The sequence below is a fragment of the Aedes aegypti genome, chromosome 2 (assembly GCF_002204515.2).
Source record: "Aedes aegypti strain LVP_AGWG chromosome 2, AaegL5.0 Primary Assembly, whole genome shotgun sequence".
NCBI classification, from domain to species: Eukaryota; Metazoa; Arthropoda; class Insecta; order Diptera; family Culicidae; genus Aedes; species Aedes aegypti.
In genome coordinates, this window is record NC_035108.1 from 35,090,589 (window position 1) to 35,162,677 (window position 72,089).

A 72,089-nucleotide genomic window follows, 5' to 3' on the forward strand; every position below is an offset into this window, starting at 1 on the left:
AAAGGGTGTCTGGCTGCGGACATTGTAAATTACACCCCGAAAAGGAAACATATTCTCACGCATTTAAAACTGACAGCTCTGGTTAGGTACTTCTTTAGTGTGGTAAACACTTCGGTTGAGAGTTTTTAACCATTTTTTCGATTGTTATGTTGACCAGCGCTGATGATGTTCACCATCATCAAGTCAGTGTTTAATGCATCCAGTGGAGTTTAACTACGTAAGAAATCAATAAGAATTGCTCTATGTATCTTACAGACATCCAATTCCGTTTGAAGAATTTTGAAAATGTAATATTTTTTTACTCCTTCATTTGGGTTAGTGTACAAATGGTCGCATAGATAAGATCAAATATTCGTATAAAATCAGAAGATAAAGGCAGCGGCATTATTTTTACATTACACAGCGTAACAAAAATGACATTTTTGCGTGTCTCAAGAATCAAATTATGTGTCTCGAATAGGTTTGGGGTTACTGAATCTGATGCCGTTCTCAGAAATGTCCCTGCACGTCACAATTGTCAGCTACAGGTCGCCAAAGTTCCATAAAACACTGGTTTAAGTGATGTTTACATGAAATCTAAAGTATGAATAATCAAACTTGTTTGTGATCCAATCCAGCAAGCATGCAGAATAGGACTTGAAATTTCATTTTAGATATGATTTGGTTGAAATTGCACGATAAATTTAAGAATAAATAAAAATTTTCGTCTTATTTGCAGTCTCCATACAAAACTTTTTGTTTCTCTTATATAGCAAAATACAATACTTTTCTAAAACACCAGAAAATAATTATTGAGCATCAATAGTATTATGAACTACGCTGATAAGTATTGTTATACACATAAAGTTTGAATTCTGTGGCAAATTGAGCAAACAAATTGCCATACAAGCTGGCAAAATTGCATGCAAGTTGGCTAAAATAGTCAAATTTTGCATTTTCAACAGCCAATATCTCAAAAACTAGACGTGCTGTGATATTTTTGAAAACGACAATGGATATGGAATAACGGTATTTTTATGCTTGAGACAAAAACGTGTTCCGCAGTGTTATCTGAAAGCTTTTTATCTTGGATTTAAGGATAAAATATCAAAACTATGAAAACTAATATGTTTGTATATGTTATCACTTGTACCACTATAGAAACATATGTGCGAATTCATTTCATTTATTTAGTTAACATCTAAACAGATGACACTGAATCAACAATTTCACATCACAATACTCGGTTCGTGGACGCATCTCTCCATCCTTGGTTCTGCCCCACGCTCGCTGAGCTCCACGCCTCGATACGTACTTGATCCGCCCACCTAGCTCGCTGCGCTCCACGCCTTCTTGTACCAACCGGATCCGAAGCGAACACCATCTTTGTAGAGTTGCTGTCTGGCATTCTTGCAACATGCCCTGCCCATCGCAGCCTTCCACCATTGGCCACCTCTTGGATGGGTGCACGACGTTAGGCATGAGTACGATAAGCATAAATACGAAAGGCATAATGGACGTTTGGCATAATGGACGATAGGTATAATTTAAAAAAATGGAAAATGAAATCATTTTAGCGAAAGGCTAACTTATTTGATTCTTGTAAAGGGCTTCATAGGGCAAAAGCGTTGTTCGCAAAGTGGTTGCCTTTCTTAGCCTCATAATAACGTTCGTGTCTAAAAAGCAAGGTGTATGGGGCTGGACTATCGTTTAGTCCAGAATATTGTCATAACGTAAATCGTGTCTTCCACACGGATTGAAATGGGAAGTAATAGCAAGAAGATAAAGCAGAAGAAAAATGTACTGTACATGACAATCTGCTCACTTTTGTGTGTGGTATTACACATAAAACTAGATACTATTTCTTCCATTTTAAAGTGTCTCTAATAAAGCATAATAATAATAATAATAATATTTCTTCCATCGGAGATTTATTTAGTTATCCGGCTCAGAGTATTTACGGCGTTAGAACTGTTGATGTTTTAAATTATGTGTATCTTCTTTATTTGATTAATATGCTGTTTTTATGAGTCATACCATTTCACTGAACATTTTTCATCAGATATCCTTTCTTCTTTGAATCATAGGCTGTTCTTCATAGTTTTACGATCATTTTTTATTGGAAGTAAAAGCTACTAAAGTATTCTCAAGTTTTCCCTTCTATCTTATGATGGTGTTCCTTCGTGTATTTATATTATTATTGTTATTGGCATTGTAGCTGCCAATAACAATAATAATTTAACTTCTAACTAGCATTTGTATGATAATATGAATCCTATACTGGAATCCCGAAATGTTGCAAGGCAGATCTGTCCAATATTTTTGGATTTTATTCGACAAGTAGTTGGTACCTTCGCAAAACTAATCTGACACCAGCAAATTTAATATCATATGAAAGATTGGAAATATCTGACTGATTCAATTATAAAAAAATAAGTGTCTACCTTTGCTAGCTTTGCTAGGCTGAGAAGGCAAAGGAAGTGTTCTTACAATAAACTGATGAGTTAGCTCTAAGTGGCACTGTAGGTACGTCAAGAACATCATTAGAAAATTACATTCGAAGTTGGTATTACCAATCATGTTGATCGGTTGATTAAAGTTATACACGAAATCTTTAAATATTTACATATATATATAATTTCCTCAAGAAAACAAATTACAATTTGTTTGAACATCTAAACAATAACTGATAATTTACGAAAATGGGTTGAACTAGATTTCAGAATAATCGTTGCAACTTACTACGAGGTCAAGCTTCTCGACTACCGATCTTGAGGATCAGAGTTTGATTACGGGAGTTCATTAAGAGTGTTGTTTTTTGTCGACCAAATGACTTGAGGCCAAAAAATTTAATCACGATTCGTTGTTCAAAAGTGCATCTTGTGGCTGAGTCTTAATCAATAGGATTCACAAAAATCTCCCACTCCTAAGTGAATGAATAGAAATGCTCAAGTAGTGATTTGCACCTTTAGTACTTTTTCTCTGCTGCATTAATAAACATTGGTTACACTCGAAAAAAAAATAATCATAATTGAACTCCGATCCTCAAGATCGGTAGTCGAGAAGCTTGACCTCGGGACTATAGCACATTTGTAATTGCTTGGCATCAAATGCAAATGTTGTTTGAAACACGACTGCGTTGACGACATTTGATAGCTGTTTTCTTCAATCATCATCCATCATTGAAAAAGCAAAGCTACTATGTTCAGTTTTGTAACATGTCAGCAATTGCGCCATTTGGCAGCAGCTCTAAATGCAGGGGAATGAGGAATGTCGTATTTCCGATGATTTTTAACAATTTATCTGTAATTGGGATACAAGAATGATGTACTACAATAATGTTCAGAAATGAGAAAGGAATAATACTACGATTGAACTTTTATGATTAGGCATGAGGTTTAGAATCTCGTAGAACAAAAACTGTAGAGAAATGTATGTTTTACAGGTACTTTAATGGACAGAAATCAATTTTATGAGGTCAAAACCATCTCTAATCGACATACAGTGTTCTCAAAAGTTGTAAAGTACTAATAATACGTTCAACTAGTGGTATTTAAGTAGATGAAAAAACCGAATTTAGTACTATACCATTTAATTCCACTAGAGTTTGTATCCTTTGACAGATACGCGTATTTCGACCTCAACTGTAAGGCCGTCTTCAGTGTCGTGTACTAGACTCGACTTGAAGTCGAGTCTAGTACACGACACTGAAGACGGCCTTACAGTTGAGGTCGAAATACGCGTATCTGTCAAAGGATACAAACTCTAGTGGAATTAAATGGTATAGTACTAAATTCGGTTTTTTCATCTACTTATAGGTATTCTACTAAACAGCTCGAAGATTTATTATCATAGTGGTATTTATTTTGATTTTCGTGTTTCCAAATTCTCGTTAGAATTTTTTATATGTAAAAAATAGCCAAAAAACACAAATTTGACTTGAGGCACCTCCTAATCTTCTCCAAATTGGATGAAAATTTGTCTGGTAGTTTGTTTTAGTATTGCAACTAGGACTTGGGGGTGACTGATTAAATCCCAGACATTTTGATTTTTGTGAAACTGTCTAATCCTTATGCCTAACGTCTTTGCCATAAAGCCTAATGGGGTATACTCCTTCTGGATACTGGGTTCGCCGTAGAATAGGGCGAGCTCATTGATCATCCTTCGCCGCCACACACCGTTTTCCTGCACACCGCCAAAGATCGCCCTAAGCACCCGACGTTCGAAGTCTCCAAGTACTGGCAAGTCCTCCTCGAGTTTCGTCCTCGTTTCATGCCCGTAGAGGACTACCGGCTTTATAAGCGTTTTGTACATGGTACATTTGGTGCGGGCGTGAATCTTTTTTAACAGCAGCTTCTTGTGGAGGCCATAGTAGGCCCGACTTCCACTGATGATGCGTCTCCGTCCTTCACGGCCAACATTATTGTCAGCCGTCAGCAAGGATCCAAGGGAGACGAACTTGTCGACCACCTCGAACATACCTAGGCGCACTCGGCCCCACAAGCTAACACGTACATTATCTTGACCAAATTCACCACCAATCCAACCTTTACTGCCTCGCTTTTCAAGCGGGTGTACAGGTCTGCTACAAATGTTCGGCCGACAATGTCCATATAATCCGCGAAGCAAATAAATTTACTGGATCTCGTAAAAACCGTACCCCGGCTGTTAAGCCCGGCTCTCCACATAACATTTTCTAGCGCAATATTGAACAACTGACACGAAAGTCCATCACCTTGTCGGCGGGATCCAAACGAACTGGAGCGTTCGCTTGAATCCTTCACACAATTTTGCACACCCTTCATCGTCGCTCTTATCATTCTCGTGAGCTTCACGGGAAAGCTGTTCTCGTCCATAATTTTCCATAGCTCTACGCGGTCGATACTGTCGTATGCCGCCTTGAAATCGATGAAAAGGTGATGCGTTGGGATCTGGTATTCACGACATTTTTGGAGGATTTGCCGTACAATGAAGATCTAGTCCGTTGTCGATCGGCCGTCAACGAAGACGACTTGATAACTTCCCACGAGCTCGTTTACTACAGACAGACAGGTGACAGACGACGGAAGATGATCTGGGATAATACTTTGAAGGCCGCATTTAGAATGGTGATCATTCGAAAGTTTTCACAATCTAACTTGTTGCCTTTCTTGTAGATGGGACATATTACCCCTTCCCTTCCTTGTTCGTCGAAGTGCTGCTTCCACCTTTCGATCACCGTCAAAACGCTCCAATCCTTATTCATGCACATCTCGGCTGACGGCACGAAGCCGTTGCGAGATGCGTTGAGCTTCTGATAGAACTTACGTGTTTCTTGAGAACGGCACAGCTCTTCCATCTCTTCGCACTCCGTCTCTTCCAGGCGGCGTTTTCTCCCGAAAGAGGCGGGTCTGTTGTTGCCGTTTTTGTCTATAACGCTCCACGTTCTGTCGGGTCCCTTGCTGCAGCATGACCGCCCACGCTGCATTCTTCTCCTCCAGCATCTACCTACATTCCTCGTCGAACCAATCGTTCCATCGAATCCGTCCCACGTACCCGACGTAGCTCTCAGCTGCATTGTTGATAGCTGCTTTCACTGTGCTTCAAGAGGGGCTTCATCCAGCTCACCCCCTTCCGATAATGCAGCCTCGAGATGCTGCGCGTATGCAGTTGCGACATCAGGTTGCTTAAGCCGCTCTAGGCCATATCCACCCCACGAGGCCGCCGTCGGTACCGTACGGTATTTTCAATTATTGTAAGTATTAAGAAGAATAGCCTATCCTTTTTGCAACCTACTACAGATAACACACAGGCTTGTCTTTTGGAGGAATATGACTTAAAAAAAAATTGCACAGTTCAAAGAAGCATGCTGTTTTCACGACAGCCAGAATGTCGTTATGTGCATAATTGTCTTATGTTCCAAAATATTCAACCGAGAAAAACGTAATTTTAGACAAATTCGAATATTTTTCACGATCGATATTATGAAAAAGATGCTCTTTGGAGTCAATATTTGGTTTCTGCGAAAAAAAAAAGCAAAAAATTTAAAGTGGGACTGTAATGCCTAGAAATATCGAGTTTTGGGGGAATTTATACGCATAAGAATCCGGCCAATTATAGCAGGCGGATTTTTAACAAACACACTGCTTTTTATGGTAGCTTTGATGTGAATTTTATACCGAAAGTGGGAGATGTGTAATATAAAGCCTATGTCAAAATTCCAAACGTAGCAAAGTGGAGCTGTATAGAAATATGTGAATACAGTCGACTTTCCACATCTCGATGTTCTACATCTCGATATCTCTCCCTATGTCGATGATTGCTTCGGTCCCTTCATTCTGCATACGATTTCGCTCTCCATATCTCGATATCCTCCCTATCTCGATATCTCCATATCTCGATGTGATCCTATTGATTGTTTGTTCCCAATTTTCTCTCCATATGTCGATATGAACATAATCAAAGGTTACTAGACCAGATTTAAATGATTCAGAACAATTTGGAAACTCAAAATGAAGTTTGTTTGTTTATTATTTTCCTAGTAACGGATTGATTTTCAATCTAGTGTTCATTAAATTAATGTTCTTTGTCTCGATCTCTCCCTATCTCGATGGTCCCTTCGATATCGAGATGTGGAGAGGCGACTGTATATGTGGTTAAAAAGGACGCACTGGCGCAGTTATGGGAAAATTAGAATGAAGAAAGAGTGGGAGGTAGGATGAGAACGTGAGAGGGACTCTTTTAAAAGTTCTTCATTTATCTATGGACTTAAACACCGGTGAACTGAATTCAATCGTTTTATAAATTTTGACACTTGAGCAGGGCTAGAACATGTAAAGATCATTCAGAAACGTGCCACGCTCAAATGGATACCGTAAAATGGGGTGAGGTTGATCACTTTTAAGCGGTTTTGTTCAATAAGATGTTTATCGAATTATATAAATGAAAATCTGACTAAATAGTATAATATTAACAAAATACATTTATAGAAATCAAAAATGTGAAATTTTTGATTCCGGGGTGAAGTTGATCAATGAATGTGATTGGTTTCCACAAATGAAGAGGCATGCTATTCACTAAATATGGGATCACTGAATCTGAATCAAGTTTCAACACTCTTACAACTTGTTGATAAATCGGTAAATTTTGGAATTGAAGTTTGTGAATTACAGAATAAACCACATTAAACGCCTAAATGTAGGCCTTTTTTATGATTGGCAACCTGTTCACGCAAGAACATTTTTTGCTCTGGAAATGAATTTTATCATCAATGCAAATTCTTTCTTTCTTCTGGGTTCTGAAAAGAAATCTGGAATAGATGCGACAGTTCATTTTAATGGTGTATTGATATGGCCTTGGTAATAGTCGATTGTATGGAAAAGAATCTGGGCCCAGATAGCCGTAGCGGTAAACGCGCAGCTATTCAGCAAGACCAAGCTGAGGGTCGTGGGTTCGAATCCCACCGGTCGAGGATCTTTTTGGGTTGGAAATTTTCTTGACTTCCCAGGGCATAGAGTATCTTCGTACCTGCCACACGATATACAAATGCAAAAATGGTCATTGGCATAGTAAGCTCTCAGTTAATAACTGTGGAAGTGCTCATAAGAACACTAAGCTGAGAAGCAGGCTCTGTCCCAGTGGGGACGTAACGCCAGAAAAGAAGAAGATGGAAAAGAACCCTTCCACAGTTCATCAAATAATCCAGTTCATCATAAATCCGAATCTAGAAAAATCAAGAGCAGCTATCAAACAATGCGATATCACAGAAATTTTGATTATTGAAATCGAATTACAGCTCTCTCGAGAGACTATACTTATGAGTACAGGGATGATCAGCTTCACCTCACTGATCAACTACACCCCGAATTACGTTACCTCTATTGATATATTTCAAGATAAATCCGAAATTGACCACTTTCCCTGGGGAAGCTCGAACCTACTACGAAGTGGCCATGGCAGCCGATGGTTCTGAAAGGCTTCCGAAAGCACCACCTTCGAAAATCTTTAAGTTTGATAACTATATTGATAAGGTTCCTGATTGTTCCAAATCGGTGCCTTAGATACTGGACATGCTCCCAGGAGCTTGTTCTAGAAATATGATGCCCAGTTAAATATGATTTCGGATAATATATACATGATTGAGTTTGGAAGTACAAACATGATCAACCATATTTTCCGGAACCAATTTTACGGAAAGTGGATTTTTCTGAAGATTTTCAACGAACCATAATGCTCCACTGCCATTCAGTTTGCATTTGGTTCTAGTGTCTAGAAAAATCGTAAACATACGAGCGACAGAAGAAATGTGATTTGGACATGAATTCTGAAAACCCGGAATATCTAAATTGTCCAGCAACCAATATACATGGCTAAACAAGTTACTGAAACTAGAACAAATTAGCCACCGAAGACTTACGAATACATCCAATTTCATCCATTTATTCAAAAAGTTTTAAGCATTTCAATTTTGACAAAATCTTGCCTATCTCAATTATTTTACCTATCCCCCGTAAAATAATCTTAAAACACTATAGTGTTTATATGGTGTGAAACAGGTTATGTTTCACATGGGATGTGAAACCAAATTAAGAAGATGATATAAAAACGATTTTATAACGTCACAACCTAATAAAACCGATGAGTTTAGCACTCTGCTTAAAATTGGTTCTGAGAAATACGTAGTGGGACAGATACCTATGCGTACAAATTCAGTAGCAATGCAGTAAGACATATTGACTTAGTATGCTTTTCATGAAGTTTTGAACAAAATATAGTTTTCAAATTATTTTCTCCTAATAAATGTTAAAATAGACAACTTGGCCTCAAAAATTTATATATGACAAAAATCAACATCAGACAATTATGCGGCAGTAGAAGCTTTGGCAGGATTTTTGTCCAGTTTTTAAATTGTTACAACCTAGGCATTTTTTAATTCGTCAGATAAATATGCCAACTGAAAATATTTGTCATACATATCAACCAAGAATGAGCAGCTATTTACTGAAAGCTTTTTTTTTCTTGTACAAAATCTATCATCTTCAGGGCTTTCATATCTTTGAATGTTTCAATAATATCCAAATCAATCCTCAAAGAATTTGGAAGTTCACATTGATTAGTTTTTTTTAAAAGAGGTACAACAATCGAAAAAAATTATAAGTCATAAACTGCTCATTTTACAACTGGGTCCTAAAATTTTTAATGAAATCGTGTTTTTATTTAATAACACGAAAGAGCATGTTACTGCAACTATTTTAGTATTTTTTTCTCGCTCAAATAACGGCTATACCATATTTAAACTTTTATTTAAAAATTGGGCCCATAAATGAACATTGACACTTTTGATCATGTTTGATGTTCGCTTAGTCGACAGAAACACCACAGGGGTTTTAGTTTTAACACTGGGGCTGTTCCTATCTGGCATTTCGGAAGGGACACGGAAAACAAAATTCACCCAAAATTTGAGTTTAAGCCAAGGGGTTTGACAAAATCTAAACAAACATAAAAAAATGTTTTTTGGACTTAAGCCATTGGAAAACATTATAAAATTTAGTAAACATTTGATTTTGACCTAAACTTCAGCGTTTGGCACTAAAATTGAGACAGGGCTCTAGGACCCTATTTGGCGAATGTATTTTTTTCTGACCCCAAATATTATCTGAATAATTATAAATTCAGGTACGTCTTTGTGATAACGATCAAAGTGCATCCAAATCATAAGCCATTACTTTATGAGCTCTCCAAAAACCTCATTTGCATTGCAAATGATTTCCACTTGACCATTCCTTGAATTGCATAATGTCGATAATTTTGGAATCACGTTCTGTTCTGCTAAGCAGAATTCAAGTGATCCTTCAATATTTCACCTGTTTGGAATGCAATTCGTCGACTTCACTCCCAATCCATATATGTTCTCGTAAATACTGCTGAGCTGAAACGAAAACTTCAATCCTCATGATTGATGGGGACACGGTTAATAAAAGACCAGTCGATGACTGTAGTCATATTTTTTCATATTACTTTATTGTCTGGTTCCGCGTTGAGTAGTCTTGCCCGTTCGCAAGCAATTTATTCAAGTCTTATGCATTTCTGTTTTGTTCATTTTTACACACTTGTGCCCGGTGCACACTCATCTTCAGTTTGTTCGTGTTTTTTTTTTCGTTGGAATTTCCGAGGAAGGAGATCGATTTGCTCTGCTTTTTGACTAACACAAAAAATATGGCAAATTTGTGGATATGGAGCTTGTGGTCGGTTTACTGTTCTGTGTTGAGTTTCTGCTTTGGGGACACCTGCACATCGTGAACTGCCGCTACCAGCTGTTCTCCGTTTTGGATGGCTTTCAGCGATACTCGGTTGTCTTCGACGGGGCTGCCTTTGACCACTGGTTGAGGTTCTTCAACGGTTCCTTCGGTTTCTGGTTGGTTCGATCGCTTGACCTTCTGCGAGCGAGCTCGAGCGGCTTCCGACTGGACAATGTTGTACACTGGGTACTCGAAGCTGTAGAAGAATCCCTTTGGGTCGTATTTGGGTTCTTCTTCTTCATCGGTGGCTCCTTGGACAGATTCTTCATTTTGGCGTTTCTTGAGGTTACGCTGGGCTTCTACAACCACGGCATCGTTGGACGCAGCTGGGGCGTTGTTCGGTGAAATGTGATCCGTGTAAGGTAGGCTTGGGTACCGAGCGAGAGCCTGATGTTGGTTGGATAGAGCTCCCACAATTTCATCTTCTTCTTCATCGACGGAGTTCTGAACTGGTTTGTTGTTGACGCTGTTGATTGGTTTTCCGGAGCGTGAGAGCTGGGCAGCCTCCTCCCAAGCCTTCAAGTGGGCGATGCGGGCTTCGCGCACTTCTGGAGTTTCGGTTACTGGTTCCAGCACCACTTCTGGACGGTTGTCAAACTGATGGAATCCCAAGCTATCGGACCAGTACTGGACCACAACTTCCTGACCGAAAGGATCAACGTACTGGTATGAGCCACGAACTTCTCCGTTGGCATTGCGAGCCTCCAGACGTGCCTGGTTGTGATCGGTGTAACCGAACATGGCCCGTCCAAGACCGTCCTGCCCATGGAACTGGGACGCCTCGTACGCTTCCTCAACGTAATCTTCCGGATTATCGATCAATCGTCCATTATGGTAGAATTTGGCTTCCGGATCCTGAACGTTTCGGAAGTATCCGAGTGGATGTTCACCCAGCTTCTTGGCGTAGCGCAGATCTAAACTCTGCTGTGTAATGTACCGCTGAGCTTCTTCGGGTTCAAGGTTGACCAGCTGGATGCGACCGGCCAGCAGCAGAGCCGGCGCGGTGACCTACATTTGAAGAATAGAGAAGATCGAAAAGAACTAAGTCAGCGACATGTGAAAACAGGTTTGAAATGAATTGTATTAAGAGGATGGAACGGTCGCAACAAAATTCGTGTACTGAATTAAGTCGAAAAGTGCCTGTCAATCAAGTCGATGACCTAAACCAGTTTCACAGGCATGCTAGAACATAATAGAGAAAGATAAACGGCAATAATCTGGTTTGATAAGCAGATTTTTCTCGTAGAAATGCACAAGATCACAACAAACATCTCAGTCAGTTACGAAGAAAACAAAGCAAACAGAAGCTAATCTAAAACTATAATTTGGTTTAAAATAGTCATCTTAACAAAGGATTTCGTAGGAACTTCGGAATTCTTAATATAGTTCAACGCATTCAGCTGTTCTACGAGTCCCGATGGAAGTATTGGAACTTCTTAAGTAACCATGAAACCTTCAGACTTTCTAGAAGATATTCTTAGACAAATTCTTGAAAACATCTTCGAAGAAGTAGCTATAATAAGACCAGGAGAAATTCATAAAGAAAACAAAGTTAACATTAACGGAATTACAAACGGTACTCAATTACTAGCAGTATCCAAAACATGATTTTTTGAAGAATTTCCTGGAGGTTCTATAGTAAATTCCGCAGAAGTTTTTTTTTTAATTACCCAACAGGGATTCAACATTATATACATTACAGTGCAAAAATAAGGCAGAATTCCAATAGGGTGATGTGCTAGTATCCATCGTATTAGGCTTTGATCAGTGAGAACCTGCAATTTTCCCAGTATTGCCGTGGATGATACTGATTCAAACCGATGCCAAACAGTTCTTTCCCAAAACGGCTTTCGCATTGTACAATAAGATTTTGATAAGTCTTGCTCGTACATTTCAAATAATGCAACGAAATTGCATCTTGCCGTATTCTCAATTCGTCGTATCGTTTTCATTTCTGTCGCAATCAGTTTTCAGATTCGTCGTGCAACTTACGGTTCACTATGATACAGTGAGTGGTAAAAATACAACATATCAACGCTATTATAAAATGTTCTGCTAGATCTACGGGCACTTTCCACCTTTCCTTCCGCATGATGAAATATATAATTTTCCTTTACAATTCATTGTTCGCCATCAAAATTCAGCTCAAACATATAATCACAATTCCTTTTGACCGAACAATTATGACATTTGCTCACAGTGCAGCGAAAACAACACAATCAAAGAAACTGTTTGCCCATACCGTTTTGATTCATATTACGGACAGCTTCAAATTCCGGACACTCTCGTTTGTATGGGAAACATTTCACACGAAATGTTTCAATTTTCGCCGTCCAAAAGTTCTCATTTTCGAGGCTCGTTTTATTAGGTTTTTTTCATAAATATCATTGCAAATTTATAATGCCCAACTACCCTAGACGTCTTTTAAGTGGTTGAACGATTTCAATTGATGATTTTACTGTTTCATTAATGATTATCATGAGCTGTCCGTAATTCGAATCAAAGCGTCCGAAATATGAGGCAAAAGTGACGGAGCGTCCGGAATAAGAATCATGAAAAGGCCACACGTTTTGACGCTCGATAACGCTAAAAAATCATACAGAATGATTTATTTTGTATGGTCCAAGCTGGGTTATACTTCACTGAGGCCTTAAGTGTCCGTAATATGGATCAAAACGGTACATTGATGGGCACAAGCTTTTTTTTTTCTCAGTATGACGGATTGAACTTTGTTTACATTGTCAATTATACGCGATCGTTGAGGAAATTTCAAAAAAAATAGTGAATTACAGAACTTTACAGCGTGTGATTGGAATGAAATCCTTCAGTGAAGAAGTACGAAGGTTTTCCATAATGAAATTAAGTCCCCGGCGAATTGAGTTACACAGGGGGGGGGGGCGGTTTTGAAACTTGTATTATAAAGTGGTGTGACTGGTGTCGATCGCTAAGCATTTCTTTCAAATCGTGTTCGTCCAAGCGATTTCGGTAAAAAAGTGCAAAGTGGATAATTGAACTGAAGTTATTTATCGAAATACAGTAGTTTTATTGCATTATTGGTGTACAAGTGTACGAACCATAACAGTTTTCACGAAATTACGCTTGGAAAATGAATCTATATTGCAGGTTAGTTTGAATATCCACCAAAGTGGAATATTCTAAATTTGATACGACGAATAATAGCGCTTACAACGAAGTAGAACGAAACCCTAAGGGAATTCAGAGTGGTTCCCAACGGAATTTTTGCAAGAGCCTGAGGAGAAACCCTAATGAAACGCATGTAATCTTGAGGAATTGCTCCAAACAATACTCAATAAACACTATCTATCCAGTAATTATTTCAGGGATGGTTTTTATCAAGTTCTTCAGAGAATTCATAATCCTTCGCGAATTTCTTCAAGAGGCTCGAAAAATTTTCGATATTGCACTGATTTCATACCCCAGAGATTTCTCAAGATGGTATTCCACAGATTTCAACTCGAATTTATCAAGATATCCCCATATTTGACTGCTGCAAATACAATTACGTTTGTTTTCCAGGTAAATTTTGCTTGAAACCATCTTGCAATTTCTGCATCGCATTGCTCTCCTCCAGTGGTGAAAATGTTCGCATCACGAATCGTCTCACGAGTATAAATCAACGCAAAACAAACATGAAAAACTCGCAAACAAGCTTGGTTGGCACCCAGCTGCTCGAGAGAACATACCAAAAGAAATAGCCAAAAGTTCGCGACATATTCTCACTAGTAACCGAACAATGTGTTATTTATTACGGTTTGGACAGACAAATCAATTGTTTTTCTTCTTCTTGGCATTACGTCCTCACTGATACAGACCGTGCTTCTCAGCTTAGTATTCTCATGAGCACTTCCACAGTTATTAACTGAGAGCTTTCTTTGCCAAAGTTGCCATTTTTGCATTCGTAAATCGTATGGCTCGTTCGGAGAAACTATATTTTAGCGCCAGCCGTTCAAAGTTTGTATGGGATTTACTATACACGGAAAAAAATTCTGTGGTTAAAATTACTATTGTAGCTGACTATGCCCATTCTTGAAACTACCATGGAATTTCGGACCAATTTACTATGTTCACGGTACATTTCACCACATTACTAGTACATTTGACAGAAATAATTTACAACAATCTGATTTCGACTACAGACATGGTAAAATTAAGCGCATTACTGGTCTGCTGAAAATTGCCGGTGCGAGCGCTTAAGTTAACCACCTAAAATGGTAGTTTTTACCGCACAATTTTTTTGCGTGTAGGAAAACTTACTCTTACAATGAAAAATCGCCAATCGGCAATGTTGTTCACCGTAGAAATACCTATCGAGATCTGTATTAAGAATTTTTATAGAGGACAATGGGTGACCTCTGGCGATTTTTCTTTGCAAAAGTGAGTTTTCCCATAGTAAATCCCATACAAACTTTGAACGGCTGGCGCTAGAATATAGTTTCTCCGATCGAGCTGAAATTTTGCACAGCTGTTATGGGACCTAAATGCAATCCAAAAAGTGGACTGGAGCGAGAATCTAAATTTTTCATATAACCGTATCCCAGGCTAATGCCCAGGGAAGTCAAAGAAACTTCCATAACGAAAAGATCCTGGACCGACCGGGAATCAAACCCAAACACCTTCAGCAAGTCTTTACTTTGTAGCCGCGGATTCTAACCACTCGGTTAAGGAAGGCCCAAAAATCAATTGTATATCCATCAAATCGACAGTAATCAGTCAAGACCCCTTGAAAACCAGAAATCTCTTAAATAGCTTTTTCCCAAAAGCGCAATTGATTCTGTACAGTTCCGAACTTGTTCTCGAATCAGTTTAGTATACTCGCGAGTACGACAGAAGCGAGAAAATCAGCACTCTGATGCGCTGATGCAAGCACTTTATTTTGTTCCTGTTCCGGTTCGGCAAACATGTTCGCCACTTTCCATCAATGTTCTACACTCTCAAATTGTCCACTATTTTCGTGTATATTACGCAAACATCACTCGAATAATACATCCAGTTGACTTCATATTGTACCCAAGCAGCACAGTTTGTTTTAACTCAAGAATAAAATAATCTCTTGAAACTAATCCAAGTTGTCAATGGTTGAAAATATGACTTTCAATTGCACTGAATAGCAACGCAAAAAGCGCAAGAGGTGGAGTCTGTTTGCAACATATTTAAGTTTTATCGAAATTGCTTATTTGTTGCAAAATACTTGAGAGAAAAAAAATGAAAACAAAAATATGAAAGAGAACCAAACTTCCGACCTCAAGATCACCAAACTTCTCCTCTACTCACTAGTCCACCAGTTCTTCGAACAATTGCTTCGCCAATACACCAAATAAGCCACCACATGGCCCATTAACCAAAGCTTGTTGCTTATAACTTTACTGCACCCTTCGGAATACAAGTTCATTACTGTCGAAATTAGACCACGCCTGCAATAATCTAAACTTTTTGAAAACACTTCCGCGCAACATATGAGAAACACCATTCAAACAAACAAACTGTTGCTAGACCATGTTTTCGTTGTTAGATGATACGTAAGGTGCAACTCAACCATATTGCAACTCGATTCAAACAAACAAACTTCTAGCTGTCATACATGTAGTTTAGTGCAACTTAGTCGCAACTGGGATGAATCTTCTTGAGTTGTGGGTATGGAAACGAAAATTGAATGCAAGTTGCGGATGCTTTAAATGAAAGTAATTTGAAACATAACATTAAAACCGGCATTTTGGGAGAAGTTTCAAGAGTTTGTTTGAAAAGTTGCTGGAAACATCTTGACAAACTTGACTTTATTGCTATTTGCAAAGGACATTTGCAGCAAATCTTGTCGTTTCATAAATGTTGAACGTCAAACAAGAAGTGAAATGCATGTTCATTGGAACGGAAATGAAACTTTATGAGCCTTGATATTGATATGCAACCGAACTAGAACCATGGAAGTTACAGATGCTTTTATTGATACGCGATTGAAACCATTTTTTGAAAGCATCTCTTTGGAAGATGTTTCGTGTGCTACATGGGTAGCTTCTAGCTACTAATGAGTACCAATGAATCGAGTCATGTAAATACGAGTAAATTCTCGACATTTCGATTCGATACCAAGTAAACTTGAATCGAATGAGTACTTTCTCACATATATTATTTTTGTGAACGCTAGTGCAACCGTAAAACCAAGAAAAAAAATCTTGTTTTATTCACGACTATTTATCGATAATTTTGTTAAAGAATAATTTCTATTTTATAAATAAAAAAATAATAATCGAGATCACTTTCGTTATGTTTTCCATGTAAGAAAATTACTCATATGATTCACGTCGGTTTCAATACTTTTGATTCGATATTTTGTTTGTATCGATACTTTCTTCCAATACTACTTTAAGTGAAAGTATCGATATTTTGATGGTAAATGAAACGTTACTCTACTTATGAGGTGTTCTTCTTGAAAATACTACAGCAATTTTTCAAGTGATCCCTCCAATAATCCTTACAAGAAACTTGCAGGATGTTATCCTGTGAATCTTTTAGTAATTTTGCTAATAATTCTTCCAGAAGTGTTTCTGAAGCATCCTTCAAAACTATCATATCGATTAATTCAGCAATGGTATGATATTTAAAAGATTTCCTCAGTTATTTTTCAGGAGTTCAGAGACTTCTTCAGGAGAACCTCTGAATTCTCTTCAGGGTTTCTTCTTTAAATTCTTCTATTAGTTCGTGAAGACTTTTCTTTAAAAAATCCCTAAAAAGAGCTTGGAGAAATCCTATAAGGACTTTATGGAAACATATTAGGAGTGATTCCTGAAGAAAACTCAAACTTTTTTGATTGTTTCTTTAGGGTAATGAATGGTCCAATGCTTGAAAAAACTAAACTTGAACCATAACTTTGGAGTGATTCCCAAAGAAATCAGTCGAAGAAATACTTAACGAATGCCCAAAGGATTGTTTTATAACATGTGTAGAAAACCTCCTGCGAATGTTTGTATTAGTTTCTGGTTTGAGTCGTGTATAAAATTAAAATAAAATACTTAGCAGAAATAATTATATAGATAACTTCAAAAAGATCCAAATACAGAAGACTCCTGCAGGAATGGCAGGAAAAATTCCTGGAGTAGTTATTGCTGTGAATTCTGAGCTCCAAAGAAATGCTAGGAAAAACATTCGGAATCCCTAGATTAAACCTATTAGAGAACTTTCTGAAAAAAATGCTTTGATGAATTTTTAATGAATTTGATGCATAATCCCTAAGGAAGTTGAGATAGACATTTGAATTTAATGTTAAAAAGAAATCTTAAAGGAATTTCTGGAAGGCATTCACACATGGATTTTAAAAATTGTTTTTTCATATATGCCACTTCCAAGATATACATAACTAGTGTTGTGAAGTTATTTCGAAAGAAATCTGGAGAATAAATTCTTGATTCTTCCTAAAAGAATTCCTAAGGATTTTTTATTGGTGTTCTTGAAGGTCATTAGAAAAATTCATACTTTCTTGGCTTTATTAGTCAGTGCACTCTAAACGTTTGTTTTAGTCTTCCATCCTAGATGCACCTCTCACTTAAAAAGACTGTTACTTTAACCAAACTATCAGGAAGATTAAAACACGATCCGATAATTGGTTCAAATATATTGAGTGGGATAAACTTCTAGTAGATTGGATGATTAGATTGAACTTTTCACAATTTTTAATTTTAAATTCATGATAACTTTCAGAAATATCCCCGGAATTATTCGTGGTATAATTCATGTACTTCAATAACATTTTCTGTGGATTTGACCAAAATATCACTAATTTTATAAAGATTTTTAAACATGGAGCAGAATTCCTAGATAAATTCTAGGGAAATCGTTTCCGGATTCATAATTAATTCCCAGAATGTACAATGGAAAAAATGAATGAATAACAAGAAGAATCTTCTGAAATCTCGTTACGGAGTTCCTGTAGAAATCACTCAAGCAATGTCAGAACAATACCAGAAGAAACCTTCTAAACAACACAAGGACAAACTCTTGTAGGATTTGTCGGAGATATCTTCAACTAATTTTCTAGAATAATTCCAAGATATTTTTTAACACATCCAATAAGTATTCCTGATGAAAAATTAGAAATAATTTTAGAAAAAATATTTTTGAGCTTGAGCTTGGTTCGCCCCCTGTGGTTGCTACTCCAGTATCGCCAAATTTGCTGCACTTACACAAGGAACCAACCTGATTACAGCTTGGGATAAACAGACACCCTCAGTGTATAAGTGCTGGTGGTCTTCTACAGTCGCCTCTCCACATCTCGATATCGAAGGGACCATCGAGATAGGGAGAGATCGAGACAACGAACATTATTTAATGAACACTAGATTGAAAATTGGGGCCCAGATAGCCGTAGCGGTAAACGCACAGCTATTCAGCTTAACCATGCCGAAGGTCGTGGATTCGAATCCCGCTGGCCAAGGATCTTTTCGTAAAGGGAATTTTCTCGATTCCCAGGGCATAGAGTATCTTCGTACCTGCCACACGATATACATATGTAAAATGGGCAATCGGCAAAGAAAGCTCTCAGTTAATAACTGTGGAAGTGCTCATAAGAACACTAATCTGAGAAGCAGGCTTTGTCCCAGTTGGGACGTAACGCCAGAAAAAGAAGAAGTAGATTGAAAATCACTCCGTTACTAGGAAAATAATAAACAAACAAATTTCATTTCGAGTTTGCAATTTGTTCTGAATCACTTAAATCTGGTCTAGTAGCCTTTGATAATGTTCATATCGACATATGGAGAGAAAATTGGGAACAAAAAATCATCAGGAACACATCGAGACATGGAGATATCAAGATAAGGAGGATATCGATATATGGAGAGAGAAATCGTATGCAGAATGAAGGAACCGAAGCAACCATCGACATAGAGAGAGATATCGAGATGTAGAACATCGAGATGTGGAGAGTCGACTTTATTTTAAAACAAAAATGGCTCCTGCCATGTCCCAGAGTACGCGTTTTGTCGTTAGTACGTTTGAAAGATATTTTTTCGCGCTTCATCGGCAGTGCGGAGAGCCGAGCTTTACAGCCGGGGTACGATTTTTACGAGATCCAGTCAATTTGTTTGCTTCGTGGATAATATGGACATTGTCGGCTGAACATTTGAAAAGGTGGCAGACCTGTACACCCGCCTGAAACGCGAGGTAGCGAAAGTTGAACTGGTGGTGAACCAAGACAAAGTACATGTGGTATACCTTGGATCCTTGCTAACGGCTGACAATAACGTTAGCCTGCAGTCAAAAAAGATTCACACCCGCACCAAATGTACCATGTACAAAACGCATATGAGGCCGGTAGTCCTCTATGGGCATGAAACGTGAACGATGCTCGAGGAGGACTTGCAAGCACTTGGGGTCTTCGAACGTCGGGTGCTTAGGACGATCTTTGGCGGTGTACAGGAAAACGGTGTGTGGCGGCGAAGGATGAACCACGAGCTCGCCCAACTCTACGGCGAACCCAGTATCCAGAAGGTGACCAGAGCTGGAAGGATACGATGGGTAGGACATGTTGTAAGAATGGCGGACAGCAAACCTGCAAAGATGGTGTTCGCTTCGGATCCGGTTGGTACAAGAAGGCGTGGAGCGCAGCGAGCTAGGTGGGCGGATCAAGTGCATATCGATTTGACGAGCGTGAGGCAGAACTAGGATGAAGAGATGCGGCCACGAACCGAGTAGTGACATGAAATTGTTGATTCAGTGTTATCTTTTTAGGAGTTGACTAAATGAATAAAAAAATGTTACATTACTGCGCTTGATAAATATTTATGAAGTAACAGATCGTATTGATATCAACAAAAAAAAAATCAAATCGATTCACCCGACACGCGCAGCAAAACCTTGACTTTGAAAACTCGCTTACTCAATCGTTTTACCTTTGATTCCAAACCGATGCAAACAGGTCCATGATTTACATTTAAATTATCTCACCAAACCTGATTCCCGAAAACCATCCTGATCAGAACGCAGAGAAAGGTGATCCAATCCATAAGGCATCTTCTCACCGCAGAAAACCGGATCGTCCCGAGAAAAGAACCCGCCGCCTTGTCTAATCACCAGAATCGCAACATAATTAGCATAAATGTCCGGGGCGCTGTATTGAGGGAACAATAAAATTTGAAATTTATTTGAACTGCTTCTTCCAAGAATTTCGAATCTTTGGTTCCTGCGGTTGGAGTGTTTTGTTCGAAATTTTCAAAAGATGATCTTAGATGTACGTTTGAAATAAATAACTCCATCCGAAACTGATAAAAAAATCGCTCAGGTTGAATATTCTAACACTAATGCGCATTAGAAACCAGTTTTCCAGTGAAAACAGTTATTGATCGGAGCTGATTAAAAAACTCGCACGGTTGTTGTGTTTTCGAGAGCCATCAGTTTGACTCTATAATAAGACTATTCGAATGCAGTTCAGCACGCTACGGTGGCCACCGTTAGCACGAACGCCCGAATCTAGAACATCTTTTGCATGAGGGGGCTTTGTTAGATATGCAAAATTGTGACCCACTTGGGTGCCAATCACTCTCTAATGCAGGATCGACGCCAATTCTAATGCCGTCCCATTATCGGCGTTGCCGCAGCACAATTGGACACATCTTGGAGTTTTGTCCGCAGCAATACGATTTGCTCGGCTTCCTGTGCATGTCGACGGAATTTAAATCAGCTATCCAGACGATATCAATTAGCAAACGGAAAGAGAATGTCGTGCAAATTTTGCTGGTATCTTCCACCCCTCTGCAAGACTTTGTATCTTTCTCGCCGACACTAGAGCTCCCTCAAGTGGACTCCAGAAAGTGTCACCGACCCTGAAAATTTCGATTTCAAACACAGACGTAGAAACACGACCGGTGCCGCCACAACTGTACGAAAGATTCGGTCACCGGCATTATTTGTATAAACTGTGAATCGAACGCTCGGTTTCGGGTGGTTGTGGACGTGATTAGAATTTGAACGGGGATGCTTTTGCGCCACCATCGAACTTTGCCAATTTTACGGGTGGAAATTCCGAGACGATTGTGGGTTCTTATAGAACGATCCATAGACTGTTTGTGGTCCAAATTTGGACAATCTTTATTAGGGGTGATTCAGCCGTGTGCATTGGAAAGATGTTCGTGGAGGAAAATATTCGTGGTTTGACGATGGTCATTAAATGTGAATTTGAAAGAGGTTTTAATAGCTCGAGTTTATGGGTTCAAAAACAATCAAGTGCATTCAGACGTTATAGTTACCAGATAGTGAAATAAAATTACCGTAACACGGGGTAACTTTGATAATGCGGGTAACTTTGATAGTGCGAGACCCACAACATGTTAAACGAAATAACGAACTTTCTGTTAATCAGTTAAGCAAAACGAATGCAAAAGTAAAGAGTATTAGTATGACACTTAATGTTTTGACATGTCTTTGTTTGTGCGTGTTGGGTGACAATTGATTCACTGGTCAAAACTATTTTCGTTGGAATCAAGTGCATTTGAGGATTTATATGCAATATTAAAAAATTTTAAGATTTTAGCATTTTTGCTACGCTTACAAACAACATATTCTACGATCACTATTTGATGAAGTTAAAATCAGTTCGTCGCTTATCCTTAACAGCCTAGTTATAGTACAGCGGGGATTCGCTGGTTGGAACACGACTGCCTTCCATCTAGCGAATCCGATCCGTTAGTTGGAACAAATGACAGCTGGTGAAAATGTTCCACACTTACGCATCTGGAGAGCAAATCGTCACGAAACGCACATATACATACGCATTTGTTCTATATATGGAGACTGCAATGCGACGGTACTCAGACGTCAAAGTCAGTTTGACATTTGAGTGCTTTTTAGTTGGAATATTTTCCAACCAGCGAAGATCCAACCATCGAGTCATTCCATGTAGCGGACCCCCAACGAGCGAATCCCCACTGTATATTTTAAACTATATGTAATGTTTAGTTTTCGGTATTTGTTAAACTTCCACTCGACTGGTTAGCCGTAAACCACGATTCATAATTAAAAACAAGTATGTTTTCTTTTGTAATCTTTTATTCATCAACAATTTTGTAATAAATTTATAGCTTGAGTGGAAATTGTTGAAAAGATGTGTAAAGAAAAATTCAAAAGCTCAATATACAGCAGATATTGAAATTATTGAAAATACTATTATTTTAAACGATTTAACCTGGTTCTTAATTTTTTAACAGGGAGTGTGAAAAACAAATTTCGTGATAATGAAATTTAGTATATTTGTAGTTCTCTGCCAAAATTTCATAACCAAAGTTACAGCATGCCAAAGTTGAGTATTTTGTATGAAAATCGGCTTTCGCCACTTTTATTCTGAATGCAACTGTAGGTACAAAGGTTGTTATTAGAAATGACAAAAGCTTCGTGTGTGTTGAAATTATAAAGACAGGAATGAAGGTATATGCCGACACGTGCAATGCTAAACCATACAAAGTTTATTTGAGAATTACCTTTACGTAAAGTTGCCGCGATAAAAACGTGTAATCATAAGCATGAAACGAGCTCATCAATTATTAATCCATGCTCGACTAAACACGAATATCTTTTCGCACTTGCACAATGCGAACTGAACACAATTGATCTTGATTCTGTCGCTCGCTCTTAAGGAACTTGAAAAACGCTTCCACTTCGGCAACGCAAAACGAAGCGAACCCGCTTGCTGTGGCTTTACCAAGCGCACCCTACACGGAGAAAACGGAAAACCCATATATAACTTTCTAGTGATTTTTCTCTCCTTCAGGTTTTGTCCGAAAGTGAAACCGAACCTTGGTGCGGTACCTCAAATTTAAGTAAGTGACGTAGTACTGGAAGAAGGAGTTTGAGAACTCAATGTCAATTTCCTCTTTTTATACGTTTGTTTTGTATTCTAGGCTACATCCAAAAGATACCCAGACAACCAGAATTCGCATAACAGCTAACGAAAAAAGTCGTTTAGTTACACAAATTTCATCACACCCGCACTACATGGTGGATGATATCGTTCGACCGATGAGTTTCCTCGCATAAAACGCTATTTTATGAGTTCATACGTACATTTCGTTTCGTTCCGTATACTCGTACAAAACAAGTCGGATCAATCCGTAGCAGCTGTCAAATCAACATTGTTATCACAAATTAAGTCGCATAAGAGTACAGACAATAAAATTGAACTCGCATTGCACGTTATTTTTCATCATATAAAATATGCACGTATATCGCCTCCACTTTTGCGCATATAAACATCGCATAACGCAAAAGGTGATTTCGTTATGCGTACATTCTGGTTGTCTGGGTATATTCTCTTCAGTGAAATTATCTAGACGTACATCAGGAATTCTTCCAGGGATTCTTTTAGGCTTTTTCAGGAACTCAGCAAGTTCTTTCTTAATAGATTCCTCCAGGAATCCATCAAGATCTTTTTCAGGAACATTTCTAAATTATAAATCCCGAGAAATTAATCAAAAATCACGAATTACATCTAGAGGTCTAGCAGGATGTGTTCTTCAGGAATTCTTCCTTTAAAAAATAATTGTAGATATATATAATATTAAATTTCTGTAGGAAATCCCAAATGAATTATATACAAAAAACTTCCAAAAGGGAATTGAAAAAAATCTGTAGCAATTTTCTGTAGAAAAAAAAAATGAGGAAAACGGTAAAACCTGGAACTTTGTCTGATTTGAAAAGTGGCAGATATAATATTGTGTCCTGAGAAGTTTAGATCATAAATTTCCATGGAAAGACATCAATTTACTTTCTGGTGGATTTCCTGGAATCACTGGACGAGTTTTTGAAAATCTACTGACCAAATCTATAAACAAGCTATCAGAAGGCCGGCCCCTGAGGCATGTTCCCCGTCAATTGGGAGATTTGTGCAATCACTGTGTCTGCTTGCAAGCTTGGTATTCTTTCAGCACTTTTGCTTCTTCGACAATGTTTCCATTGGTTTACTGGGTGACAAGGTCTGATATATGTATTCCCTCAGAAACTCATGTGGATTTTACTTTTCTTAATCTTGTAAGGATTTATCCGTGTAGTTTTCGATAAAAGCTTGAGGGTTTTCGCAAGCAATCCTTTCAGTTCAGAAATTTCGTGGAAAATCTTTGGTGGAGTTAAACTTGAACTTAAACTTTTTCAAAGAACTTGTAAGACAACCGCTGGATAAAATCATTCAGTTATTCAGAATTATTCAGTTCTAGATGGAATCAATATAGAAAATATTAGAATAAAAAAAAGTCATCACGCTCCAATGATGTTATGATTTGTTCTGTTAGCATGTACTATTATTTTCGCTTATAATTTTTTGGACCTTTTTTTGGCAGCAAGTATCCGAATGACCGATAAAATCCATATAACTATAGAACACGTCGAGCTATGGGCAGTTCACAAATGTTTTTAAACGAAAATTTTTTTGAGAAATTTGTGGAAGAATGGATTGAGCTCCCATGGCAATTCTTGAGACATTTCTGTGAAGAATTCCGAAAGAAATCGAGATACTCTTTGAGGTTTTTCTTTTTTATCTCATTGAATAAATGATATGTCAATTTCCCCAATCCCTATACGGTAAAGATGGAAGTGGCCGGGAATAGTTACATTCATGCTTTTAGTTGTCTTGTTGAAGATTGGATCAAGTATTACTTCCTAACCTTGTTCCTGAAAGCAGACATATCTAGTTAATTAAAAAATAAACATGAGTTTTATAGGTATCAATCTACGAAGTACACCGTAACCACAGACAAACAGACGTAACACTGACGAAATTTCCATCAAACATTCATTTAACGATCATTTCAAATTCGCTATGTTACAAATCTGACAACCAAAGGCGCGCGCATCGTTTTTCTTCGCGTTTGACGTTTCACGCTACCGCTATCTGCCGGTCTTGTTGCACAAAACACCTTTTCGTGCAACATACTCACCAGATGATGATAGTGTAAACTGGACGATAGATTTTGACAAAATTTGTTCTAAGTATTACGTCTGTTTGTCTGTGCTGTCACTAATCTAACGCTATTGGTCACTGCACAAAAATCTTCCTATCTCTTTCACTCCTACATAAAATTTGTAAACAACAAGGCCAGTAAACGTCAAAATCCCATACAAAATCAAAACAGTGCAGAGCCCGAGCCCTATACTTGAGGAGCCTTTGTAAGGTTCCTGAAATAAAACTAATGAATGCATTTCTGAAGAAATTCATGAAAAACAAATATACTTGTGAAATTTAGAGAGCAGAATAAACTGCTCGAGTTTGCATCTCTTTATGAATATCACACAGATTCGTTGAAAAAAAAAATCAGGTGATTTTTTTTATGGAATCCCTAGTGGATGTCCTGTAAGCAGTGCTGTAAACATTCGACACTTTTCGCGACGTTCGTTTCGTTGCCATGGTCAGCAGTCACAGCACGAGCGTTAGAATGAACGTCGACAAACACAAAAAAGTGTCAATTGTATGTCGTCTGACACGATGACATTTGCATAAATCGGTACTTTTGCATAGAGTTCAGACATCGGATCATAAACGACATGAATAGTTTGATCTTGTCTGTTATGTCGAATATGACTCACATACAGTGAAAGCAGAACAGAAACAAACAAAACCGTAACGTTTCGCAGCAAAGCTATCGTGGTCAGTGGCACTCAATTAGCATTTTTCTTTTCGTCATTTTGTTGAGAAGTTTTTGGAAGAATGGATGAATTCATGATTGAGCTCCCGTGGCAATTCTTGAGACATTTCTGTTTTCATTTTTTTTTTCGACATTCTTTTGATCGCTCGTGTTGTGAATGTTTAAGGGAAGCGTAGCCGAATATCATCGAAAACGTGTCGACTACCGTGATTGCTTACAACACTGCCTGTAAGAAACTGTGAAGATAAATATTAGTACCGTTTCAGTTCATATTACGGGCACTTAAGGCTCTTATGGAGTCCATAAAGGCTTTAATAACTTAAAAAAAGCATATAGGTAAATCCATACGGTCATCAACTATCATCAAATTTTGAAAATACCTAAATTTCGAATGGTGGCTTATGATAGTTTTAATGCAACTAGGACGATTTTGAACAAGAAACAAGAAAATTGTTGTTTTTTAATGATTCCTACTCCAGACGCGTGATCTATTTTGCCTCATAATCCGGACACTTTTGTTCGAATTCCGCACATGACGATCATAATTAGAAAGTTTAATCAGTTTTTGTATTCGTCAAACCTTTAGACCCACGATCAAGGCAATCAAGCATTCTTAATCTTCCTAAATACCTAATGAGAAAACTAATCAAACAAACCTCTAGAAATGGCAAATTTGGAAACATATCATTTAATTATTTGTCTTAAATTTGCAGCCTTACAAAATTTGAATAAAAACGATAATAACCTAGAAAACTTCCAATATTCGGAAACCACTGCCAGAAACAGTAAAAATGAATACCAATGAAGCGAAACATCAAATTTTCAATAGCACAACTATGAAGAACCAAACAGTCATTCAGGTTGAAAATTTCACTAATAGGTCTAACTAGTAGTAAAAAAGTAGAAAATGTTCATAAAATGATTCAAATATTGATTGAACAATCCAAAAAAATTTCTGAAGGAATTCCCGGAAACGTAACTAGATGAATCACTAGAGAAAGTTAACCCTGTCTTCAATAGTATTAGATATGAAAAAAAATGGTGAAAAATTGATGTACCAAATCTATTGGATGCTTTCAAACCTTATATTAATCCCCATCAGAATATCGTCAATCAGCAAAACGGAACGTGGTTATAGCACATGACGAATTCATGATAAAGCCAAATGATGAACGATTGAAAGGACAAATTTTTAAAATGAAAAAAGACATAAGTTCAGAAGTCATTATCTTTATGATGAAAGGCGGATTCACAAACAAACTTAGCCAATTTTGTTCAAACTTTTTGAACTTCTGACATAAAACTCTATGTTTATAAACTTCTGGACATTATGTGATTTAAACAATGCAATCTTAAATTCTACACCAATGCCAGAGACCGATTTTAAGCAATAAATTCCCGCTCCACAACCAGCACTATAAATTCTTGGCGTGCCAAGGCATCCATCGTAAATAATCCACCGAGTCAGCACAGCTTCTGGGCCGAATGCCAAAAATGAAATGCTAGTTGGGAACACAAAAATTTCACACTTCTGACATTGGCATGGATTTGGTCCTCGTGCTTAAAGCACAGATGCATTGCTGCTGACTGCTTCGGGTACGGTCTGGTGCACAATCATAGCATTCGCTCAAACAAATTAAAACTCAAGTGACTGATCTGTGTAGCTAGAGCAGTTTGGTACCAACTGTTCAAAACGCAATTTCGTTTGTCCGTTGAGAGTAACACATGTTTCCCCGATGAATATTGATGGCATATTGACAGAGTATCGTTGTCGGCATCGCTCATCACCGCATCTGAAAGAGCCACCCAAAGCAACACCCGACACTAATTACGTTGGATTGGACATCGATATTCAACGTCCTCCAACGCTGTCCACCTTCCCGCCACCGATGAATCGTTAAGTTATCGTCTACAATAAAAACCGCTCATTAATTGCGGAGCCGCTTCCACTTGATGCTTATATCTTGGACTGCACTGACCGCAGCTAGCGGCTTATGGATGACGACGATAAATCCGCGGAGGCGGGAGATGTCAACACTTGTCTTTTCACACCTGAGAGCCCTCCACGCCTGTTGCAGGTCGAGTGACTGACTAGGTAGAGGTGTGCTGAATGGTGTTCTCTTGGCACACACGGAAGCTGAAATCAATCAACTGAAACATTGCTTACCCGCCATGCATTGCCCATTTGCATGGGCGCAGCCAGGACCATGTTGATTTCACCCACATTTAAGTGCTTATAGCGTAGTGTGTTTAAAGTCACTTTATGTTGTTTTGTTTTTATGTTTTCTTCATGTACACGGAGAAACCAGACTACCAAAATATAAGTTCTTTAAACTCAAATTTGGGTAAACTGCATTTAGTTTTCACCCACGTTAAGGAAGATTGACTGGACTTTGGTGATGATAATTGGATTTCGGCTTTCAGTCACGAATTAAGCGTTGATTTTTTCACAAACTTACAAACTTTGAAGACATGCCTCTATATAATCAAGCATAATAAATTCAAAATTCTTGCATGGTTTTAAACATTGGCTTATTGTATTCTTAAGAAGTAAGTTTGACACAATTCAAATACAGTCGACTCTCCACATCTCGATGTTCTACATCTCGATATCTCTCCCTATGTCGATGATTTTTTCGGTCCCTTCAGTCTGCGTTCATTTTCACTCTCCATATCTAGATATCCTCCTTATCTCGATATCTCCCTATCTCGATGTGATTTTCGTTCCCAATTTTCTCTCCGTATGTCGATATGCACATTATCACAGGTTACAAGACTAGATTTTAGAGATTCGAAACAATTTGCGAAGACGAAATGACATCTGTTTGTTTTTATTTTCCTGGTAACGGAGTGATTTTCAATCTAGTATTCGTTAAAAATTTGTTCTATGTCTCGATGTCTCCCTATCTCGATGGCCCCTTCGATATCGAGATGTGGAGAGGCGACTGTACTTATTAAACCAAGCCAAGTGTATAGAGGTGTCTTAAAGGGAGCTGTTTTACGAGATTTATGACGGAAGAGAAATATCCATTGAACTCACTGGTTTTGATGCGTATAATTTTCTATTTTCAGTCTAACTTAAAGCCACTAAACTGTAGGTTACTTCAAATAATAAGAGGACATTTTGGATTAATCATTTTAAGGGATAACAACAGGCTCTGAAGAAGATCCCAACGACTGGATCAAAACGTTGGCAATGATTTGAAATAATCAACGCTTAATTCGTTTTTACCCACGGTTGTGTAGTTTTGCCACTCCCGCAACAGCAATGTTGTCAAAAACAGAGAGAGAGAGACGCACCGACCCAGCGTCGAAGTTCAATGGAATAAGCCAAATTTGGGTTCTTTCAAGTTTACCTAACGTTAAGGCTGTGACACGTTTCACCAATTCGTTTAACTACTAGTTAAAATTTGACATTTCGATAGTTATTTTCTCCTCAAATGGTTAAATTGAACTTCGTGGTTGACCCATTTGAGCTTTGACATTCGAGTAGTTATTTCAGAACAAAGTTGACAGATGGTTGATTAATCTCAAATTCACGGGAACAGAATATAACTTTCGAACCGTCAAGTTTAACCATGCTTCAGAGCAGGGTTATTTTTAACCGGAGTTGTCAAATTTTAACTAAAAGTTAAACGAATCGGTGAAACGGTTCACACCCTAAGTTGTTTTAACCTACTACGGAGACCTCGATAGATAATGCTGGGTAGATTTTTTTTGCACTGAGTTGTTTTTCTTTCGCTGTTGTCAAACGGAAACTACCTAATGATAGATATCTGTCAGTTAACCCAAATTTGGATTATCCCATGGAAAAGCCGAATTGCATCAAAAGAAGTCAATGTTGGGTTGATTTGTGGCTCCGTGTAGTGATTGGCAACAGACACACACTGTGTTATAGGGTATGTGTACCAGTTATGGACATAGTGGTTCTTTATTTGGCCATAAGTGATTACTTTATTGTCTTCTAATTTAGAAAATTTTTGTGTGTTGTAGGAGTTAGATTTAAGATATATCTTGATTTTAAACCATTCAAAATGATTTAAAATGTGAAAGTTATCAAAATTTCACATGTGTCCAAATAGGGAACCACTATGGCCATAACTGGTACACATTCCCTATAAATGTTTTAATTTGTTTGTTTTAGCATTTATTTTAATTTAGAATGTGTAGTTAGTGCTTTTATAATATAGGGAAAAATACCGTCTGGATTGCGTCGGTGAGCTAAATAAAGATTGGCCTCCATCTCCTCCTGCAACAGAAAAAGTGACATCCAGCATAACACACGATCCAGCACGATCTCCTGTGGTTTGTTTAGGTGTTGTGATGACACTTGGAAGGAAGAAAGTGGCAAACCACGAAAGGTAAAGCTATCATAACACGCTTTGCCAAATGAGCAAATATTTGGCTAGGCATAAACCAACAGACAAACATCGGTTTCAACTCAGACAAAGCCTTTGCGATGTAGAACATTTGTATGGTTCTGTATCGATCTATGCCGAATATTTGGAATCTATGACATTTGGTCGAAAGTACATTTGGTCGAACGGACATTTCGTCGAATGGACATTTGGTCGAATGACGTTTGGTCGAATGACATTTGGTCGAAAGTACATTTGGTCGAAGGGACATTTGGTCGAATGGACATTTGGTCGAATTGCTTTGGTACATTTATTTTGCTCGAATGACGTTGAGTTGAATGGAAATTTGGTTGAAAGCTTATTTTCAAATGGTTTATTAAAAGATCACTTGGTAAAATTGATTATGTTTTTCTAAGTTTTGCAAAGTTGGTAAGATTACATATTCTTTGAAATAATCTGAATCATCAATTGTTGTTGAATATAAAACGAGACATTTTATGTAATCTATTTTTTAATTTCATACGTCCTTTTATTTGCAATTTTTAGTTATGCCAAAATCTAGGATTTCAATGATTATTCAAATGAACTTTTTAGGAGTATTTTTTTGTACATTAACTGAAATATTTGGCTATAGTGAATTTATTATTCTTTCAAAATATCATCATTCTTTGAAAAACTGCTCAACAAGTCATTTTGCTACTCAACGATGTGAACATAATATTTTTATTATTTATTATTCTTTTGAAATGTCATCGTTCTTCGAAATGAACTGCTTATCTTGATCTGAAGGAAGCATGCGGAGAGAGTACTCGAGATATTTCCGGGTTTTATAGCTTACGGACGTAGTGGGTAAGATTTTTGAATTCGGAAATCAGAATTAGAACGGCAGGAAAAATTTGCTTTCAGGAAAACCTTTATGGCGAAGTAAATGTAAGGTTTCGGTAACTTTATTTATGGCCAATCGGCTTATTGTGACTTCTATGTATGTAAGGGAAGACGAGTTGACTGAGGCAACAAAAGTAGGGTTGCTACCATTTATGATCAGCTTATCTCGAATCGCAGAACTTTCCTGAACGAAAAAGTAACATGAAACGTCACAAACGCAAGAGGTTGATCAATATGTTGGTAGAGCGTCCATCAAATTGGATAACAAGCTAATCGCATAATAGGTTGCTGGTGAAAAGACTGATACTTTTTCAATTATTCTACCACTCTTGTATTAGCGACAAAATGCTACTCTCGACAATAGTCAGACTGCACGTAAAACTTTGTTTCCATACATTTAGATTCGACCCCTTCCGCGAAATGTCGGTTCGACAAAATATAATATGTTTTGTGTTGAAACTAAACGTTTTTCGACCAAATTTTCATTCGACTAAATGTCCGTTCGACCAAATGTACTTTCGACCAAACGTCATTCGACTAAATGTCATTCGACCAAATGTCTTTCGACCAAATGTCATAGATTCTCTACCAACATATATAGCAACCTCTTGCGTTTTTGACGTTTCATGCTGCTTTTTTGTTCAAGCATGTTCTGCGATTCGAGATAAGCTGATCTAAAATTAAAGCAAGCCAACTTTAGTCGCCTCAGTCAACTCGTCTTCCCTTTCCCATTAAGCACAATTTTAATTAAGAAACAATTCATAGCTCCTACTGCAAACTTTGTTATTCAACCGGGATCATCAACACTGTCAGCAAAGTCATATATTTGCTTGAGGAATGTTATTAAACTGGAAGTCACAATAGCTTGAGCTTGATTGGCCGCCGTGGTTGCTACTCCAGTATCGCCAGATCAGCTGCACTTACACAAGGAACCAACCAGATGACTGCTTGGGATCAACAGGCACCCTCAGTATATAAGTGCTGGTGATCTTCTATTTTTAGGCAACAATGGTGCCTGCCACGTCAGAATGCAGACCAATGAGGGGAAGGGGAAGGAATTGATGATGCATTCAACTGGCTCCCACGTATATACCACTGCGTCAACGCCAGTTGGGATATTTTTTATGGCAGAGAGGCTTACTGGTTTGATTAGCAGACTGCTTATGTATCAGGCGTAAAGGAAGGCATGCTATTATGAGAACGAATGGAAGCGTAGGCAAATGGTTTATTTTTGTTCGTCTCGGGTTCTAGTAAATGCTATGTACTGTGATAGATACATCAACTGTGATATATTAAGAGTGTTAGATATAAGCAAGTGAAAGATACAACTACAAAGTACGAGGAATAGGACGGGCCTGGGATTGAACCCATGACCTTCTGCTTATGAAGCAGAAGCGGTAGTCATTAGACCACCAACCCCGTCATGTTATTAAACTGGAAGTCACAATAAGCCAATTTGTCAGCAGAGTTACCGACATCTAACATTCACTTCACCATGAAGGATTTCCTTAAAGCAATTTTTTCCTGCCGTTTTAATTCTGATTTCCGCATCCAAAAATCTTACCGTCGTCCGGAAGCTGCAAGACCCAGAATTCAAAGAAGATCCCGAGCACTTTCTCCGAATGCTTCCATCAGATAAAAATCAGCAGTTCATTACGAAGAACGATGACATTTCAAAAGAATAATTAATAATAAAAACATTATGTTCACTTCTTTGAGTAATAAAATAACTTGCCGAGCAGTTTTTCAAAGAATGATTATATTTTCAAAGAATAATTAATTCACTAGAGCTAAATATATCAGCCAATGTACAAAAAAACTTCTTCCAAAAAGAATAATCATCGAACTCCTCCAGGATTGGCACAACTTCATAATACAAATAAAAAAATGTTCTGAATTTAAGAATAAGACTGCATAAAATGTCCCATTATTCAACAACAGTTAATGATTCAGATTATTCAGAAGAATGCGTTATATTACCAACTTTGCAATACTTATTAAACAATAACCAATTTTACCAAATGATCTTTCAATAAGCCATTTGAAAATAAGCATTCAACAAAATTTCCGTCCAACTAAACGTCATTCGACCAAAATATATGTTCTAAAGCAATTCGTTCGAATGTCTATTCAACCAAATGTCCTTTCGACCAAATGTACTTTCGACCAAATGTCATTCGACCAAACGTCATTCGACCAAATGTCATTCGACGAAATGTCCTAGAGCCGAATATTTGGCATAGCTTAACGGACGCGTTTTCCATTCCGCGGAACTTCGGCCAGAAAAGTCTTAGAGAGCCGGTTCCGTTTCCGTATCATCTGTAGGTTGGAAATTTGTGCCCAGCCTCGTCGGGATCGGGAGCGTTCTCAAAGTGGCCTCCAATGGGATAGCCCATGGTTCGGGTACAAGTGTAGTGATGTGGTAGTGCAGTGCAAAAAGGTTGGAACCGTCAACATTTTGGGAGTGGTAATTGTTAAGGAGTGGTTTCGGTGGTTCCGTCAAAGCTTCCCAAAACTCGCCGGCTTCGCTACACGGGCTCAGCCAATAGAGCAAAGTATCGCCCGTGTAGCTAGTCGCCAAGGAAGACGAAGGCATGTGTGTACAATGTACATAGGGGCCTGTGGCAGAATTCTGTGGAATCTGCCGGGACTGTCTACGGCGAGTAGGCAGTTCAGTGTTTCGACACCAGCATCGCTAGGGAGGGTTCCACAAAGAAGTATATCTCCTCCCCCTAGCTTAGTAGTCATGGACCGCCGCTTCGGTGACGTTTCAGTGCCCAAGTGAGAAGAATAAGAAGAAGAAGAGGAGGAGCTTCGCACACTCCGGCCCCAACAAGTGACGTTATCAGTGCCGTAGTAAGGTCGGATTAAAATATAGGTTTTCAAATTGTAAAATCATATATTTTCTTACTTGATTTCATCTGAAGTCTAAGTTATGTATAAGTACCCTGCTCTAGGCCATCCTGTCGAGCTATCATATCTTACAATATGACTATTCCACAATAGTCTAAATTCGGCATTTCAGCAGAAAAAAAAGATTTCTTTTGTTGATTGTAGACGTATGATATCTTTAAAAAAGCTGCTCGCAGTTCCGCAGCGTGCAGTTGGTCGCAATTTTGGAAGAGACGTACAAAAAGGAAAATTTCTTGAGTCGCTATTTAAAAATAAAATCTTAATCTTAATCTTGACATAAAAATGAAAAATACAAACAGTTAATGAATCAATCCTAACAAAGATGCTGATAGCATTTAAAAGAAAACTGTTGATTCTTTACTAAATGTTAATTTTAAATAAATCAAATTTGTGCAATATGATTTGCAAAATGAGCACTTATATTCATATGGAAAAACTGTGTAGTGCTGCCCGGAAAGAATTCAAATTATAATTATGTTGAAAGTGAACATTAGTCAAATAATAATTCTACTAATGCAAAGAAATGTTATGTTATACTTCTCTTTCTAATTGCTATTCGAGTGGTTCCACTGGAGAAGGAAACTGGAAGTCACCCCTTTAGATAGCAAAATCGATTTGGATAATTTGGTGAGTTTGTTCCGATATACTCTTTCAAGGTGTTTTTTTTTTTTTATAATCGAGAGCTGGAGTCGATTTTCGTAGTATATTTAAAACTGTTGTGTTGTGGGTGAGTCTTCAAGTCTTTCCAGAGAGCAAGAAAGGGCGCTTAAGCCAAGGCTTTTGAGTCAGGGCACAAAGGAGAAATACCTGTGTCCCATCCCAAGAAAAGGAGAACCAATACATAGGGTGTGCATTAACATTCTTAGCAACGCCACTCCCAACGGTTTTATCTATCTCCCTGAAATGAAACGGTTGGTACGGTCCCCGTTTCTCCAATTAAAAATTCAAATATTTACTTTTATCTCGTTATTCATACGGGTAATTTGATAGTCGTATTGTATTTGAATTATCTCCAAACCTAAGTCTGCACGGTGGGCCTGGCAATTTCAATGTCTGTACCATATCTCGGATATGCTGCAAATATTAATGCTGACAAGAAAATACTGGCAGAAATTTCGGTACTTCCAGGATGCTCTTCAATATTGGCTGTGCAAGCACTTAGAATAGAATAGAATCTAATTTGTGCTGTATGGTTTGAGATTTATATAGAGAAGAAGGAAAGACTTTATTACAATCTGATCAATATGATTAGAATTATAAGAAACTCGCAACCCTTTCTGGTTGTTTAAAAACAAAAATTGAAATTGTCGTAATTCCACACTAAAATTCTAGTATAACTGCTAAGTTTGTCAAACATAAGGAGTTGTTGCAAACATTCAAAATGGTACATCTCACAGCATGGTTGATTTTTTCGAAACCTTTTCTCAAGCAAATTTTTAATATATCATCGAAAATTAAAAGAACTAAAAACATATTGAAAAATATGCAGTTTTACTATAAATACAACAAAAGTTATAGAACTAAGAAAATAAAATCTTGCACAAAATGACATTTTTTAAAGTTTTTTTTTCTGAATTGTATTGAACAAAATTTTTATAACACGAAATAAAAAGGTAATAGCATTTAAAATATGTTTACTTCATACACCATGAAAAACTGATTTCAAAAAAATAAATTATTACTTTAAAAAAGCCGAACTATTAGAATAAGGCAATGGGCGAGATTCAGTATTAGAGGGTTCATAATTCTTCTGAGTAGTTCCTATAATAAAATTTAAGGAAATTCTGATGATATGCTGAACGGAGCTCTTGTTTTCTGGCAGAGAAGTATCTGGAATAATGCGTTCAGATATTATTTAAGAATCTTCTGGACATGTCGCTGGAGAAATTGTTTCGCGAAATCTGATAGAAATTTTGAAGGAATTGATTAGAAATGGAAAAAAAACCCTACGTAGATTCCTTGAGCAATTTGTATATGAAAGTAAACCTTGAAGTAGTTTCTGGAGTATAGTTTTCAGTGGAATTGAAGAAAAGTGAATATAGTAATTTCTTGGAAGCTTCAAAATAAATATTCTTGGGGAAACTTCTAAAGTAAGTATTGAAGAAAAATACATGAAATAATTCAGAAATCTGTGCTTCGAGTAATTTCTAGTTGAACTCTTGAAAGAATTCGGAACTAATCATGGAAAAATGCGTAGCAAAAATTTTAGTTCAATTGTTGTATGATTTTCTTGCGAAGCTTGTGGAGTAATTCTTGCGAAAAAAATCTTATGATATCACCAGAGAGATATTCCTTAAATATTACCGCATGTATTACTCGAAGAATTTTTAACAAAAATACCTGAAAAAACCTGGGGGCCTTGCTTAGCCGAGTGGTTAGAGTCCGTGGCTACAATGTAAAGCCATGCTGAAGGTGTCTGGGTTCGAATCCCGGTCGGTACAGGATCTTTTCGTAATGGAAATTTTCTTGACTTCCCTGGGCATAGAGTATAATCGTACCTGCCAAACGATATAGGAATGCGAAAATGGCAAATTTGGCAAAGAAAACTCTCAGTTAATAACTGTGGAAGTGCTCATAAGAACACTACGCTGAGAAGCAGGCTATGTCCCAGTGAGGACGTAAATGCCAAGAAGAAGAAGAAGAAGAAGCAGACTCTGAAAAAAATCTTGGAAGAATTTACATAGAAATGTTAAGGGGTATATTTGAAATAATCCTAAATGGATCCTTGAAGGTACTATTAAAATTTCCGGGAAAATCCTCCAGAAAATACTAGACAAATCGTGGCGGTATTAATCACAGAATTACGTATATATTCTTCAGAGAAACGCTTGAAAATGTATCCTGGAGTAGTTGCTAGTATTGGTTGTGTGAAAATGTTATTAAGAATGTCTTTAAAGGCCGATTTTTTCACCTTCGCTTAAGCCGTAAACCACGTTTACCCATATGATTAAACTAGGTATAAGACTTAAGCGGTGATGGAGATTCCCGGACGGTCCAGGATCTTTTCGTGAAGACAATTTTCTTGACTTCCCTGGGCATAGAGTATCATCGTACCTGCAACACGATATACGAATGCGAAAATGGCAACTTTGGCAAAAAAAGCTCCCAGTCAATAACTGTGGAGCTGAGGAGCAGGCTCTGTCTCAGTGAGGACGTAATGCCAAAAGAAGAATAAAGAGCAGAAACTTAGCAAATACTTTTGAGATAATTCATTGATTTGCTTGTAAGATCTTTAACAGAGGCCTTGAATGTAGGCGTTCAAAAGCAAAACAGCAATTCATTTACAGTATAAAGAGAAGAGTTAGTCGATTACACGTTCTATTGAATTAATTCACTGTTCGTTAAACATAAAAAGTAGCACTGATCCCTCCAGGGTTATCGGATTGCACCGTAAAAAAAAAGTTTCAATGGTTGACACGCGCAAACCGATAAAAAACGGTCCGAAAAAAAAACAAATCAATCGGTCACTACGCATGACCAATTTTGCGACAAGCGACCGACTGAAATGACAAATGCAAGCCACTTCGAAAAGTGATGAATTTTGTCATATGAAATGCGAAAATATAACTACGACCATCATAACATCTGAATTCCGGTTACAATTAAAGGAACAAACTCACCAGATGCCTTTCATTTCTTGATTAAATCGCAGTATTCATACTTGTTGCCGTCCAACGGCACACTCTTTATCCAAAAACTGCTGGATATCCGTAAAACCTTTGTTTGTTCTGATTACTTCTTTACAAGATGCTGCTCTTCAAATGACATTGGTGCCCCAGCAGATTCACGAAAAAAAAAATCACTCCAGTATACAAAAGAAAGGCATCATCAAATTGTAATTGAGAATCCGCTACTAGCAAAAGTAGTCGAATTTCTGATTGAATCGAAAAAAAGGGAATTAGACCCGATCGCAGCTATGTCAAAGCATAATTTCACATGCTCTCTCACTTGTATTGTCATTTTTTATTACATCACAAAATAACACTATGTAGAAGTAAGTTATTACTTCTAACTATTTTTCAGGTGGCATAGCACCATCAGCCTTTTCAATATTTTATCGGCCGAATCGAAAACAATGTGGAACAGGAAAAAAACGTGATAGCTCTCTCAAAACACAGCCACACGCGCGCACAGCTCGCTGGGATCTTAAACCGTCGACCAGAAGGAACAGTTGCTCCCTTGCCTTTCTCTTGCTACGCCCATGCCCACTCGAGATGAGTTACCCGGTGAGGTCTTGTGTACCCACTTGTCAACGTTCTGGTTTGCATCTTGTTCTGTGCAGCGAATTGAATCCCATAGCAATATAATTAATGTCTCGTACACGTAAATCAAACCATTACCGAAGAGGATTACCAGATCCAGCCGCAGATAACCGGTGGCACTTTCGGTCATAAATTGGTTGGATATGGGTGTTCGACTCGCTTTACTGGGTTTTGGCATGGGGGGAGAAGAAAGAACTACGACGCTAGACTTTGGCCAACTACGGAGCACGTGCCGACTAGTTTATTGAAAGTGCGGCGTCAATTCTGCGGCAACTTATTATGTATGCAACCATGTGCCGGTCCATACTTGTCATCGAAGCAAGTTTTTGAAGTGACGCAGCACAAAGTAATAACCTCTTCGGGCGGAGGACGACGCATATTGTTGTCGCCCATCAATGACTAAGTTACGAAATATTTTTGAGAATGGCAACAGGACAAAAGCTTCACCATCGTGATCCAGTTTCCATGCCTGAATGATCGGTATTTATGATTTAATTTCACCTTAATCATTTATCTCATTAAATTGGGCTTGCCTTGAACTTATTCCAAACTGGTTCTCCTATCCGCGTGTACGCAATCTAACATTGGACTCCTAAATCCATGATTCTATTTAGAACCCGAATTGCTTCACTTCACGGTATAATTTATCAATAAAGAACCCATTTGGATTTGGTCACGAAATGTCATCATTCATCAGCAGAGGATTACTTTTAAGCTATCGAATGCGTCATTTGTTAGAATATTTTATCATGGCGGACAAGTGAATCTAGTTAAGCGTTTCCGATGACCTTTCCGCTCATTGGAATCGAACTAATCTGCTCAATACCAAGCATTCCTATCCACCCATGCAGTGATTGACAACACTTTTAGCTTGTAGCGGAATTTTTATGACCGCACTAAACGGCGACAATCGGGATCGTTCAACTTTCCAAGAATGACACCCGGTTGGAACCAGAACCATTAAGTACGAATGCCACCACCGGGAGACAAGAGAAACCTGGCGGGAGAAATGGCAACGCACTGTCACTGCACGGGTTAAGGCTAATCACATTCTAGTTTGATCCACACGATACGAACAGTGGGGTAGAAGCAAGCGCCTGATAAGATGTAGCAAAGCGGCTCGCAGATGTCACATGGAAAGAGTGCATTGCTCGGTGGACCGGTTTGTAATTGAAGCAATTTGTACCCAGGCCAGGGGAAGATGTTCTGAAGTCTATAACAATTAAAAACGATTGCTACACGAATGTTACGCATCGTACCTTTGTGCGTACACATTTTTTTCTGTTTTCGGAAGTTTTTAAAACTACCTAAAGCAATAAAACAGTACTTTTTAGGGCTTTAAAATCAGAATCTTTCAGTACATTTTTTCAACTATTAATTTCTTTACTAACCTATTTGGACCCGTGCCTTCAATTTTTTTTATTAGACCGCTCAGCGAAAGCTAATGGTAGTAATCTTTCTTGGACACCGTCTTGGAAAAAAAAAACCTCTCAGAAGGTCACGTCTTCTTTCGTTTATTTATTGAACATGGTTGCAACCACGAACAAAAGGAAGGGTGAATCTCTGAATTCACAATTTCTTTCCAAAAAAGTGGGTTTTTAAACAGTCGCTAAACATTGCAAAAATAAAATAAAGGACGTTTCTCCGGAATGCGCACTTTCTTCCAATGATGAATTGAAATGAGCAATCAGTTCGAAGCTTGTGAAAAAAATTCAGAACACCAAATCGAAGCAGCCTCTAGCCCAAGATCTTTGATTCAATTGAGAAAACGAAGGGTGCTGCCAATTGCGGTAGTTGTTTCGAATTTGGAGGATCTCCTACCTAAAGATCTTAAACACCATTAGGGGAATCAAGGTTTCTTTTCAAACCGCAAAGAAAGGAGACTGTCGCGTTTGGCCGGAAACTCTTACAGATCACGAGCTTCTTCTCAAACATCTTGAAAAGAAAAAGCATACTTATGACGACAAAACTGAACGATTGTTCAAAGTTGTCTTGAAACGTATCTCAAGTGACTATAAGTCTCCTGAAGAGATCAAAAATGGAAATAATGATTTACTTGGTTTTTCCTCAGTCTAAGTAATCATTATAAAAAAGAGAACCCAATTTGGCATTGTTCGGAAAGGGCTTTCTCAAGAATATTATTGAGTTCACTTTAACAAAAAAGATCTAAATAATATTAAAGTCTTAGAACAAGCAAGACTTATGTTCGATGTCCGTGTGACATGGGAATACTTCCAGAAAACTGAAGCAAATTTCCAGAACCCCAATCAGTGCCGTCGGTGTTAAAAGTGGGGTCATGGTACAAAACATTGCCGCATGGATGCAAAATGTATGATTTGCGGAGGTTCTTCTCACGCCAAGGACGTCTGTCCTGTGAAAGTTGATACCACAAAGTTTGTATGCGCGAAATGCAGGGGCTATCATAAGTCAAACTTTTGCGATTGCCCTTCGCATAGGCAAGTCGTTGAGACTCGTGGCAGGCAGATGAACGGTAACGTTTTTCGTTTCAGGAATTCCCATGATAGAGTATCGAACAATGCTCGTTTTTCAGTTAACGATCGCTTGATTAAGAGTCATACTCATCAGGAAGATTATAATCATGCTTATTCACCATCATTTTTTTCCGTCGGGTAGCCTTACAAATTTTTTAATTTCGAATGCATCTATTTAAGGAAAATTCTTTGCCGATATCGTAGCAAATCAAATGGGAAAAAATCCTGCCGCAACGGTAAACTTCTATTCCGGCTCTTCGTCTTCCGAAAATCCTAACGGAAAATCATCAGATAATGTACCCACTTCAAATGAAAAGTCTTCGTCTGATTTTATTATATCTAAATATTTTAAACTAGAATGCTCTTTCTGAAGAAAAAAGAGCTGTTTAATTTTCTAACAGCCAATAACATACATATAGCAGTTATTACTAAAACTTATTTGAGACCTGGATCCAAACTCAAAAGTGATCCAAACTTTTTTGTTTCTCGTAATGATCGACTTGATGGTGCATGTGGGGAGTTGCAATCATCATTCATAGGCGTAGAAAACATCAACTGTTTTCGTCATTTGAAACTAAAGTTTTTGAAACTTTGGGTGTTTCTGTTGAAACATAACTTTGTAAATATACTGTCATAGCTGCCTATTTGCCTCTTCAATGCTCTGGGCAGCAAGTTATTTTGCTTCAACATGGCTAGCGGAAATTGCGTTTTTTTCGTGCGGCTAAGTGAAATTTCCGTTTTTTCGTGTTTTGCGGGACTTGAGACCAAAGGGGCTATTGCTATTCTCATTTTTTCTTGAAGGTATGGTTTTTAGTTTTTGAGCTATATTTATTTGAAAATAAAAAAATCAGTAAATTTTATCGGCACACACTGTAGGTCTCAGCGCATCAGTTTTTTTTTTATTAAAATAAAACATAATTAAAAAAACTATATTTTTTATATTTTTTCATGTAAAATAAAATGTTTTTCAGAGTTTTATATTTTTTTTCTGAAAAGTTGAAATTTTAAGCTCTTATTCCTTAAAAAAAGATTGGTAATTGGTTGAGCTGTTCAAAAGTTATAATTTTTTTTTAAATAAAAAAATCTAATGCGCTGAGACCTACAGTGTGATTTTTTATTCTATAAAATATATATATATAAATATATATATATAAATATATATATATATATATATATATATATATATATATATATATATATATATATATATATATATATATATATATATATATATATATATATATATATATATATATATATATATATATATATATATATATATATATATATATATATATATATATATATATATATATATATATATATATATATATATATATATATATATATATATATATATATATATACAGGGTGTTAGGTTCGTGAGTGCAGACATTTTAAGGGGTGATAGAGGACCATGTTAGATGAAAAAAATCGTTCTACGGATATGGTCAATTCTTAACTGTTACCGAGTTATTAAACATTTAATGTTTTAGGATATGTTTGCCTTTAAGTGGTTATAACTTTGGAATAGTTCAACGCATCTCAATTCTCTTACTTCCATTTGAAAGCTAATTAAATTTCCAATCTACTAACAACTTTACATCTAATGGGTTTTGCAAATAAATTCATTTTTAAGAGCAAATAAGTTCAAAGGTAGTGATTTTTCTCTTGTTTTTGTCAGTTTACTTTAAAAAATGCGTAATAAATTTCATGCTTGTCTTAAGCAAAGTTGTGTGCTTCAAGCTGCTCTACAATTCGTTCTTTGACACCAAACTTCTATCTCTACGCGTTCTCTTGCAATTTTGATTTGAACACGCCACTTTGGGTCACAAATTTTGGTCCGTAAATGCAACAGGTAACAGTTCATTTCACCCCACTGTGTTGCAAAACTTGACGCATTGTTTGCATCCGCGCACAGCACACTTGATCTCAGGTTTAGACAACAACAGCTTGGCGCGTATGATTAAGCACACGCTGCTGTGCGTTCTTTTGCATGCTGTTTGAAACTTAAGAGGAAAATAACCATCATCGTTTTACAAATTTTCAAAACCAGTTTTTTTGCTCAAAATTTAAGCAATATTCAAGAAAATCTATCATTGCATTACACTTGCTCTCTGTATTGCGATGATAGATTTTTATAAGGATTTCTTTACATTTGGACGAAAAAACTGGTTTTTCATTTTTAATGATTGATGATGATTGAATGATGGATTCTTGAGCCTTAAAATAAATCGTTTTTGTCCGATGGAAATCAACTTTTCAAAATGTTGAAGGAATGTAGTAAAACATTGATCGGTTTGTTATTTTTCTGTTGATGATTGATCTGAATTGTAAGCAATTATTGTCGTTGCTCGTAGAGTTAATGTTTCAAAGTACTGCATAACAGTATTGGTGAAACAACATTGAACATATAGAAAATGTTTATCTGGTTGATTCATATCAGTTTATTTGAAGGCTCTGTCCAATGTTCCAAAGACTGCAAGGATGCTGCTAAACATTTGGAAGCAGTAACACGCTTACGATACTTAAAAGCTTTGAGTGTATCCCAGTCCCAATTTTACTGTGAATCTCATTCAACTGTTAACGCCAGCAGTTAAATTGTTTAATGATTCATTCAAAAATAACCTAGAAACTTTGCTAGAAGTTTCCCCAGCCCTATTAACTATTCAAGAATATCTCGAGAAGTTAATTCAGGGATGCATCCAGACATTTAAAAAAAAGTGTCTACACCGAGGAATTGTCAAATAAACTCTTCTATGAATTTTTCAACTCTGCTTTAAGAAATTGTTCATGGTAACACTCACCAAATTTGTAGTGGAATTCGTTTAAAAGTGCTTACTAAATTCATCCTGATATTTACTAAGGTATTCGTGTTGAAATTTATCTAGGGATTACACCAGGAATCTCTCAGGTTCTCTTATAAAAGCAGGATAATCGTCAACAAATTCAAACTGGATTTTCTCCAGATATTTTTTGAGGAATACATGTAATTTTCAATTCAATTCTTCTCAAATTATCCAACAAATTCTTCATAGAGGTGCTGAAAAATGTTTGAAACAAGAAATCTCATGAGGATATCGATGAATGAGTTGATGCAAAAATTGAATTCCAGGAATCCTTGAAAAAATCTTCAATAGACTCGATGGCAAAATGTCTGATAATATTCCTTGAAGAACCACTCGAAGTTTGATTAATTGTGTTTACTTTAAAGATCCATTCCTCCAGAATTGATCTGGAAATTCCTCCAGAGTTTCTCCAGGAATTTTTCTATACATTCTTTCGGAGTTCTTCCAGTTATTCCTCCGAAGTTCCTCTGGAGCTCCACCGGTAGTTTCTCAACAGTTCTTCCGAAAAAATCTCCAGAGCTCCACCGAGAATTTGTTCTTCGGCAATTCCTTGGGACTTCATCCGGGTACTCTTAGGGAGTTTCTTCTGGAATTCCTTCGAAGCTCCACTGATTTTTTTTTTCAAACGTTGCTTCCTAAATTCCTCTGGAATCCCTCCCACAATTTCTCCGGAGCTCCTCCAGGAACTGTACTGTAGTTCCTTTAGGAATTTACACGCGAGTTGCTTCAAGAATCTGGCAGCTTCACCAGAAATTCTACCGCAGTTTCTCCAGGAATCCTGCCGGTTGTTCCTCCGAGAATTTTCCAAGAATATACCCGAGAGTTTTCTTGGAAGGCCTCCGGGAGTTCCTCCAAAAATTTCTTCAGGAGTTCTTCCACAAATCCTCCAAGAATTTCTGAGGATCTTTTTGTAGTGGAAGTTTCCTTGACTTCCCTGGGCATAAAGTATCATCGTACTTGCCAAACGAGATACAAATGCGAAAATGGCAACTTTGGCAAAGAAAGCTCTCAGTTAATAACTGTGGAAGTACTCATAAGAACACTAAGCTAGTGAGGTCGTTAATGTCAAAAAGAAGAAGAAGACTAAAGGAACTCCGGAGGAATACCATGAGGAACTCTTGAGAAATTCGCGGAGGAACTCTGGGATATTTCACGGAGAAAATCTAGGGGAATTTCCGGAGTAACTCTTGATGAATTCCTAGCGGAACTCCGGAGGATTTCCGATGAATTACTGCACGAACTCTGGAAAATTCCTGGAGGTATTGCTTGAGGAACTCCGACAAAAATTCCATGAGGAACTCTGAAGAAATTCGTAGCGGACCTCCAAAAGAATTCCTGGAGGAATTGTGGAATATTTTCTAGAGAAACTTCGAAACAAAATCCTGAAGGAACTATGGAGGAAATCCTGGAGGAATCTGGCTGGGTTTGACTGTAACTCTTAATCGTTCTGATTTAACGGCTACGCAGTCTTTCAGAAAATGAAACAAGGTTTATAACTTGCCCTACGTTTCGACCCGGGGTTGGTGTCTTGGAACTTTGGAGATATTTCTGGAGGATCTCCAAAGGAACTCCTTGAAGAACTCCGAGGATTTTCTGGAGGAACTCAGAAAGAATTCCTAGATCCATAAAGGGATTCCCGGAAAAAAATTCGAAAGAATTCTTGGAAAAATTTCTAGAGAAACTACGATGGAACTCCTTGAGAAACTCTGAAAGAATTCCTGGAGAAAATCCGAAAGAATTCCTGGAGAAACTTTGAAGCCCGGAGTACTTTGAAAAATTCCCGGTGGAGCTCTGGGGGATTTCCAAAAGAAAGTCTGCAGGAATTCCTGGATGAATGCCCAAAACAGCTCTGAAGGAATTCCTGGAGGAACTCTTAAAAAAATCCTGGAGGAATTCCGGATGAATTGTTGGAGGAACTCCGGACAAATTGCTGAAGGAACTCCAGAAGAACTGCTGGAGATCGGCTGAGGAATTTACGAGAGTAATCTGGAAAAAATCCTGGAAGAATTTCTGAAACTACTACGGAATAACTCCAAAAGGAGCTATGAAGGAAATCCAATGGAGGAGTTAGCGTTGGAGCTCCAGAGGAACTTTTCAGGAATAACTGGATGAGGAATAGCTAGAGTACCTCCAAAGGATATAACTTTGGAAGAATTTCCAGTGGAAATCCGAAGAAATTTCCGAGGAGTTGCTGATTGAAATCCAAAGAAATTGCCTGAGGAAATGCGGAATAATTTTTGGAAGGATTTGAAAAAAATCCTGGAGGAACTCCGGAAGAACTTCACGAGGAACTCTTGAGGAATTCCGGGAAGGAAGTCTAGAGGAATTCCCGAAGAAACTCTTGAGACATTTCCTGAGAAATTCTGCAGAAATCCTCGAAGAGAATGTAGGGAATTTTTTGAAGTAGCTTCAGAAGAATTCCTTGTGGAACTCTGGAGCATTTCCAAGGAATTATTTGAGGAACTCTGGATAATTCCTGGAGAAATTCCGAAAGAAGGAGGAACCACGGAAGAAATGCGAAGGAATTCCTTGTAGAGCTCCAAAAGAATTCCCGGAGGAATATTTGGAATTTCTCCAGAGGCATTTCTGAAGGAAATTCCTGAAGGAAATCCTCGGCGAGGAATATTTAGAGAAAATTCCCACAGAAATTCCTAGGAGAAATCCTTGGATGAATTTCCTGGAGCAAATCCTTGGAGGAAATTCTGGATGAATTTCTGTAGCTAATCTCCAGAGCTATTAATGGAGGGATTTCGGAGGAATTGATGTAAGAAATCCCCGAAGAAAATTGTGGACAAAATCTCTGGATGAAATTCCCGGATCAATTCTTGGAGGAAATACTTAGGTCTTAGACGAGTTCTTGGAGGAAATCTCCAAAGGAATTCCTAGGGGAAAACCCCGGAGGAATTTCTGAAGATATCCCTGGAAAGTTTTCTGAAACAAATTCTGAAAGAAATACCCGGAGAAATCCCTGAGGAATTCGTTGAGAAAATCCCGGAGTAATTCTTGGAGGATATCTGATGCAAATCCCAAAAATTTCCTGGAGGAAATCTCCGGAAAAATTCTCTGAAAAATCCCCGATATAATTTCTGGAGAGAGAGAATTCATCCACAGAGGAATTCCTAAAGAAAATCTCCGGAGGAATTCTTGGAAAACATTTCCGGAGGAATTTCTGGAGGAAATCCCAGGAGGAATTTCGGAAGGAAATCCCCGGAGGTACTACTTGAGGTACCTTTCGTAGCAATTCCTGGAGGTAATCCCCGGAGGAATTCCCAAAACAAATCCCGAAATTCCTCCTGGGATTTCCTCCAGAAATTCCTCCGGAAATGTTTTCCAAGAATTCCTCTGGAGATTTTCTTTAGGAATTCCTCTGTGGATGAATTCTCACTCTTCAGAAGTTATATCGGCGATTTTTCAGAGAATTTTTCCAGAGATTTCCTCCAGGAAATGTTTGGGATTTGCATCAGATATCCTCCAAGAATTACTCCGGGATTTTCTCAACGAATTCCTCAGGGAATTCCCAATAGCGATTTCTCCGGGTATTTCTTTCAGAATTTGTTTCAGAAAACTTTCCAGGGATATCTTCAGAAATTCCACCGGGGTTTTTCCCTAGGAATTCCTTCGGAGATTTCCTCCAAGAACTCGTCTAAGACCTAAGTATTTCCTCCAAGAATTGATCCGGGAATTTCATCCAGAGATTTTGTTCATAATTTTCTTCGGGGATTTCTTACATCAATTCCTCCGAAATCCCTCCATTAATAGCTCTGGAGATTGGGCAAGTTATAAACCTCGTTTCATTTTCTGAAAGACTGCGTAGCCGTTAAATCAGAACGATTAAGAGTTACAGTCAAACCCCACCAGATTCCTCCAGGATTTCCTCCATAGTTCCTTCAGGATTTTGATTCGAAGTTTCTCTAGAAAATATTCCGCAGTTCCTCCGGCAAATCTTTCGGTGTTCCTCCAGGAATTCTTTTGGAGGTCCGCTACGAATTTCATCAGAGTTCCTCATGGAATTTTTGTCGAAGTTCCTCAAGCAATTCCTTCAGATTTGCTCCGGAAATTCCTTTGGATTTCCAGCAGGTATTTCTTCGGATTACCGCCAAAGTTCGGAGTTTTTCCAGGAATTTTCCAAAGTTTGTGCAATAATTCAACGGAAATCCTCCGGAGTTCCACTAGGAATTCCTCAAGAGTTACTCCGGAAATTCCCCTAGATTTTCTCCGCGAAGTATCCCAGAGTTCCTCCGCGAATTCTTCAAGAGTTTCTCCTGGTTTTTTTTCGGAGTTCCTTTAGTCTTGTTCTTCATTTTGGCATTAAAGTCTTCACTAGGACAGGGCCTGCATCTCAGCTTAGTGTTCTTATGAGCACTTCCACAGTTATTAACTGAGAGCTTTCTTTGCCAAAGTTGCCATTTTCGCATTCGTATATCGTGTGTGGCAGGTACGATGATACTCTATGCCCAGGGAAGTCAAGGAAATTTCCACTACAAAAAGATCCTGGACCGACCGGGAATCGAACCCAGACACCTTCAGCATGGCTTTGCTTTGTAGCCGCGGACTCTAACCACTCGGCTAAGGAGTTCCTTAAGTGTTCTGTACGAATTTGTCCAGGGTTCCTTCAGAGTTCCTCCGATAATTCCTTCGTAGCTTCAACGGTAATTCCTCCGGAGTTGCTCAAGAAATTCTTCCAAAATTGTTGCAGTAATTCTTCTGAATTCCATCCAGCATATCCTCCGGAGTTCCTCCAGAGCTCTACAGGGAATTCCATTGGATTTTCTTCATAGCGACTTCCTACGAACTCAGGAATTTTAGGATGAAGGAACTCCCTATGAAAATTTTGAAGAAATTCCCGGGAAAGGAATCCTCAGAAATTCTTGGAGGACCTCTCAAAGGAATTTGTGCAAGAACTCCTGAAGAAATTTTTGGAGGAACTCCCGGAGGCCTTCCAAGAAAACTCTGGGGTATATTCTTGGAAAATTCTCGGAGGAACAACCGGCAGGATTCCTGGAGAAACTGCGGTAGAATTTCTGGTGAAGCTGCCAGATTCTTGAAGCAACTCGAGGGTAAATTCCTAAAGGAACTACAGTACAGTTCCTGGAGGAGCTCCGGAGAAATTGTGGGAGGGATTCCAGAGGAATTTAGAAAGCAACGTCTGAAAAAAAATCAGTGGAGCTTCGAAAGAATTCCAGAAGAAACTCCCTAAGAGTACCCGGATGAAGTCCCAAGGAATTGCCGAAAAACAAATTCTCGGTGAAGCTCTGGAGACTTTTTCGGAAGAACTGTTGAGAAACTACCGGTGGAGCTCCAGAGGTACTTCGGAAGAATAACTGGAAGAACTCCGAAAGAATGTATAGACAAATTCCTGGAGAAACTCTGGAGGAATTTCCAGATCAATACTGGAGGAATGGATCTTTAAAGTAAACACAATTAACCAAACTTCGAGTGGTTCTTCAAGGAATATTATCAGACGTTTTTCCATCGAGTCTATTGAAGATTTTTTCAAGGATTCCTGAAATTCAATTTTTGCATCAACTCATTCATCAATATCCTCATGAGATTTCTTGTTTCAAACATTTTTCAGCACCTCTATGAAGAATTTGTTGGATAATTTGAGAAGAATTGAATTGAAAATTACATGTATTCCTCAAAAAACATCTGGAGAAAATCCAGTTTGAATTTGTTGATGATTATCCTGCTTTTATAAGAGAACCTGAGAGATTCCTGGTGTAATCCCTAGATAAATTTCAACACGAATACCTCAGTAAATATCAGGATGAATTTAGTAAGCACTTTTAAACGAATTCCACTACAAATTTGGTGAGTGTTACCATGAACAATTTCTTAAAGCAGAGTTGAAAAATTCATAGAAGAGTTTATTTGACAATTCCTCGGTGTAGACACTTTTTTTTAAATGTCTGGATGCATCCCTGAATTAATTTCTCGAGATATTCTTGAATAGTTAATAGGGCTGGGGAAACTTCTAGCAAAGTATCTAGGTTATTTTTGAATGAATCATTAAACAATTTAACTCCTGGCGTTAACAGTTGAATGAGATTCACAGTAAAATTGGGACTGGGATACACTCAAAGCTTTTAAGTATCGTAAGCGTGTTACTGCTTCCAAATGTTTAGCAGCATCCTTGCAGTCTTTGGAACATTGCACAGAGTCTTCAAATAAACTGATATGAATCAACCAGATAAACATTTTCTGTATGTTCAATGTTGTTTCATCAATACTGTTATGCAGTACTTTGAAACATTAACTCTACGAGCAATGACAATTATTGCTTACAATTCAGATCAATCATCAACAGAAAAATAACAAACCGATCAACATTTTGAAAAGTTGATTTCCATCGGACAAAAACGATTTATTTTAAGTTTCAAACAGCATGCAAAAGAACGCACATCAGCGTGTGCTTAATCATACGCGCCAAGCTGTTGTTGTCTAAACCTGAGATCAAGTGTGCTGTGCGCGGATGCAAACAATGCGTCAAGTTTTGCAACACAGTGGGGTGAAATGAACTGTTACCTGTTGCGTTTACGGACCAAAATTTATGACCCAAAGTGGCGTGTTCAAATCAAAATTGCAAGAGAACGCGTAGAGATAGAAGTTTGGTGTCAAAGAACGAATTGTAGAGCAGCTTGAAGCACACAACTTTGCTTAAGACAAGCATGAAATTTATTACGCATTTTTTAAAGTAAACTGACAAAAACAAGAGAAAAATCACTACCTTTGAACTTATTTGCTCTTAAAAATGAATTTATTTGCAAAACCCATTAGATGTAAAGTTGTTAGTAGATTGGAAATTTAATTAGCTTTCAAATGGAAGTAAGAGAATTGAGATGCGTTGAACTATTCCAAAGTTATAACCACTTAAAGGCAAACATATCCTAAAACATTAAATGTTTAATAACTCGGTAACAGTTAAGAATTGACCATATCCGTAGAACGATTTTTTTCATCTAACATGGTCCTCTATCACCCCTTAAAATGTCTGCACTCACGAACCTAACACCCTGTATATATATATATATATATATATATATATATATATATATATATATATATATATATATATATATATATATATATATATCTCAAAAGCTATAACAGTAAACATAAAATTTTCAGAACTTTCAAGAAAAAAATGAGAACAGCAATAGCCCTTTTAGTCCCGAGGCCTTAAAAACACGAAAAAACGGGTAGTTTAGATTTTTTCATGTAAAAAAACAATTTTTGTGAAATATTATATTTTTCTTGAAAAGTCAAAATCTTTAGCTTTCATTTCGTCCAAGAAAATGGAAAATCGGTCAAGTGGTTCAAAAGATATGATTTTTTAACCAATAAAAATTTTGCAAAGTCGGCTTTATTTTGGTCACCCTATTTCAGAAATGCTTACCCTAATCAAAAAATCCAAAAACATGCGTATTCTTATTTAGGACAAGGAACAAAATAGCAAATTTTCACAGAATTCGGTGACCCACTAGATCGGGTTTTCATGGAATGGCTAAATACCAAAATACTATTATAGACTTCTAGCTTCTAGCTTCCAGTTTTTAGCTTCTAGCCTCTAGCCTGTAGCATCCACCTTTTAACTTGTAATTTGTAGCTTCTAGCTTCGAACTTCTAGCTTCTATAACGTCTGGTTTCTAGCTTTCAGCTTCTAGCTTCTAACTTCTAGCTTCTAGCTTCTACTTGCTAGGTTCCAACTTATAGCTTCTAATTTCTAATTTCTAGCTTCTGTAGTTTCTAGCTTCTATCTTCTAGCATCTAGCTTATAACTTCTGGCTTCTAGCTTCTACTCTCTAGGTTCTAGCTTCAAACTTCTACCTTCTATAGCTTCTAGCTTCTAGAACTTCTAGTTTATAGCTTCTAACTTCCAGCTTCCAGTTTCTAGCTTCTAACCTCTGGGTTCTAACCTCTAGCTTCTAAAGTCTCTAGCTTTTAGCTTCTGGCTTCTAGCCTCTAGCTTCTAGCTACTAGCTTCCAGCTTCTAACTTCTAGCATCTAGCTTCTAGGTTCAACTCTCTAGGTTCTAGCTTCTACTTTCTAGGTTCTAGCTTCTAACTTCAAGCTTTTATAGCTTTCATTTTATAACTTCTAGCTTCCAGCTTCTAGCTTCTAACTTCTAGCTTATAGCTTCTAGCTTCTAACTTCTAGATTCTAATCTCTAGGTTCTAGCTTCTAGCTTCTAGGTTCCAACTTCTAGCTTATAATTTCTAGCTTTTAGCTTCTTGCTTCTAGTTTCTAGCCTCTGGCTGCTATCTTCTAGCTCCTAGCTTCTACTTTCTAGGTTCTAGCTTTTAGCTTCTACCTTCTAACTTCAAGCTTTTATAACTCTTATCTTCTAGCTTCTACCTTCTAGCTTATAGTTTCTATCTTCTAGCTTCTACTCTCTAGGTTCTAGATTTTACTTTCTAGGTTCTAGCTTCTAACTTCTAGCTTCTAGCTTCTTGCTTCTAACTTCTAGCTTCCACTTTCTAGGTTCTAACTTCTAACTTCAACCATCTAGCTTCTAGCTTCTAGCTTCCAGCTTCTAGTTTCTAGCTTCTATCTTCTAGCTTCTATTCCAGCCATTCCATGAAAATTCGATCTAGTGGGTCACCGAATTCCGTGAAAATTTGCTATTGTTTTCCTTGTCCGAAGTAAGGGTACACTATTTTAAGATTTTTTTTATTAGGGTGACCATTTCCGAAATAGGGTGACCAAACAAATCACGACTTTGCAAAATTTTTATTTAAAAAATATCATAACTTTTTAATCGCTTGACCGATTTTCAATTTTTTTGAACGAAATGAAAGCAAAAGATTTTGACTTTACAAGAAAAATATAAAAATTCACAAAAATTGTTGTTTTTTTTACATGAGAAAAAAACGAAAATTTCCGTTTTTTCGTGTGTTGAAGGCCTTGGGACAAAAGAAGCTATTGCTGTTCTCATTTTTTTTTCTTGAAAATTCAAAAAAACATACGATTACTGTCAAATTTTTAGCGATGTATGTTTTAGAAAATCAGTAATTTTTAATCGGCACACACTGTAGGTCTCAGCGCATTTGAATTTTTTATTAAAAAAAAATCATAAATTTTTAACAGCTCAACCAATTTTCAATCTTTTTTTATGCAATGAAAGCTTAAGATTTCAACTTTTCAGAAGAAGTATGAAACTCTGAAAAAAAACGAAAATATATAAAAAATTTCCTAAGAAACGGTGACCCAGATCAGTTTTTCATGGAATGGCTGAGCTTCTATCTTCTATCTTCTATCTTCTATCTTCTATCTTCTATCTTCTATCTTCTATCTTCTATCTTCTATTTTCCATCTATCATTTGATCTATAGACGATGATATAAAAAAGATTATAGACGATGATCTTGAGCTCTTGATCCATCTTAAAAAGAAAGTAAGGAGAAGGCAATTTCAACGTACTCGCGATCCTGCTTTGAAAGTGATATGGCAGGATCTGCGAAAAGAAATTAAAAAACGTTTTACTCAATTTTGAAAATAAAATTTCTCAATTGGACTCTGGCTTAAAGCCCTATTGGAAATTATCTAAAATTTTGAAAAAACTTGAGAAGTCAATTGAAAACAAATTATTGCAAAAAAGATCAAAAATTTGATATGGAGTTTAAAAGCGTGCATAATTCTAATTTGGCTATGATGAAAACTTTTAAATCCTCATCGAGAAACTTTCAGAAAGTAGCTTATCATACTTTGTTGATATATTCAACAAATGTTTTCAGTTAGCATACTTCCCTGAAAAATGGAAAAATACCAAGGTTGTACCATTTTTAAAACCAGATGAAAATTCTGCAGAACTTTCTAGCTATCGTCCAATCAGCTTGCTTTCCTCCATTAGTAAACATTTAGAAAAGAACAATTTGAGCAAAATGATGATTCACATCAACGAAAATTTTATTCAACTACCAATGAACCGACATAGACATTCCACTCATCATCCACTTTTATTAGTAACGAATTTGATCCGTTCCAAGAAAATCAGCTGATATTGGTCTTCTAGACATAGAAAAACACTTCAATTATCAGAATTTCAAGTCTGAAATAGTTCCTATAAGTGCTGGTGTTCCTCAAGGCAGCATTTTGGGACCAATATTATACAATATTTTCACATCTGACTTACCTGAGTTACCTCAGGGATGTCAAAAATCTTTGTTTGTGGATGACACAGGCCTCTCCGCCAAAGGACGAAGCCTGCGTGTCATCTGTAGTCGGTTGCAAAAAAGTTTGGATATTTTTTCTTCATACTTGCAAAAATAGAAGATTTCTCCTAATGCTTCCAAAACTCAACTAATAATAGGGTAGGTGTACCAGTTATGGCCATAGTGGTTCCCTATTTCGCCATACGTGAAATTTTGAATGCCTTTATATTTTGAAAAATCTTTTGTGTTTTAGCAGTAAATTAAAGAATAAATCTTGCTGTTAAAACATTCAAAAAGATTAAAAATATAAAAGTTCCAAATTTTGCATATGGCCAAATAGGGAACCACTATGGCCATAACTGGTACACTTTCCCTATTCCTACATAAACCAAAAGCTCTTTATTTGAAACCTTCAAGTAGACATGTTGTCACGATGAGAGGGGTTTCAATAAATTGGTCAGATGAGGTTAAGTATCTAGGGCTCATGCTAGATAAAAAATTAACTTTTAAAAAGCACCTTGAGGGCATTCAAGCCAAATGTAACAAATATGTAAAATGTCTCTATCCCCTTATTAATAGAAAATCAAAACTTTGTCAGAACAAGCTTTTGATATTCAAACAAATTTTCAGGCCAGCCATGTTGTATTCTGTACCAATATGGACTAGCTCTGCAGAGAATTCAAAATAAAATTTTGAAAATGATTCTGAAGTTTCCTCCCTGGTATAGTACCAATGAGTTACATAGAATATCCAATGTTGAAACATTGGAACAAATGTCAAATAAAATAATTAATAATTTCCGGCAAAAATCGTTACAATTTGCTATTGCCACGATTATTGCGTTATATATTTAGGTAAGGTTAGGTTAAGCAAATTGAAAGCAAATCTGAACTGATATGGCAAATGAAATGTAATATGGTGTTAACAAAATTTTAACGAAAGCTTAATTCAGTTTTACCAAATCATAATGATAGCGTTATCTAACACAGAGCTCCTAGATATAATTATTTAATGTAATGTTTGAAATGATTTTTATAAAGTAATAAATACGTCTGTTATTCATCAACCTATTTGGATAACATTGAATTTTACCAAAAACAATCGTAACAAGGAATCTTCTTCGAATATTAACAAGAAACCACATACATCAACCATTTTCATTCTCGTTCCCAAAACGCAATTTATATTGACCAACGTGACGCATCCATCAACATCTAGATGCCCCATTAGATGCCTCCTGTAGTATGCAAATGCACTCCGAATAAACACTGCAACCAAATTCAATTAACGTCATGTCATCCGTCTTTATCTCCACCGAAGCGATCTTGCACGTTCAGCACATAAATCACAGCGCATTCTTTCCCGCCTCCGAATAAGCCCTCTTTCTTAAAAAAAAAACCAAAAGCCTTATATCTTCACACATACCGCTAGAACCAATAAAATCCGCAGCATCACTTCGTCTCCCGTGGATTCGGCAAAATCAGCTCCGACCTTGACTTTTAATTAAAGATTTAATCACTCTTCCTTTTTGCTGGAATTTTCCTTCGATCTTTTCGCCGCACTCACTTTCCTGGACTCGTCGGTTCTTCACCCTTGTCCCTTAAATTAACACTTTTCAAGGTCGCTCAGTGTGTGCCTGTTTCCACCTTCTGCTCGAATGTAATTCGCGAATATAAAAGTTCTTCCAACCCTGCCTATAAGGAAACGACCTCGTCAGTCGCCGTTTCAAAAAACAATAACTGGGCGGCCCAGCCATGGTTCGTCTTTTTATATGGACATCTTCTTCGTGGCTCCTGCCTGGTTGCTGACTGCGTAGTCGCGCGTCGTCAATCGCCGCGACTTTCGGTGTTCGGGATCGCGTCGGGATCATATTCCCGGGCGCGCGTGATGATTCGGGATCAACTTCGCGTGATACCTGAACTGAGCACCGCGCGCCCGAACGGGAATAACGACCACGGCGATCACGATCTGGAAGCAGCGCGACGTATTTTTAATGGGTGCTTCCTTCCTTCGCCGGTTGGGTACTGTGAAATGGGGTAGCTTTGATATGAAATCTAATAGTCCATTTTACGAGCCGTTTCGGATCAGCTGATCGCTCATTTTATGAATGAAAATTTGACAGTAGGCGGTTGCGTATCGTTCAAAAGTAACAGCAATATCATCAATGTTGTCGTTTCGTAAAATGGAGTATTGTTTATGCATTCAGTTTTTAGGGAAAGTACTGGACGTGCATAAATTAATTATAGAGGTGCTTGAGATAATATGCATAGTCGGGCCAAAACGCACCTTGTCTAGTTATCTGAGAGTGATTAACTTACTTACTTAACTTACGAGTGAAAAATGTTTCGCAGATTGAAGAAAAAAAATGTCCTATTCACAATCACACCCTGAGAAATTTATAGATATTTGGGCGAAATAACATGACGATTCCTATATAACATGCAATTTCCAGTTAAGCTTCTTATTTGGAGCAACAAGCACTCCTTCAGGCAGAACCTAAGACAAGACCTGCCAGGTCAAAGTTCAAAAATTGAAATCAATTGTCTATTTAAAAACACCACTTCTTATTGGTCATTTTGACAAATACCTACTTTCTAATCGTTGGGATGAATTGCATCCAAGCACTTTGTTGGTAGCCCGACAGTGCTGCTAGTTCGTTATTTAGAATTATAACATTTTTCATAAAAATATTTCATTCTACATCTTCTTTTAAATGATGTTGGAAAGCATGACAAGTTCCTATATTATTGAATTAAATAAAGATACTTCATTGAGAGCATTAAAATTGAAATTATGCCCAGTGAAACCCAGTGTTTTGAGTTCAAACAATGTGAAAATTAGTCAAAATGAAAATAGTGGTGACCATTGTGAGCTTGGAAACGTAATGAGGAACATCTTTATGAACTCGCAAGAAAGTTATTGTTTAACGTAAAGGCTTATAAAACAGGTAAGCTGTATAAATTATTGCTACTGTCATGTATTGTTATGTTCTTCTTCTTTTTGGCATTAACGTCCCTATTGGGACAGAGCCTGCTTCGCAGCTTAGTGTTCTTATGAGCACTTCCACAGTTATTAACTGAGAGCTTTCTTTGCCTAAGTTTCCATTTTCGCATTCGTATATCGTGTGGCAGGTACGATGATACTCTATGCTCAGGGAAGTCAAGGAAATTTCCATTACGAAAAGATCCTGGACCGACCGGGAATCAAACCCAGACACCTTCAGCATGGCTTTGCTTTGTAGCCGCGGACTCTAACCACTCGGCTAAGAAAGGCCCCGTTATTGTTATGTTTTCTATCATTTTCGCAATTATTCCGGAGACTTCCCAAACTTTTTCTTTGCACGATCACGTCGCATCCCTTGGCGAGTGCAACATTTGAAAACTTAGGGCAAAATGGTCCAAAATGCCACTTTAAGAATGTGTGTCGTTTTCTCCTAATGAGATCCACATTTTAACGCCATTCGAAGTCCTAACAGTAACTTTACAATATTTTCTAGCTACCATCATGGAAACATTTCCCAAATTTGAGTTTTTTAACGGGTTTAAATCGTGTAGAAAAGTTGGTTAAAAAATGGGGGTGGTTCAAAATGACCAATGGATGGGGTAGAATGCCATTTAGTATGGAGAACTACTAGTTAGCAACCATGTTTCTCCATGAGTTTGCTCTGTGGTATGAAAACGCTTATTCCTTTATGAAATCATCGGAAAACCTTAATGTTTAGGCAAAAAAAGGAGAAATGTTGAATTTCACCGGAAAATTGCGGAAAAATCTATGAGTTAATGTCCAAGGGTTGTGGCGGCAACTCTTAGCTAAACATATTATAACTTCGTTTTGCAAATAATACAAATTGAAACGATCTAGGAATGATTTAATGACGTGGGCCATTTTACCCCATCAGTGCGTCTTGGACCATGTTCCCCTACGTCGATGCGTGCATCAGTTTTCAAGCCATTTTGTGACATTACAAACACCACTCCGTTTTTTATTTATACAGATGTGTCAAAATCGACACTACAAGCAAGAGTAGACTATTCTTGTTGTTTCTGGTTGGACATTTCTGAATTTTATGCAAAATTTGTGATTCATGAAAATGTCATAGTGTGAGACGACATTCATTCCACAGTTTTTTTTTTTTTTTTTATATTAATTTCTTTATTAGTATCATTCCAAACATTACATTCATTTCTTATATCTAGGTGTTCTGTGTTATTAGACAACACTATCATCCTAATTTGGTAAAACAAATTTAAGATTTAATTAACATTTTGTTAACAACATATTACATTTCAGTTGCCGTAGCAGTTCAGTTTTTTTACAGGTGAGTTGATTTCACATGCTTATAAGAGAAAAAAAAAAACGTTTTTAATATACTTAACCTAACTTAACCTAAACATATAACGCATTAATCGTGGCAATAGAAGATTGTAACGATTTTTGCCTGAAATTATTTATTATTTTATTTGACATTTGTTCCAATGTTTCAACATTGGATATTCTATGTAATTCATTGGTACTATACCAGGGAGGAAGTCTCAGAATCATTTTCAAAATTTTATTTTGAATTCTCTGCAGAGCTTTCTTCCTGGTATTACAACAACTAGTCCATATTGGTACAGCATACAACATGGCTGGCCTGAAAATTTGTTTGAATATCAAAGCTTGTTCTTAAGACAAAGTTTTGATTTTCTATTAATAAGGGGATAGAGACATTTTACATATTTATTACATTTGGCTTGAATGCCCTCAATGTGATTTTTGAAAGTTAAATTCTTATCTAGCATGAGCTCTAGATACTTAACTTCATCTGACCAATTTATTGGAACCCCTCTCATCGTGACAACATGTCTACTTGAAGGTTTCAAATAAAGAGCTTTTGGTTTATGTGGGAATATTATTAGTTGAGTTTTGGAAGCATTAGGAGAAATCTTCCATTTTTGCAAGTATGAAGAAAATATATCCAAACTTTTTTGCAATCGACTACAGATGACACGCAGGCTTCGTCCTTTGGCGGAGATGCCTGTGTCATCCGCAAATAAAGATTTTTGACATCCCTGAGGTAACTCAGGTAAGTCAGATGTGAAAATATTGTATAATATTGGTCCCAAAATGCTGCCTTGAGGAACACCAGCTCTTACAGGAAGTCTTTCAGATCTGGAGTTCTGATAATTAACCTGAAGTGTACGATTTGACAGATAACTTTGAATTATTCTAACAATGTATGTTGGAAAATTAAAGTTTTTTAATTTTACAATCAAACCTTCATGACAAACACTGTCGAATGCTTTTTCTATGTCTAGAAGAGCAAGACCAGTAGAATAGCCTTCAGATTTGTTGGAACGGATCAAATTTGTTACACGTAAAAGTTGATGAGTGGTCGAATGTCCATGGCGGAATCCGAACTGTTCATTGGCAAAAATTGAATTTTCTTTGATGTGGGCCATCATTCTGTTCAAAATAACCTTTTCAAAAAGTTTACTGATGGAGGAAAGCAAACTGATTGGACGATAGCTAGAAGCTTCTGCAGGATTTTTGTCTGGTTTTAAAATTGGAACAACCTTAGCATTTTTCCATTTGTCAGGAAAATATGCTAATTGAAAACATTTGTTAAATATATCAACTAAAAATGATAAGCTACTTTTTGGAAGTTTCTTGATGAGGATGTAGAAAATTCCATCATCGCTAGGAGCTTTCATATTTTTGAATTTTTTAATAATAGTTCTCACTTCTTCCAAATCAGTCTCCCAGGCATTTTCAAAAACGTTATCTTGATTGAGAATATTTTCGAACTCCTGAGTAACTTCATTTTCAATTGGACTAGTAAGTCCTAAATTAAAATTGTGCGCACTTTCAAACTACATAGCTAGTTTTTGAGCTTTTTCGCAATTAGTTAGCAATAATTTGTTTTCCTCTTTCAATGCCGGTATTGGCTTCTGAGGTTTTTTCAAGATTTAAGATAATTTCCTAAAGAGCTTAGAGCCAGGGTCCAATTGAGAAATTTTATTTTCAAAATTTTTGTTTCTTAATTGAGCAAAACGTTTCTTGATTTCTTTCTGCAAATCCTGCCATATAATTTTCATAGCAGGATCGCGAGTGCGTTGAAATTGCCTTCTTCTTACGTTTTTAAGACGGATCAAGAGTTTAAGATCATCGTCTATAATCACGGATTCAAATTTTACTTCACATTTTGGAATTGCAATGCTCCGGGCTTCAACAATGGAATTTGTTAAAGTTTCAAGAGCAATACTTACTTACTTACTTATTTGGCTTTACATCAATTATCTTGATAAAGCCTCGCCAACAATATTTCGCCAATTCCCTCGGTTCATGGCCGCTTCTCTCCATCCTCGACTGTGACCCACGCTCTCCAGGTCCTGGTGTACCTGATCAATCCACCAAGCTCGCTGCGCCCCACGCCTTCTTGTTCCGACCGGATTCATGGCGAACACCATCTTTACAGGGTTGTTGTCCGGCATTCTTGCAACATGCCTTGCCCAGCGTATCCTTCCAGCTTTAGCTACCTTCACGATACTGGGTTCGCCGTAGAGTTGAGCGAGCTCGTGGTTCATCCTTCGCCGCCACACGCCGTTCTCCTGCACGCCGCCGAAGATCGTCCTTAGCACTCGGCTTTCGAAAACCCCAAGAGCTTGCAAGTCCTCCTCGAGCATAGTCCACGCCTCATGCCCATAGAGGACTACCGGTCTTATGAGCGTTTTGTACATCGTGCATTTGGTGCGGGGGTGAATCTTTCTTGACCGCAGTTTCTTCTGGAGCCCATAGTAGGCACGACTTCCGCTGATGATGCGCCTTCGTATTTCCCGACTAACATTGTTGTCAGCCGTCAACAAGGATCCGAGGTAGACGAACTCGTCCACCACCTAGAAGGTATCCCCGTCTATCGTAACACTGCTTCCTAGGCGGGTCCTGTCGCGCTCAGTTCCGCCAACCAGCATGTACTTTGTTTTCGACGCATTCACCATTAGCCCGACTCTTGTTGCTTCGCGTTTCAGGCGGGTGAACAAATCTGCCACCGTTTCAAATTTTCTCCCAATAATATCCATGTCGTCCGCGAAGCAAACAAATTGTCCGGATCTCGTGAAAATCGTGCCTCGACTGTTAAGTCCGGCTCTCCGCATGACACCTTCAAGCGCAATATTGAACAACAGGCACGAAAGTCCGTCGCCCTGTCGTAGTCCCCGCCGAGACTCGAACGAACTGGAGTGTTCGCCCGAGATCTTCACGCAGTTTTGCACACCGTCCATCGTTGCTCTGATCAATTTTGTGAGCTTCCCGGGAAAGCTGTTCTCGTCCATGATTTTCCATAGCTCTATGCGGTCGATACTATCGTATGCCGCCTTGAAATCGATGAACAAATGGTGCGTAGGGACCTGGTACTCACGGCATTTCTGGAGGATTTGCCGCACGGAAAAGATCTGGTCCGTTGTCGAGCGGCCGTCGATGAAACCTGCTTGATAACTTCCCACGAACTCGTTTGCTATAGGTGATAGACGACGGAAGAGAATCTGGGATAGCACTTTATAGGCGGCGTTTAGGATGGTGATTGCACGATAATTTTCACACTCCAGTTTGTCGCCCTTTTTGTAGATAGGGCATATAACGCCTTGCTTCCACTCCTCCGGTAGCTGTTCCGTTTCCCAGATTCTGACTATCAGCCGATGCAGACAAGCGGCCAACCTGTCCGGGCCCATCTTGATGAGTTCAGCTCCGATACCATCCTTGCCAGCGGCTTTGTTGTTCTTGAGCTGTTGAATGGCATCCTTAACTTCCCCCATCGTGGGAGCTGGTTGGTTTCCGCTGTCCGCTGTGCTGACGTAGCCATCGCCTTCGTTGTCGTGACCTTCTGTGCCTGTGTTCTCTGCGCCATTCAGGTGTTCATCGTAGTGCTGCTTCCACCTTTCGATCACCTCGCGTCCGTCCGTCAAGATGCTCCCATCCTTATCCCGGCACATCTCAGCTCGCGGCACGAAGCCTTTGCGGGATGTGTTGAGCTTCTGATAGAACTTCCGCGTTTCTTGAGAACGGTACAGCAACTCCATCTCTTGGTATTCCACCTCTTCCAGGCGGCGCTTTTTGTCCCGGAATAGGCGGGTTTGCTGTTTCCGCTTCAGTCTGTATCGTTCCACGTTTTGCCGCGTACCATGCTGCAGCATTGCAGCCCGCGCTGCATTCTTCTCCTCTAAAACCTCCTGGCACTCCTCGTCGAACCAATCGTTTTTTGAGCTTCGTTCCACATATCCGACAACGCTTTCGGCAGCGTCGTTAATGGCTGCTTTGACTGTCCTCCAGCAGTCCTCAAGAGGGGCCCTATCGAGCTCGCCCTCATCCGGCAACACTGCCTCAAGATGCTGCGCGTACGCATTGGCGACATCCGGTTGTTTCAGCCGCTCGAGATTGTACCGGGGCGGGCGTCGGTACCGTACATTGTTGATGACGGATAGTTTTGGGCGCAGTTTCACCATCACCAGGTAGTGGTCGGAGTCAATGTTGGCGCCACGATAGGTTCTGACGTCGGTTATGTCGGAGAAGTGCCGTCCATCGATCAAAACGTGGTCGATTTGCGATTCTGTCTGCTGAGGTGATCTCCAGGTGTACCGATACGGGAGGCTGTGCTGGAAATAGGTGCTACGAATGGCCATGTTCTTGGAGGCGGCAAAATCTATCAGTCGTAGGCCGTTCTCGTTCGTCAGCCGGTGGGCGCTGAACTTTCCAATCGTCGGTCTGAACTCCTCCTCCTGGCCAACCTGAGCATTCAAATCTCCTATGATGATCTTGACGTCGTGGCTTGGGCAGCGGTCGTACTCACGTTCGAGCTGCGCGTAAAATGCGTCCTTGTCATCATCAGTGCTTCCGGAGTGTGGGCTATGCACGTTGATTATGCTGAAGTTAAAGAATCGGCCTTTGATTCTTAACTTGCACATTCGTTCATTGATCGGCCACCACCCGATCACGCGCCTTTGCATATCACCCATCACTATAAAAGCTGTTCCCAGCTCGCGTGTGTTGCCGCAGCTCTGGTAGATGGTATGGTTACCTCTAAACGTTCGCACCAATGCTCCTGTCCAGCACACCTCCTGCAGCGCTACGATGTCGAAACCGCGGGTCTTCAGTACATCGGAGAGTATGCGAGTACTTCCAATGAAGTTGAGAGATTTGCAGTTCCACGTACCGAGTTTCCAATCGCTAGTCCATTTTCGTCGCTGTGGTCTTTGCCGATTGTTCCGGTCCGTATTCTCTCGTTGACGTTCCTGTGCTGATGTGTTTTTACGGCTGGCTCGCAGGGCCTGACACCAACCCCCTAGATTTCCGGAGGATCAGAGCAATGTCAATATCAAATTTAGTTTCTAAAGAAATGTTAACATCAAGATTAGAGTCAACATACGTTTTATATATATTCCAGTCGGCTCGTAAATAGAGTAAAGTGAGGCAAAAGTTCAAGTGGGGCAAGAGTTTCTTTTTAAGATTTCTAGCTCAAATCAAATCAAAATTTAGAAATGTCATGGTGGTTCGAATGCTATTCAAGTAAGAGACTTTCACTCCAAATATCATAAAAATCGATTGAGATTTGGAAAAGTAATGGCTATTTGTTGTTTTTCGACGTAAATATTGTAATATTTGGTCAAACTTTCGATGCATGGAACCAAATTAAGGTAAAATATTTTTCAATATTTTATGTAGGGGCGTTTCTAGAACTATCATAAGGATGCTTTGACGTGTATTAGTTTTTCCATAAATAGTTGGAATCAATTTTTGGCCCATAGCGGGGCAAAAGTTCGAATCTGCGGGGCAAAAGTTCGACCCATGTATAAACCCACGGAAAATTTTTCAAATTTCCTGAAATCTACACATTATCTTCAAATTTAGCGAAATTCGCTGGATCGTGCAAAAAATGTCACAAAAATTTTACATTTTCACTAAGTTTTGCGAAAAACTGCTATTTTTTGGGTGTATTACACTTAACCCTGTTTTGGGCATTTTTTTTATGAAAATTTAGTGTGTATTTTTCGGCAAACATAAGTTCACGGCTGGTATAAAGTATGCCTGGCATAAAAGTATTGATATTTTGTGTTTTAGCCAACAAACTTTTGCCCCACACTAGATTCGAACTTTTGCCCCACCGGTGGGGCAAAAGTTCGTTTAAGACAATCAATTTTGAAACTGTTATAATTAAAAATGGGTAAATATTTTGACACAAGTTTGTTCAGCTAAGTTATAGTCAATATGTTGAAGTTTCGCTGTGTGGTACATGTTTTGTTTCATCTGCTATTATTTTCCTGAAAATTTTGATTATACTCCTAAGGTCGAACTTTTGCCCCACCTTACTCTAATTGAAAGTCTAGCTGATAGGATTGAGAATCGCTTCTTGGGATATTTGAAATGTAACAGGGACAATGATCAGAATCAAAATCAGCATGAGTTATCAGTTGGCTACAAAGATGACTAGAGTCGGTTAAGACCAAATCAATCGTAGATGGATTTCTAGAAGAGGAAAAACATGTGGGGCTATCAGGGTATTGAATTGAGAAATATCCTGAAGAGCACTCATCAAATAAAATTCTGCCGTTGGAATTACTTTGAGAATTATTCCATGACCGATGTTTGGCATTAAAATCACCAATGACAAAAATTTTTGACTTATTGCGAGTCAATTTACGCAAGTCAGTTTGGAGCAAATTAACTTGCTGCCCAGAGCATTGAAAAGGCAAATAGGCAGCTATGAAAGTATATTTACCAAACTGTGTTTCAACAGAAACACCTAAAGTTTCAAAAACTTTAGTTTCGAATGATGAAAACAGTTGATGAATGATGATTGCAACTCCCCCACATGCCCCATCAAGTCTATCATTACGATAAACAAAAAAGTTAGGATCTCTTTTGAGTTTAGATCCAGGTTTTAAATACGTTTCAGTAATAACTGCTATATGCACGTTATTAACCGTAAGAAAATTAAACAGCTCGTCCTCTTTACCATTCAGAGAACGAGCATTCCAATTTAAAATATTTAAATTATTATTTGGATCCATTAGAAAAACGTAATCCAATAACAATTTGGTTTGTAAATTTTACACCTACTTGGACTGCTTCAGTCATAGTGGTGGCTTTGAACATTGCATCAATCATTAGATTCAATTGTTCAGTTAGAAAATTAAAATCAGATGCAGACATGTCATGTGATTTCCCATTAGAATTTCCGGTAGACGAAGAAGCGGAGTTACCTGTGGCGGTAGGGTTTTTTTCATTTGATTTGAAACAAGTAGAAGGGGAGGAGTTCGAATTTCTTGCTACGATATCGGCAAAGGATTTACCGTGGGTAGATACATTCGAAATTGTAAGATTCGAACGGCTACCCGACGGATTAAAATTAGTTTGTGAATGAGCATGATTATGATCTTCCTGATGGGTATGATTCATGATCAAGCGATCGTTAACTGAAAAATGAGCATTGTTCGATACTCTACCAGGCAAATTCCGGAAACGACCGTTATCGTAACGGATATTATCTTTCATCTGCCTGGCACGAGCCTCAATGACCCTTTTGCGTGAAGGACAATTCCAAAAATTGGACTTATGGTTAGCCCCGCAATTACAGCATATGAATTTGGTGGTATCTTCCTTCACTGGACAGACGTCCTTAGCGTGAGAAGAACCTCCGCAAATCATGCATTTAGCATCCATGCGACAATTTTTTGTACCATGACCCCACTTTTGGCACCGACGGCACTGAGTGCGGTTCTGGTAATTTCCTCCAGGTTTCTGGAAATGTTCCCATGTCACACGGACATCAAACAAAAGTTTTGCTTTTTTTAAAGCTTCAATATTATTTAGTTCTTTTTTGTTAAAGTGAACTAAATAAAATTCTTGAGAAAGCCCTTTCCGAACAATGCCAGATTGGGTTCTCTTTTTCATAATGATTACTTGGACTGGGGAAAATCCAAGTAAATCATTTATTCCATTTTTGATCTCTTCAGGTGATTTATAGTCACTTGAGAGACCTTTCTAGACAACTTTGAACAAACGTTCAGTTTTGTCGTCATAAGTAAAAAATTTGTGCTTCTTCTCTTCAAGATGTCTGAGAAGAAGTTCGCGATCTTTAAGAGTTTCCGGCAAAACGCGACAGTCTCCTTTCTTTGCGATTTGGAAGGAAACCTTGATTCCCCTAATGGAGTTCAAGATCTCCTGCCTAAATCCCCCAAATTCGGAACAACTGACCACGATAGGCGGCACTCTTTGCTTCCTCACTTGAATCAAAGAGCCTGGGCTAGAGGCTGCTTCGATTTGGTGTTCGGAAAATTTGTCTAGAGCATCGAACTGATTGCTCATTTCGATACAATTATTCATTTCACCCTTGGAAAAAAGTTCACATTTCGGGGAAACGTCCTTTCTTCCATTCTTGCCACGTGTAGTGACAGTTTTAAAACCCACTTTTTTGGAAGGAAGTAGTGAATTCAGAGATTCACCCTTCCTTTTGTTTGTTGTTGATACCATGTTTAGTTAATAAACGAAAGAAGACGTGACCTTCGAGAGGTTTTTTTCCCAAGACGGTGTCCAAGAAGGATTACAACGAAAAATCGAAGGCACGGGTCCAAACAAGGATCGTAAAGGGATCAATAGTAGAAAAAATAGTACTGAAAAGTACTGTTTTAGTAGCACTGAAAAGTACCGTTTTTAATTTTAGCACTGAAAAGTACTGTTCTATTGCTTTAGGTAGTTTTTAAGAAAACTTCCAAGAGCAGAGAGAATTCGTGTACGCACAGCACGAAGGTACGATGCGCACTGATTCCACAGTTTTGTTTTTTTCGATATTCATTCTACCGTTTGTGCTGTGTGCAAGAGGTTACGCATGAGTGTAGATAAATCGTTTGACAGACCATGGAAGCAAAACAAACGTCGTGAAAAATATCGAATGTTTACGGCACTTCTTACCATAGATAATAGGGTCCTAAAATGTTTAATGAAATCTTGTTTTCATTTAATAACACGAAAGAGCATGTTACTGTAACTACTTTAGCATTTTTTCCCGCTCAAATAACGGATATATCATATTAAAACTTTAATTTAAAAATTGGATCCATAAATGAACCATGACACTTGAGATCATGTTTGACGTTCGCTTAGTCGACAAAAATACCACAGAGGTTCAACTTTTTAACACCGGGGTTGTTCCTTTCTGACATTTCAGAAGGAACACGGAAAACAAAATACACCCAAAATTTTAGTTTAAACCAAGGGGTGTGACAAAATTTAAAAAAAAAAATGTTTTTGGACTTAAACCATCGGAAAACATTAGAAAATTGAGTAAACATATGTTTTTGACCTAAACTTAAGCGTTTGGCACTAAAATTGGGACAGGGCTTTAGGACCCTATTGTAAGCATTTCAACAAATGAAAAAATATATTTTTTTACTGTTATGGAAAATAAACGTTAAATTTCACACATTATTCTGCAAGAAGACAAAATAAGTAATGATCATTGCATTTTTCCACTGATTATGCAAATTCCCGTAAAAATAAATCCGAAAATTGTATCCCTTTTGTATCGAACGTGTTTTCATCAGAAGCATACATTGGTGGAAAAAAATTCATGTGTGCCAAAAAGATTTCGCATGCAGTTTCTTCAAAAATCGTTAAACAATCTCACGGTATTCTTGTAAGAAAAGAAACAAAAATTTCCACCAACATTTGATTCGAAAATTATTCCTCATGTTGCTTCAACAATTCCAGCACAAATTACTTCTTTAACATATTTTTTTTTTCAAGAAATTTCTTCCATTTTACTGATTATGCATTTGCTACTCTCAACAAAGTATTTCCCAAATTTCAGTAAACGACCTTAATGTTTGATGAGATCTCGCCATTGACGTTATTTTAGGGTGCGTGGTGGTCTCGATAAAAAGCATTGAAAAAGTTACATGATCCAAAAAAGCTTGTAGTTTTTTTACGGACCTTACTGTACACATCTTTCATCTACTCGTTTTCTATTCAGTCCTGAGCTTACATTAAAACTGTGATAACATTGATTTTAGCATAGTAATGTATAAGAACTTCTATTTCTTTTTTATTTAAAACCTTGTTCACTACATAAGACGTGTGGTAACCAAAATCGCACTCCATGTTCAGGAAATCCCACTTGAAAGATATTTGAAATCTGATACTTTTAATATGATTTTAATATAAAGTTGCACATTTGCACTCTATAACACTCACAAATGGCCATTGAAAGTAATACCACGCTTATACTGTGTACAGCAAGTATACTTTCCAGATGGTACATATAATCATGATGTCTATACTTTTGGGTCAAAATCTGAACTGAAGAAAGCTCCCAGACATTGTTTACATCATTCATTAAATTTGCCATGCATTTTTCGATACTTTTAGAGATAAAAATGATAAAAATCATAAACATTAAAAAATTCCCGAATTTGGTAACATCCCCAATTTGGCAACATAAAAATCACGCCTTGTTGCCAAAATCAGTAAGGCACTGTAAAATAAATGATAGTAAAACCTGGAATGAGCGTTAGAAGAAGTTTTGAAAATATCTCTCAAATTATTCTTTATATATAAAATAACTCTTGTTAGAATTTTTGATGAATCCTGAGAAATATCATTGAGCATTTTGTTAGGGAATCAGTAGGATTTATTCCTCGACAAACCAATACGATACGTAATAAAAGTAATTTCTGTTGGAAATCAATTTATATCACTTGTAGTACTTGTGGTTAAATTCTTGGATTATTTTCCAAAAGAACACTTGCAAGTAAATAAGAATATTTGGGGAATTCTAATGTAAGTCTCGAAAAAAAACTCCTGGAAGAATTCACAGATTTAATTCTGGAAAAGATCTCTAATAGAATCCCTAAGAACTGCCCAGAGATATTTAGATATTGCCTCAGGATCTTTCTATGTAAGTTCCTGAAGTGGCCCTGAAATGAATGCTGAAAAAATGTATTGGGGAAACCCCTAAGCAAATTCCAATCATTGGAGGTATTTAGCAAACTTGTTTTAAAAAGCTCTTATAATTTGTAGGATAGCATCCAAAAAATATTAAGAAGCAGTTTCTTGATAAACTAATGAAATTACTGATTGAATCATAAGAACTTTCTGGTCCTGATGAAATCCTTCGATAATTTTAGCAGTTTTTGAAGAAATTCGAGGGACTATCAAAGTTAATCGCACTATCAAAGATACCCAGTTTTACGGTATACTAGAACGAACGACCGCTAGATGGTCAACTGGGCGGCGCAGCCAATCATCAGAACAGATCGATGCGCGCGTGTGTGCTGTTCTTTTGTGCGAAAGGGATCACCTTAATTTGTTGTTTTCACTGGTGGTATTTTGAAGTTTTGGTCTTGGTGGTTACGTGTGTTATGGCGATTGAACTCTACATATGTACTAGGTCATCAAATGAAAACATTTTCCTCTGAAATCGCTCATGACCTTAACGTCACCATTAAATGTATATCTATTACATTCTCCACATTTTTAGAGCTTCGGAATGAAAATTGCTTATCATGTTCACAGTTTGTCATTGACAACTCACCTGCAAACATCAAATGTAGAATCAATAAGATATGTGTTGGGAAAAATTTATTGATCCAAAAATTAATGAGTTGCTGGACCGGATATTTCATGACTGTGTAAATTCATATCAAAGAGGTGATAACATTGCGTGAAATCCAGACTATCTGGTTCTAATAATAGTCGCTTATTGGCTGCTTTGAAGAATGCATTGAGCTACTCAGACATTCTTCAAATACGTTAATTATCAACTGAATGGAAATAGATTTAATTAACCTCAAAGAACTTTGTGATTTCGTTTCATGAATAACCAGTGTACATTCGATGCATCATACCATTTGCTCCGCTAGAAGTTAGAACAATAGGGTGGGGCTTATTTCCAAAAATCTTCCGTAGTCAGGATTTACAAAGTGGAAAATGATCATCGGTCCCAAAATAACATCCTTTGAAAAAATGAGAATTTTTGGTGAAGGTTTAGAGGTGGCGCAAAGGGCGTAAGTGCAGTTTTCCCATTTTAGTGAACTCTGAAAAATTTTGGTATGCTTTTCAGCTTGTTTTGGTGATTTTAAGACCCTTAAGGGCAAAAAATCATCTCAAAATTGCGATATCTCCACTCCTTTAGACGATATTTGACGAAATATATATTATGCATGCGATTTTGGCCCTTGAATAGGTTACGCTGACTGATTAATATGAACCCGAATAAGCATATGAATAGCTGGGGAGAATTTCTATGCTAGTAGAATGGAACAAAGAGCAAAGAAGAATGAGAGAAAGAACAAAGAACACAGAAGAATGTAAGGTGGGGTGGGTGTTTACTAGTGATGTCTTGAGCGTAACTGAGGAATCTAGAAAACGATGATTATATTTATTGACTTCATTTTTTTTCAATCTTTATTAACGAGATTTTTAGCTCTTTAGTTATGGGCTAGTTCATCTCGGGACCAACGGATTTAATTCCCTTCCGAAGAATGTCGGCATTGAAACTTTTTGTGACTATCTCGGGGATGGGATTCGATCCCATATCCTCAGCGTGAAAGGTGTGTGTTCTAACCACTACACCAGGTCCGACCCCTTGACTTCTATTTAATATTACCTACTTCATAAATATTTCGAGCAATTTTTTAACCATCTCTAGTTTTCGACCCATGTATACGATTATATTGGAACTTATTGCAACTTTATTGGACTTTATGGAAAAATTTCAATAACGGCTAATATGTCCTTAATTCCATGCGAAGTTTCATCATTATTCTCCTGGTAGATATAGATAAATGCACGTCACTTTACTGCTTTAGTTCAATAATTGTTTGGTTGTTTTTTTTTTCTAAATGATGATAGCCATTTATCGAAAGGGACCGTTGCAAAATTTACATCCTGGAAATTCAGCCTCACGCAGTATCTATTAAATTCATAACTAATTTATATAATTATTTATATATACATAGGACATCCTGTGAAAATTCCTTCATGTAGCTCTGTCCTAAAAATATGTTTCAGAACTGTGACGACTTAATTTTGGTTTTATTTGAGAGGTTTTCAACCTGAAGTGCTTTATCTCTTGCACCCTCGTGCTCGTGCACTAATTTGAATTTTGACTACCGATTTTTTTTCCTTCTGCTGTTTATACACATCGATTTCAAATACAGATGTAGAACGATGTATTGAACTTTATCTGCATTTTCGTTTGTCCGAAGTTATGTTGAAGGTGTTGTGGCGAAAGTAAAGTATTGGAACCCCAAACGCAATTAATTGCTGAAATGGCATCATAATCCAGAAATTCCTGTGGAAATTCTAACAAGAAGTGTTATTGCTGGAAAACAAAAATCATTTATGTTCTTTGTACTTTCTATCATTTTTCTTTGCTCTTTGTTCCATTCTACAAGCATAGGAATCCTCCCCAGCTATTCTTATTCGGGTTCATAGTAATCAGTCATTGTAAACTATTCAAGGGCCAAAAATCGCATGCATAAAATATATTTCGTCAAATATCATCTAAAGGAGTGGAGATATCGCAATTTTGAGGTGATTTTTTGCCCTTAAGGGTCCTAAAATCACCAAAACAAGCTGAAAAGCATACCAAAATTTTTTAGAGTTCACTAAAATGGGAAAACTGCACATACGCCCTTTGCGCCACCTCTAAACCTTCACCAGAAATTCTCATTTTTTCACAGGATGTTATTTTGGGACCGATGATCATTTTCCACTTTGTGAATCCTGACTACGAAAGATTTTTGGAAATAAGCCCCACCCTATTAGAACAAGGGTCCTAAGCATGGCCATCAGGGTGAAAAAAACAGCAATTCATTACCAAGGTTTGTCACCGACTAGTATGTTGTGTAGTCAGTTCACCTAGATTTTTTATAACCCAAAGTCAAATGTGAATATTTTTTCCTGTTAGTAGCAAACATTTGTTAGTGTTTGTAATTTATGTAATATTTTCAAATACTTGTAATTTAAAAAAGAACAGAGCATTACAAGAAGCTCCAATTCTCCTAAAGAATTCAACGTTAGGTGCCAGAGACGGTTGACTGCATATGTTTATTGAATTATTGTAAAATGTGTATATGTTTCTAAATTATGTATTCGGTTATAGTTATCCCTTGAAAAACGTCCAATACACAGGTCCGAAACGTCGAGCTTAGCCAAACTAGCCGTTTTAATTTAGAGGACTGAGAAAGCCAAAACATTACAACTATCCAGTTGCAACACCATCAGCAATTACTTTATATCATCCGACGTTTCGACCTTTGGT

General features: G+C 37.8%; 1 protein-coding gene across 1 annotated transcript; it reads right to left on the reverse strand.

Annotated features, from left to right (window-relative positions):
• Positions 1–9,959: 9,959 nt before the first annotated feature.
• LOC5565111 lies at positions 9,960–55,548 on the reverse strand. The gene is made up of 2 exons (XM_001649408.2): positions 55,223–55,548; positions 9,960–11,264 (listed from the first exon to the last, which is right to left on the reverse strand). Exons 1-2 carry the CDS (start codon positions 55,247–55,249, stop codon positions 10,209–10,211), a joined length of 1,083 nt encoding a protein of 360 aa, XP_001649458.1. The 5' UTR covers positions 55,250–55,548; the 3' UTR covers positions 9,960–10,208.
• Between the last annotated feature and the right edge of the window lie 16,541 nt (positions 55,549–72,089).

What these genes read in the sequence shown, in the direction of transcription:
- LOC5565111 (XM_001649408.2), bottom strand. Translation starts at nt 55,249, where the DNA reads ATGCTGCGGATTTTATTGGTTCTAGCG. An exon ending in GGATTTTATTGGTTCTAGCG is followed by an intron (nt 11,265 to 55,222) that starts GTATGTGTGAAG and finishes CTTCAAATGTAG; the next exon opens with GTCACCGCGCCGGCTCTGCT.